General features: G+C 44.2%; 1 protein-coding gene across 1 annotated transcript; it reads left to right on the top strand.

Moving 5' to 3' along the window:
- The first annotated feature begins 29,995 nt into the window (after nt 1-29,995).
- On the top strand, nt 29,996-35,692 carry LOC134360097 (tumor necrosis factor ligand superfamily member 15-like). Its single transcript, XM_063074176.1, has 3 exons — nt 29,996-30,031; nt 32,344-32,427; nt 34,312-35,692. Exons 1-3 carry the CDS (start codon nt 30,010-30,012, stop codon nt 34,734-34,736), a joined length of 531 nt encoding a protein of 176 aa, XP_062930246.1. The 5' UTR covers nt 29,996-30,009; the 3' UTR covers nt 34,737-35,692.
- Nucleotides 35,693-72,089: the final 36,397 nt, after the last annotated feature.

Below are 72,089 nucleotides of genomic sequence, written 5' to 3'. Positions count from 1 at the left end.
GTTACAGTTCGCGTCGGTCATGATCAATAACATTTTTCCCCCTGGGCAGCCGGTAAATCTCTTTCATGATTCCACCAACTGTTTCCTCCAGCACCGCAAAATGTCCACTGGGGGGTACCTCGTGGGCCATGTTAAAAACCTCATCCCCATAACTCTTTTGCACCACCCCCCACTCCTCATCTGCGGATACTGTCCTTGATTTCCCTTTCTTCCTTAGCACTTCCTCCGCTACACAATAGCCTACTAGTTCCCTTGTCAAGGCTGTGTCAGAGAGAGCTGTCTCGGCAAAAACCATCAGCCCCTCGCCTCGCTCCTGCGTCTGCACAAATTCTTTCCTGGCTACTGCTACGTCCGTCCCAGCTCCCTCACTACCACTTGTCTCACTACCCTCTTTCTTTCCATTTTCTACCCCCTTCTCGTACAAGGTTGGCAGAAACGTTTCAGCTAAATTCACTATCGCGGGCCCGCGATGAACCCGCGAGTCCATGGGCGGGGCCTCAATGCTGGCAGGCTGACCCGTCAATCTCACGACTGGGAACACGATTCCTCCGGCGATGTCATTACCGAGCAAGACTTCCACGTCTTTCATCGGTAATTCGGCCCTCACCCCGATCGTGACTAGTCCAGAGACCAGGTTGCTTTGTAAGTGTATCTGGTGCAAAGGGACTGACTCTGTCCCTTCCCCAATACCTTTGACCTTGACCTCCCCAGTCTGGGTTTCTGAGCTAAACTCTAATACACTCTTCAGTATTAGTGACTGACACGCTCCCGTGTCTCTCCAGATCCGCACTGGAACTGGTTTTAACCTCTCCTTCACTGACACCAGTCCGGCTGAGATAAACCTCTCGCACCCTTCCTGGACTTTTTCAGACCTGTCCTTCCCTAGTGGTTCGCTTAACAGCTCGATACAGCCATTCAAAATTTCCGCTTTTCCTTTCCCCGTCTCCTTCCTTGGGGCAAAGCACCTGGACGCAAAGTGTCCGACTTTCCCACAATTATAACAGACGACCCCAGGAGACTTCCTACCAGACTGCTCCCGGTCTACCTTATCCTTTTCACTAGTCCCCGGCTTACTTTCTGACTTTTCCGGCGGACTCTCCCCGCCGTCCTGACTACCCTTCTGGTAGCCTTTACTCGGGGCAACCTTCATTTTATGCGTCAACGCATACTCATCCGCTAACTTAGCAGTTGCGGCTAACGTGGCTGCCTCTTTCTCATCGAGGTAGGGTCTCATACCCTCAGGGACACAACCTTTAAACTGCTCAATCAGAACCAGCTGCAGCAGTCTGTCATAATCCCCCTCTACCCCTTTCGAGGCGCACCAACGCTCACAATATGTTTGCATCTCACGAGCAAACTCCAAATACGTGCGGTCCCACTGCTTCCTCGCATTCCGGAACCTCTGCCGGTATGCCTCCGGGACCAACTCATAAATCCTGAGGATGGCCTCTTTCACCACCTCATACCTCTGGGCATCTTCCGCAGACAAAGCTGAGTAAGCTTCTTGGGCCTTCCCTTTCAGTACACTCTGAAGTAAAACAACCCACTTATTCCTCGGCCAGTCCTGACTTATAGCCACTTTTTCGAAGTGGAGAAAGTACCGATCCACGTCGGTATCGTCAAATGGGGGAACCAGCCTAACCTCCTGGGTCGCCCGGAACCCTCCACCTTGGTTCAGCACGAGCCCCTGCTCGGCCCTTATCTTTAACTTCTCCAGCTCAAATTCCCTTTCCCTCTGTTTCTCCTCTCTCTCCAACTGTCTTTCTCTCTCTTGCCTTTCTACCTCTTTCTCTTTCTCCCGCCTTTCTAACTCTCTCTCTTGCCTTTCTAACCGCTTCTCTTCGTGTTCTAGCTGCCGTACCCGGAACTCGTGCTCGAGTCTCAGTTTTTCAAGCTGTACCTGTACCGCGTCTTCAGCAGGTTTTTCAATAGACACCACCCCCAGCTCACCTTGGGGAAACACACCTTTAGATACATAGTGCTCTACAATAGCTCTGTGTATCTCCTCTCTCCTCATTGTCGACTTCACCTTAGCAAGATTCAACCGTTTGGCCACAGCTATCAATTCCGATTTCCTGGCATCCTCTAATGCCTCCAAGGTCGGCGCCTTTATAAATTCCTCAGCCTCCATTTCTGCTGTTTGTCTTTTCTTTCTTTCGGGAATTTTAACCCAATCAATTTACTCCATCCCAAATTTAGCGTTCAAAATCGCGGACGAGAACCCCACTTATGTTACGTACCCCGTAACTGGGTTGCCAAACCAGCAGAAATGGATCACTCAGTTGGAGTCTGGAGTACTAGAACTAAGAAAGTTTTATTAAAGAAACAAGCAACACAGTAATCGAAAGGATAATAAATGCAACAGTTCAGCGATGATAAACACACATGTGCACAGAATTAAGATAACAGCATCAATCAAGCTCTATCGTTGTCTAGGGGTAAATGACCAAATTTAAAAGTGACTCAAAGTTCAGTCCAGTTCAGTTCGCAGTAATCGTTGCCATGGCGATGGACAACGTGGGGGAAGAGAGAGAGAGACAGAACAGGAACAACTGATCATTCAGACACGGCTTCACTCACAGACCGGCGAGATTGCTCACAAGCAGCTTTTGGGCGGGTCCTTGGTGATGTCACCTGAGGTCACCGACTGTGACCCCTCCTCCAGATGTGGTCGATCCTCTGCAGTGAACCCGGCACCCAGGCAAGGGCGGACACACACCGGGTTCCCGCTGATCGTACCTTTCCACCCTGGCCGTTGTCTGGTACTTCTCACCCACTCGTGAGAGGCGCACCGCTTCCAGGGTCTCGTTACCTCGGGTGGCGTGTGTGCTGCCTTAGCGAACTGGTCCCTTTTTATCCCCCTGCTGGGGTATCGCCTGTCCATCACTTCAAACAGTTCAGGGTTCAAAGGGGGGAGCCGCTCCAGACAGCTCTCTCTCCCCCGTCCCTTCATTACACATCTCCAGACGCTGCTCCATTGTTCCTTATCTCTCCTTCCCCTGAGGGCAGGTGGCAGACCAACTGCTGATGCCACTGATGCTAGCCCAGGCCAGCAAACATCTTAATTTTATGTGTATTCTCGTTACACTACGCAATACAGTAACATAAATGCAGATATATCAAACAGGTTAGCAATGATTATATATATATCTGTAAGTGTGGAAATAAATGAAAACCAAGCTTCTTCACGTCTCGGGGTAAATAGATACAGTGGCATGCAAAAGTTTGGGCACCCCTGGTCAAAATTTCTGTTACTGTGAATAGCTAAGTGAGAAAAAGATGACCTGATTTCCAAAAGGCACAAAGTTAAAGATGACACATTTCTTTAAAATTTTAAGCAAAACTACTTTTTTATTTCCATCTTTTACAGTTTCAAAATAACAAAAAAGAAAAAGGGCCCGAAGCAAAACTTTGGGCACCCTGCGTGGTCAGTACTTAGTAACGCCCCCTTTGGCAAGTATCACAGCTTGTAAACGCTTCCTGTAGCCAGCTAAGAGTCTTTCAATTTTCTTGTTTGGGGGATTTTTGCCCATTCTTCCTTGCAAAAAGCTTCGAGTTCTGTGAGATTCTTGGGCCGTCTTGCATGCACTGCTCTTTTGAGGTCTAGCCACAGATTTTCGATGATGGGGGACTGTGAGGGCCATGGCAAAACCTTCAGCTTGCGCCTCTTGAGGTAGTCCATTGTGGATTTTGAGGTGTGTTTAGGATCATTATCCTGTTGTAGAAGCCATCCCCTTTTCATCTTCAGCTTTTTTACAGACGGTCTGATGTTTGCTTCCAGGATACAGTCTTACGAAGATGAGTAAAGTTAAGTTCAGTTCGTGGTATTGAGTTGAGTAGTGATGGAGAGAGAGAGGGAGAGATTTGAGTCTTCAGGTGAGCTGACACTGGTAAGCAGTCTTCGCCTCTCTCTCTCTCTCTCTCTATCTCTCTCTCTCTTTCTCTCTCTCTTTCTCTCTTTCTCTCTCTCTCTCTCTTTCTCTCTCTCTTTCTCTCTTTCTCTCTCTCTTTCTCTCTCTCTCTCTCTTTCTCTCTCTCTCTCTCTCTCTTTCTCTTTCTCTCTTTCTCTCTCTCTCTCTCTCTCTTTCTCTCTCTCTCTTTCTCTCTCTCTCTTTCTCTCTCTCTTTCTCTCTCTCTCTCTCTCTCTCTCTTTCTCTCTTTCTCTCTTTCTCTCTTTCTCTCTTTCTCTCTTTCTCCCTTTCTCCCTTTCTCCCTTTCTCCCTTTCTCCCTTTCTCCCTTTCTCTCTTTCTCTCTTTCTCTCTTTCTCTCTTTCTCTCTTTCTCTTAAAAGCACAGATCATAGGGGTAATTCAGGACCCCGTCACAATATGTATGAGGAATGTTTGATTGCTTGGGCCTCTACTCACAAGAATTCAGAAGAATGAGTGGTGATCTCATTGAAACCTATCAAATGTTGAAAGGCCTTGATAGAGAGGATGTGGAAAGGATGTTTTCTATGGTGTGATTTCTAAGATCAGAGGACACAGCCTGTGTATAGAGGGGCGTCCTTTTACAAAAGAGATGAGGAGGAATTTCTTTGAGCCAGAGAGTGATGAATCTGTGGAATTCATTGCCACGGGTAGCTGCAGATGCCAAGTCATTGGTTATATTTATGGCAAAAGTTGATAGATTCTTGATTAGTCAGGGTATGAAAGGATACAGGGCAAAGGGAGGCAATTGGGACTGAGAGGAAAATGGGTCAGCCATGTTGAAATGGCAGACCGGACTCAATGGGCCAAATGGCCTAATTCTGCTCCTATATCTTATGATGTTATGGTCTTATATGTAACCCAGAAAGGAAGCTTGAAGATAAAATTATGTTATTCTGGGAATATTTTGAGAATATACAAGGAAACCAGTCCATAGCTACATTCTGAGAACTTAGGACGAGTAGCGTCTATAGCCTGGAGGTGTGTATGGATAAGCATTCTTGAGATGAAATACTGGTGAAAATTGTTACACACTTCCTTACAGACCTACTATCTCAGTTTCTAATTTATGTGCCGAGGCTAAAGGTCATGTGAGATAAGAAGATATGGGCTGGCACCATAAGGGGATAGAAGTTTACTGGGGTAAAGGTTTTATTAGATTATTGAAGGGATCTTGAAGGGTTTATAAAAACAGAAATTATGATGTGCAAGGGGGAATCTTCTCTTAGGCTAGGTCGTAACTAGTGCTAAGAGTTGGAGGTAGAGACAAGGACACAGAGAGAAAGGGAGAAAGGAAAAGCTCTTGAGCATCCATGGTTCCCTCCGGCAGTATATTGTGTGGCTGAGTGATTGTCTGATTCTTTTATTTTGTCTGTTTTTCTTTCTTTCTGTATTTTATTATTTATATGACTATAATAAGGTAATTTCTTTTCACCTTTAGCACATGTACACTGCTTGCTTTGTTTACAATTACCTCTCGCTGCTGAATCAGAAAAAGAACAAGGAGCAAATTATAAAAATATTTTTGTAACATAAAGCGACAACACAGGACAACGGGAGTGAGGAACATCAGAACCAAGGTGATGTAGACAACGCTGAAATTCCACATCCAGTGAGCAGGTCAGAGCTCTACAGGTCCCAGACAGCTATAAACTATTATTATGCAGATGATCCATCATGAAACCAAGCCCCTCACATCAACAATTAACCACCTATTTTACACTGTCATCGGCATTTGTGGAGGGAAAAGAATAGTTGATGCTTCAATGAGAGCCTACATCACTCCAGTTGCTGCCTGACCTGCTGAGCTCCTCCATGTCTTTGTTTCAGATTCAGATCCAGTATCTGCAGACCCTTGTGTCTCCATTCCACTCCAACCCTACAGTAACCCCTTGAGTTCTACCTGCAGAATCCACCCTTCACTGACTCTTAATCAAATTAATCAAATGACCCTCATATCTTCAGGATGTGGGAGGAGAGGAAATCATGAGGGGAGGGGAGGGGTGGGGAGGAAAGGAGGGGTGGGGAGAAGAGGGGAGGGAGTGGAGGGGAATGGAGTTGAAGGGAGGATGAGGAGTGGAGGGGAGGGAGAAGGGAGAGGAGGGGAAGGAAGAGAGGGGGGAGAGGTGGGGAGGCGTGAGGATGAGGATGATGAGTCTGTGTGACTCATGCAATTCCGAGTGGCAGAGGTTATCAAGAATTTATCTATTAAATCTGGAAGTTTCTGGGGGTGGTAGGTTAGGGGAAATTCTATTCTTGTTCTTCTTGAGACTTCGAGAATTCTGTTTCATTTTGAATAATCATATAACCATATAACAGTTACAGCACGGAAACAGGCCATCTCGGCCCTTCTAGTCCATGCTGAGCTCTTACTCTCACCTAGTCCCACCGACCTGCACTCAGCCCATAACCCTCCATTCCTTTCCTGTCCACATATTTATCCAATTTAACTTTAAACGACAACATCGAACCTGCCTCAACCACTTCTGCTGGAAGCTCGTTCCACACAGCCACCACTCTCTGAGTAAAGAAGTTTCCCCTCATGTTACCCCTAAACTTTTGCTCTTTAACTCTCAACTCATGTCCTCTTGTTTGAATCTCCCCCACTCTCAATGGAAAAAGCCTATCCACGTCAACTCTATCTATGCCCCTCATAACTTTAAATACCTCTATCAAGTCCCCCCTCAACCTTCTACGTTCTAAAGAATAAAGACCCAACTTGTTCAACCTTTCTCTGTAAATTAGGTGATGAAACCCAGGTAACATTCTAGTAAATCTTCTCTGTACTCTCTCTATTTTGTTGACATCTTTCCTATAATTCAGTGACCAAAACTGTACACAATACTCCAAATTTGGCCTCACCAATGCCTTGTACAATTTCAACATTACATCCCAACTCCTATACTCAATGCTCTGATTTATAAAGGCCAGCATACCAAAAGCTTTCTTCACCACCCTATCCACATGAGATTCCACCTTCAGGGAACTATGCACCATTATTCCTAGATCTCTCTGATCTACTGCATTCTTCAATGCCCTACCATTTACCATGTATGTCCTATTTTGATTAGTCCTACCAAAGTGTAGCACCTCACATTTATCAGCATTAAACACCATCTGCCGTCTTTCAGCCCACTCTTCTAACTGGCCTAAATCTCTCTGCAAGGTTTGAAAACCTACTTCATTATCCACAACTCCACCTATCTTAGCATCATGTGCATACATACTTATCCAATTTACCACGCCATCATCCAGATAATTAATCATATATGACAAATAACACTAGACCCAGTATAGATCCCTGAGGCACCCCACTAGTCACCGACATCCAATCTGACACACAGTTATCTACCATTACTCTCCGGTGTCTCCCATCCAGCTACTGCTGAATCCATTTTACTACTTCAATATTAATACCTAACAATTGAACCTTCCTAACCAACCTTCCGTGTGGGACCTTGTCAAAAGCCTTACTGAAGTCCTTATAGACAACAGCCACCGCTTTGCCCTCGTCAACTTTCCTAGTAACCTCTTCAAAAAATTCAATAAGATTTGTCAAACATGACCTTCCACGCACAAATCCATGTTGACTATTCCTAATCAGACCCTGTCTATCCAGATAATTATATATTCCATCCCTAAGAATACTTTGCATCAATTTACCCACCACTGAAGTCAAACTCACAGGCCGATAATGCTAGGTTTACTCTTAGAACCCTTTTTAAACAATGGAACAACATGAGCAATACGCCAATCCTCTGGCACCATCCCCGTTTCTAATGACATTTGGAATATTTCTGTCAGAGCCCCTGCTATTTCCACACTAACTTCCCTCAAGGTCCTAGGGAATATCCTGTCAGGACACGGAGACTTATCCACTTTTATATTCCTTAACAGCTCCAGTACTTCCTCTTCTTTAATCATCATAGTTTCCATAACTTCCCTACCTGTTTCCCTTATCTTACGCAATTCAATATCCTTCTCCTTAGTGAATACCGAAGAAAAGAAATTGTTCAGAATCTCCCCCATCACTTTTGGCTCCACATGTAGCTGTCCACTCTGATTCTCTAAGGGACTAATTTTATCCCTCACTATCCTTTTGCTATTAGTATAACGGTAGAAACCCTTGGGATTTTTTTCACCTTACTTGCCAAAGCAGCCTCATATCTAAGCTTTTCTAATTTCTTTCTTAAGATTCTGTTTACATTCTTTATATTCCTCGAGCACCTCATATTCTCCATGCTGCCTATATTTAATGTAGATCTCTCTCTTTTTCCAAACCAAGTTTCCAATATCCCTTCAAAACCATGGCTCTCTCAAACTCTTAACCTTTCCTTTCAACCTAACAGGAACATAAAGATTCTGTACACTCAAAATTTCACCTTTAAATGACCTCCATTTCTCTATTACATTCTTCCAATAAAACAAATTGTCCCAATCCACTCCTTTTAAATCCTTTCACATCTCCTCAAAGTTAGTCTTTCTCCAATCAAAAATCTCAACCCTGGGTCCAGACCTATCCTTCTCCATAATTATATTGAAACTAGTAGCATTGTGATCACTGGACCCGAAGTGCTCCCCAACACAAACCTCCGTCACCTGACCTATCTCATTCCCTAACAGGAGATCCAACACTGCCCCTTCTCTAGTTGGTACCTCTATGTATTGCTGCAAAAAACTATCCTGCACACATTTTACAAACTCCAAACCATCTAGCCCTTTTCCCCTATTCTTTCTTCACCTTTCCTGCCTATCACCTTCCTTCCTCCCTTCCCCCACCCCTTTATCGTTCCCTTTACTGGTTTTTCACCTGGAACCTACCAGCCTTCTCCTTCCCATCCTCCCCCCACCTTCTTTATAGGGCCTCTGCCCCTTCCCCCTACAGTCCTGATGAAGGGTTCCAGCCCGAAACGTCGACTCATCATTTCCATGGATGCCACCTGACCTGCTGAGTTCCTCCAGCGTGTTGTGAGTGTTGCCTCAGCCCTTTTACAGTATGGGCTTCCCCATCTATGTATGGAAAATTAAAATCTCCCACAATCACAACCTTACTACAAATATCTGCTATCTTCTTACAAATTTGCTCCTCCAATTCTCGCTCCCCATTTGGTGGTCTATAATACACCCCCATAAGAGTTACTACTTTCCCACTCCTCAATTCCACCCAAATAGCTTCCCTGGACGAGCCCTCTAATCTATCCTGCCAGAGCACTACTGTAATATTTTCTCTGACAAGCAATGTAACACCTCCCCCACTTGTCCCTCTGATTCTATCACACCTGAAGCAATTAAATCCAGGAATATTTAGTTGCCAATCACACCCCTCCTGCAACCATGTTTCACTAATAGCTACCACATCATACTTTCAGGTATCAATCCATGCTTTAAGCTCCTCCACCTTTCTTATAATGCTCCTAGCATTAAAGTAAATGCATTTAAGAAATATTCCACCTCTTACTCTCTGTTTATCACTAATGATGCAAACAACTTTACTATTTTCTTTTTCTTCCTTCTTCCCTACATCTGTTCCTACACCCTGGTTCCCCTCCCCCCTTGTATTTAGTTTAAATCCCCTGGAGCCTCTCTAGCAAACCTACCTGTAAGAATATTTGTCCCCCTCCAGTTCAGATGTAAACCGTCCCACCAGAACAGGTCCCACCTTCCCTGGAAAACTGCCCAATTATCTGTAAATCTGAAGCCCTCCCTCCTGCACCATGTCTTTAGCCACATGTTGATCTGCACTATCTTACTATTTCTAAACCTGCCTGCACATGGCACTGGTAACAATCCTGAAATTGCTATCCTGGAGGTCCTGTCCTTTAACTTGGCTCCAAACTCGCTAAACTCTCCTTTCAGGACCTCCTCACTCTTCCTACCCACGTCATTGGTCCCTACATGAACCACGACACCTGGCTGCTCACCCTCCCTCTTGAGAATACTGAGAACTTGATCCACGATATCGCAGACCTTGGCACCAGGGAGGCAACAGACCATCCGGGATTCTCGATCTCTTCCACAGAACCTCTTATCTGTCCCCCTAACTATAGAATTCCCTATCACTACTGCTCTCCTCTTTTCCCTCCTTTCCTTCTGAGCTGAAGATCCAGTCTCGGTGCCAGAGATGCAACCACTGCAACTTGTCCCTGGTAGGTCGTCCTCATCAACAGTATCCAAAATGATGTACTTATTATTGGTGGGAACGGCCACAGGGGTGCTCTGCTCATTCTGTCTATTCCCCTTCCCTCTCCTGATAGTCACCCAGCTACCTGTCTCCTGACCCTCAGGGGTCACTATCTCCCTGTAACTCCTCTCTATTTCTGCTTCTGCCTCCTGAATGATCCGAAGTTCATCCAGCTCCAGCTCCAGCTCCAGTTCCCTAACTGGGTTTGTCAGGAGCTGCAGCTGGATGCACCTTTCGCAGGTGTAGTTATCAGGGACAATTGTGCTCACTCTGACTTTCCACATACTGCAAACGGAGCACTCAACTGCCTAACTGCTGCCTCCATTACCTACTCTTGTTAATGAGAGTTATTAATGGAACTTACCCGGCCTTACCTCGCTTGGAGTGAAGCTCTTCCTCAGCCCCTGCTCGCTGAAGCCTCAGGAGCCAAAGCCTTCCTACTCTGTCTCTCTCTACTCCGTCACCCGCTACAACGTCACCCGCTCCGTTAATCTGCTCTCTTTTAAATACTCCCGCTGCCTCACTTACACCTGCACTAAGTTTATAAATTTGTAAAGTTTTTTTTGCTGAAATTTGAAATGATGAACATTTTTTGTGGCTGCACCCACTTTTTAACAGAACATCGAACACTACACCTGTAGTGACACTGGAAAACAAACATCTCTACCCGCACTGCTGGCAGCATGTTCCACACAGCCACCACTCTCTGTGTGAAGAACCTACTCCTGACATTCTCCCTAAACATTCTTCCAATCACCTTAGATTTCACAAAATGTTGCACAAGAGGAAAGTTGAATAAAAAATTGTTCATGTTAACTCTTGATTTTGAAAGCACAAATCCTTGTCATTTCATTTCATTAGTTCGAGTGATGGCTGTTGTGGAGAGATGGTCAGAGTGAACGTAAGGATTGTGAAGCACAGGATGTGCTTCGGTGTTTCGTATGTGTCACCTTTCCAACTCTTATCATTAAGCATCTGAGCGAGGTTTGCAGTCTTCGTTTTTGTCTCTGGTAGGGGAATTCAATGCCGAAGAAAGCCCCTCGCCAGTGTCATCCATCCTCTTCTACAAATATTAACACCAGTCATTTAGGTAGAAAGTGTAAGTTTCAGTTTCCTTCCATACTGGTAAGTTAGTGATCATGCTAAACTGTACTACCGAGCAGGAAGTTACCCATTAGATAATCGGGCTTTGTTCAGCAGAGACCGTGCACTTCCGAATCACTCCCGCCATGACCAAATATGGTTGTCAGAGGTGAGACAGTCAGCTGAGTGTGAGGTCTGTGACCAGAGGAACACAAATGTGGTGAGATATCCCCAGGAGCAGTCGAGTGGTTGAGTTCGTTCATGTTATATCCAGCCAGCAGACCCTGCTTTGGTGAAAATAACTGTCTTGTGTTGATCTTGTTTTTCCTGTGTAGATTTTCCGGTATAGTTTATCCAGCGCAGATTTTCCCATATAGAGAGCATATTATTCAGTGCAGATTAACAAATGCTGAATATCCCCACTTGGAAATTGGAAGCACATACTTTATTTCTTACTTCCTTCACATACACGAGGAGTAAAAACCTTTACGTTACGTCTCTGTCTAAATGTGCAATTTGTAAGTTAGTAATTTGTAATAGTATACCAAATCAAATAGTATTTGTAATAATACGGGGAGATAAACAACAGAACAGCCAATACCATTTAGAAATACAATTGTAACAGTGTGAATTAATCAGTCTGATGGCCTGGTGGAAGTAGCTGTCCCGGAGCCTGTTGGTCCTGGCTTTTATGCTGTGGTACCGTTTCCTGGATGGTAGCAGCTGGAACAGTTTGTGGTTGGGGTGACTTGGGTCCCCAATGATCTTTCAGACCATTTTTATGCACCTGTTCCTGAATCATGGAAAGCTCACTTCTACAGATGCTCTGGGCTGTCTGCACCACTCTCTGCAGAGTCCTGCGATTGAGGGAGGTACAGTTCCCATACCAGGCAGTGATGCAGCCAGTCAGAATGCTCTCAATTGTGCCCCTGTGGAAAGTCCTTAGGATTTGGGGACTCCTGCAAAATTTCTTCAAACATCTGAGGTGAAAGAGGTGTTGTGCTTTTTTCACTACACAGCCAGTATGTACAGACCAAGTGAGGTCCTCAGTGATGTGTATGCAAAGGAACTTGAAGCTGTTCACCCTCTCAACCCCAGATCCATTGATGTCAATAGGGGTGAGCCTGTCTCCATTCCTCCTGTAGTCCACAACCAGCTCCTTTGTTTTTGCGACATTGAGGGAGAGGTTGTTTTCTTGACACCACCGTGTCAGAGAGATGACTTCTCATCTGTAGGCTGCCTTGTTATTATTTGAGGTAAGGCCAATCAATGTACTTAGCAAGTCAGATAAAGGGACAGCTGTTTACTAAGTGGGTGAGGTGTGGTGAGGGTGATTGCTGATGCTAGGAGCTGCACCCTAGGGACACAAGGCTCAGGGCAAGCCAATCACCTGGAGTAAAGCACCACCCACCAATCCACCACCCATCACCAAACAGTAACCACCCACCCACCACCCATCCCACCATGCACCCACCATTAAACACCCTCCACCCGCTCATCACCCACCAAAACCAGCTCTGCTTGAGTGCTGTGCACGGGTTTGTGTGTACAGGAATGTAATGGTCAGAGAAGGTAAGAGAGAGACCATCCTCAGGACCGAGGCCTGACTTGATAGAAGTGTATAAGGTAATAAGAGGCATAGGGAGAGTGGAGTGACAGCAACTTTTTCCCTGGACATCGATGGCTAATATGAGAGGACATCGTTGTAAGGTCATCGGAGGAAAGTATAGGGGGTGTTGTAGTCCCAGCCAGCTCCATTACAACCACAACCCTCCCCACCATTGAGGACCTCTTCAAGAGATGGTTCCTCCAAAAGATATCATCCATCACTAAGGACACTCAATGTCCAGCATATCCCCTCTTCTCAATATACTCTCTCAACAATTCAGGAACAGCTTCTTCCCCTCCACCATCAGATTTCTGAATGGATAGTGAACCCATGAACACCATCTCATTGTTTCTTTTTGTTGTACTATTTATTTGTTTTGTAATTTATAGTAAATGCATGTCTTTGCACTGTACTGCTACTGCAGAACAACAAATTCCATGTCATTTCAGAAAGTGCTAATGAAATGCTTCTGATTCTGGATATGACACAATCCTCAAGATGTGGTTTGTACACTCAGTAAGTCTTCCTTTTGCACCCTTCCTTTCGATTGTTCTGACTCAGTTGTCGCAACGTCAGCCAGCTTTGATGATTAGGTGTCTGCATTGCCCAAGTGTGAGGCTAAGACTCCAAATTCTCTTACAGCTTCAAACCACAGCTGTGGTTTCCTTCTGCACTGTCCTGCCACTCTGGAACTGATCTCACAGTCAGTTGTTCTGTTTACGTCATTCTGTGGGGTAGAACTTAACTGTTAAACTTTTTCAATCCTAATTGACCACTCTGCATTCAATGGATAGACCTTTTGAAATGACCTGCCAACATGGTGAAGAGGTTCTCCACACAGACCACTTACAAAGTCTCCCTCACAAATGTCTGGATAGATCAGACAGGCCATTGTCTGGTCAAGCAAAGCTGCCTGTCTGGTAGTCTCCATTCTGACAGTATGAACATCTATTTCTCTAACTTATTATAACTAATCCACCTCCCTCTTCTCTTGTTTTTCCATTCCCCATTTTGGTTAGTCTCAACCTCTTCACTTCTCCTCACTTACCCTTCAACTACCTCCAGTGTTTCTCCTCTCTCCTGTTCTCGCATGGTCCACTCTTCTTTCCTATCAGATTCCTTCTTCATTAGCACTTTACCTCTTCTACAAACGTTGTACTTATCGCCTTCCAGCTTCTGAATTCCTCCCCTCCCCCACCTTGGTGACCTTCCCCCTCACTTGTTCTCACCTTTCATTCACTAGTTTGTATCCCTCCCTTCCCCCAAGTGTCTAAGTCTGGCTTCTTTCTCCATCCTTTTCAACCCTGATTAAGAGCATTGACCTGAAATGTCAACTCTTCATTCCTCTCTATAGATGCTGCCTGACCTGCTAAGTTCCTCCATCATTTTGTATGTGTTGCTCTGAATATCTCGAATCCTTTGTGTTTAAGCTTAACTTGGTCCTATTCCCAGGAGATTTCGTTACAGACTCTGCATAAGGTTCCTCCATCCCAAACCTCCACACCTCTATGCCAGAGATTCCATCCCGGTTGGGTTTTTTCCCTGGAACGCAGCTGAAATTAGTTTTTTCTTCCTGAACTGGAATTTCCCCTCTCCTCTGACTGCATCTCATTGATTGCTCACATCTCTCCCCCTGCTCCTCAACTCACACCCGACCAGCCTCCATCCCCCTACGCTGACTACGTTCACCCTGCAACCAGAAGTGATCTTGTTCGGCAGTGTTCGTGACACTTCCACTGAAAAGCATAATTGTGAAACTTACTGAACATTATTAATCATTCACTGACTATCCCATCATATGTACAGGGCCTGGATGGTTTGTCACTTCCTTTATAAAATCAGAGATTGTGAAGGTATAATGGGTTTCAAATTGGTAAATTGGTTTATTATTGTCACATGTACTGAGGTACAATGAAGGGTTTTGTTTTTTTGCCTGCCATCGATATAGATCAATTCATTACACAATGAGATAGTACAAGGTGAAATAATGACAATGCAGAACAAAGTGCAATAGTTACAGAGAGAGGGCAGTGCAGGCAGACAATAAGGTGCAAGGCCATAATAATGTCAGATCAAGAGTCTGTTGTACCTTATAGGGGACCATGCAATAGTCTTATAACATGGAGTAGACACTGCCCTTGAGCCTACCGGTACGTGCTTTCAAGCTTTTGTATCTTCTGCTCGATGGGAGAAGAGAGAGGAGAGAATTTTCAAGATAGGTGTTAACTTTGACTGTGTTGCCTGCTTTACTGAAATAGTGAGTCCATACGGATGAGTCTGGTTTCTGTTACGTGCTAAGCTGCCTCCTCTCAGCAGGTTCTTGTGGTCATGGACAGAACAGTTGCCGTGATGCCTCCAGCCAAGATACCTTCTCTGGCGCATTGATAAAAATTGATGAGAGTCAAAAAGAACATTTTTAATTTCTTTAGCCTCTTAAGTAAGTAGAGGCATTGGAAAGCTTTCTTGACTGTGATATCAACTTGATTACACTTGTTTAGATTATTGATCATGTAATCACAATATTGGTGATGATAACACAGTTTATCAGAGTTAACACATCCACTCATAACTGCCACAGGTCATCAATAGCTAAGTTCCTGGATTAGAAGAAAGAGTCCTGTAATATGAATTCAATTCCACTCTGAAAATAATTATTTTGATTTCTGTTGGATCTCCCGTTAGGGAATGAGATGGGGCAGGCGACGGAGGTATGTGTTGGGGAGCACTTCAGGTCCAGTGATCACAATACCATTAGTTTCAATATAATTCTGTAGAAGGATAGGACTGAACCCAGGGTTGAGATTTTTGATTGGAGAAAGGCTAACTTCGAGGAGATGCGCAAGGATTTAGAAGGAGTCGATTGGGACAATTTGTTTTATGGGAAGGATGTAATAGAGAAATGGAGTTCATTTAAAGGTGAAATTTTGAGAGTACAGAATCTTTATGTTCCTGTTCGGTTGAAAGGAAAGGCTAAAGGTTTGAGAGAGCCATGGTTTTCAAGGGATATTGGAAACTTGGTTCAGAAAAAGAGAGGGATCTAAAATAAATATAGGCAGCTTGGAGTAAATGAGGTGCTCGAGGAATACAAAGAATGTAAAAAGAATCTCAAGAAAGAAATTAGAAAAGCTAAAAGAAGATATGAGGCTGCTTTGGCAAGTAAGGTGAAAATAAATCCAAAGGGTTTCTACAGTTATATTAATAACAAAAGGATAGTGAGGGACAAAATTGGTCCCTTAGAGAATCAGAGTAGACGGCTATGTGCAGAGCCAAAAGAGATGGTGGAGATTTTGAACAATTTCTTTTCTTCGGTATTCACTAAGGGAAAGGATATTGAATTGTGTAAGGTAAGGGAAACAAGAAGGGTAGTTATGGAAAGTATGATGATTAAAGAAGAGGAAGTACTGGTGCTTTCAAGGATTATAAAAGTGGATAAGTCTCCGGGTCCAGACAGGATGTTCCCTAAGACCTTGAGGAAAGTTAGTGTGGAAATAGCAGGGGCTCTGACAGAAATATTTTAAATGTCATTCGAAACAGGGATGATGCCGGAGGATTGGCATATTGCTCGTGTTGTTCCATTGTTTAAAAAGAGTTCTAAGAGTAAACCTAGCAATTATCAGCCTGTGAGTTTGACATCAGCGGTGGGTAAATTGATGGAAAGTATTCTTAGTGATGGTATATATAATTATCTGGATAGGCAGGGTCTGATTAGGAGCAGTCAACATGAATTTGTGCGTGGAAGGTCATGTTAGACAAATCTTATTGAATTTTATGAAGAGGTTACTAGGAAAGTTGATGAAGGTAAAGCGGTGGATGTTGTCTATACGGACTTCAGTAAGGCCTTTGACAAGGTTCCACACGGAAGGTTAGTTAGGAAAGTTCAACCGTTAGGTATTAATATTGAAGAAGTAAAATGGATTCAGCAGTGGCTGGATGGGAGACGCCAGAGAGTAGTTGTGGATAACTGTGTGTCAGATTGGAGGCCGGTGTCTAGTGGTGTGCCTCAGGGATCTGTACTGGGTCCAATGTTGTTTGTCATATATATTAATGATCTGGACGATGGGGTGGTAAATTGCAGATGATACTAACTAAGATAGGTGGAGTCGTGGGTAATGAAGTAGGTTTTTAAAGCTTGCAGAGAGATTTAGACCACTTAGAAGAGTGGGCTGAAAGATGGCAGATGGAGTTTAATGCTGATAAATGTGAGGTGCTACCTTTTGATAGGACTAATTAAAATAGGACATACATGGTAAATAGTAGGGCATTGAAGAATGCAGTAGAACAGAGGGATCTAGGAATAATGGTGCATAGTTTCCTGAAGGTGGAATCTCATGTGGATAGGGTGGTGAAGAAAGCTTTTGGTATGCTGGCCTTTATTAATCAGAGCATTGAGTATAGGAGTTGGGATGTAATGTTGAAATTGTACAAGGCATTAGTGAGGCCAAATTTGGAGTATTGTGTACAGTTCTGGTCACCAAATTATCAGAAAGATGTCAATAAAATTGAGAGAGTACAGAGGAGATTTACTAGAATGTTGCCTGGGTTTCATCTCCTAAGTTACAGAGAAAGGTTGAACAAGTTGGGTCTTTATTCTTTGGAGCCTAGGAGGTTGAGGGGGAACTTAATAGAGGTGTTTAAAATTATGAGGGGCATAGATAGAGTTGACGTGGATAGGCTTTTTTCATTGAGAGTAGGGGAGATTCAAACAAGAGGACATGAGTTGAGAGTTAAAGGGCAAAAGTTTAGGGGTAACATGAGGGGGAATTTCTTTACTCAGAGAGTGGTGACGGTGTGGAACGAGCTTCCAGCAGAAGTGGTTGAGGCAGGTTCGATGTTGTCATTTAAAGTTAAACTGGATAGATATATGGACAGGAAAGGAATGGAGGGTTATGGACTGAGTGCAGGTCGGTGGGACTAGGTGAGAGTAAGAGTTCGGCATGGACTAGAAGGGCTGAGATGGCCTGTTTCTGTGCTGTATTTGTTATATGGTTATATGGTAATAAACAGTTCCAGTACATAAAATAAAGCTTGCCTTAGAGAGGGTACAATGAAACCACTGGCCATTATGAGAATCTGTCATGACTGTTGACATCCTTTGTCAACAGGAAATTAGGCTTCCTTTGCAGAAAACAAACTCACCATCCACTTAACTTCATTACCTCCTGAGGACAGGACAGTCAGTATGTACAATGGGCAATGGCATTGCCAGGGATTGACAATAGACAAGGGGTGGACAATGACAAGCAATAGACAATGGATGAGGGATGTACAATGGTGAGTGATGGATGACAGATGAGAAATATGTGATGGATGAGGAGTGTGGAATGGGCAAAAGATGGAGAATGGATGATGGCATTGCTAGGGATGGACAATGGATGAGTATTGGACAATGATGAGGGTTAGGCAATGAATGATGGTATTGTTGGGGATTGGCAATGGATGGGGGAAGGAGAATGGATAAATGATGTACAATGGACAATGACATTGCCAGCGATAAATAATGGATGAGAAATGGATATTGGGCAAGGGGGTGCACAATGGATGAGAGATGGACAATGGATAAAGGCATTGCCTGCGATGGACAATGGTGGAGAATGAGTGAGTGATGGTCTTTTGATGAGGGTTGTACAATGGATGAGGGATGGACAATAGACCAGGGACAGAGAATGAATGAGAGATGGAGAATGGATAAGGGGTACTTGATGGATGAGGAATGGTCAATGGATAATGGATGATGGCATTGTGAGGGATGGACAATGGATGATGGATGGACAATGGATAAGGGGTGTACAATGGTGAGTGATGAACAACAGATGAGGAATGTACAATGGATAACGTATGGGGAATAGAAAAAAGATGGATAATAGATATGGCGTTGCTAGGGATGGACAATGGATGAGGGATGTACAATGAACGAGGGATGGATACTAGGCGACAGCATTGCTGGGCGTGGACAATTGTCAAGGGATGGGGAATGGACAAATGCTGCATGATGGATGTGGAATAGACAATGGACAAGGGATGGACAATGGATAATGGAGAATGGCTTTGCTGAGGATGTATAATAGCCAACGTATGGATCATGGATGAGGGATGGACATTGGGCAACAGCATTGCTAGGGATGGACAATGGATGAGGGATGGACAATGGACAAGGCATGGACAATAAATGATGGCATTGCTGGTGATGGACAATGCACAAGGGATGGAAAATGGACAATGGCATTTCTAGGGATGTGTTCACCCTCTGGAAGAATTTTTTAAAAAAGATGTTAAAGCTTCCATCTGAACACAGCAGCAGTGTCGAAAACCAGAGGGGTTGGTTTAGTAGAAAGTGAAAGATGGTTACAGCAATTTAAGGAAGATCTTTCTCACCCAGAATATGGAACACACTACAGGCTGGGTATTGAAGCTGAACCTCCTCACAATAGACAAGATCAGCACCAGCATGCCCATGGCATTGAAGGCTAAGGCATGAGTGCCAGTATTAGTGGGCCCTTGCATGCACACAATGGTCTGCTTCACTGCTGTAGGTCTGCATGACTTTATTGAATTCAGCTTGATAAATGTCAAGTTTCTTCTGCTGAATTCACCACTATTTAGGAAAAAGAGTCCCCAGTAGGTTGTACCCAGTTAGCTCTTGGAGAACCCATTGAACCTCAGTGAGGGCCACTGTGTGGTCACAGTGACTCAGGTGACTGCATCGATGAATTCATCTGTACAGGTATTTATGTTGTGGATGAAATGCTATCCGGTTATGGTTCATCCTCAATCACTGGTTTGAACAGAGAACATAGAATATGTCCTGAAGAAGGATCTCAGCCCAAAATATTGACTTAAAACTTTCCAATAAAGGTTGCATGGGACGCTGCGTTCCTCCAGCATTTTGTGTGTGTTGCACAGGATCTCCAGAATCTGCAAGTTTTCTCGTGTTTGTGATATGTAACATGCCCTTTTCTCATGGCACTGCTTATTTAATTTATGTTTTGATATATATTTCTTAAAGAATTTTTATGTATTGCACTGTACTGCTGCTGCAAAACAACAAACTTCAAAAACACAAAATACTCTGCAGATGCTGGGGTCAAAGCAACACTCACAACACGCTGGAGGAACTCAGCAGGTCGGGCAGCATCCGTGGAAACGATCAGTCAACGGTTCGGGCTGGAACCCTTCGTCAGGACTGTAGGGGGAAGGGGCAGAGGCCCTATAAAGAAGGTGGGGGGAGGGTGGGAAGGAGAAGGCTGGTAGGACCCTACATCTCAGCCCGAAACATTGACTGAAACAACAAATTTCATTCCTACTGTATCCATAAACTTGATCCTGATTGTGATTCTGAACATAGAACATGGAACACACAGCAGAACATAGAACAGTATGGCACAGGGACAGGCCCTTCATGCTAAGGCATTTTACTGACCATGATGCCAAATTAAACTAAATCCCTTCTGCCTGCCCGGGATCCAGAATCACCATCAGGTTTATTATCACTGGCACATGTCATGAAATTTGTTAACTTAGCAGCAGCAGTTTAATGCAATACATAATATAGAAGAAAAATAAATAATAAATAAATAAGTAAATCAATTACAGTATACATATATTGAATAGATTAAAAATTGTGCAAACACAGAAATAATATATATTAAAATAGTGAGGTCATGTCCAAGGGATCAAAGTCCATTTAGGAATCGGATGGCAGAGGGGAAGAAGCTGTTCCTGAATCACTGAGTGTGTGCCTTCAGGCTTCTGTATCTCCTACCTGATGGTAACAGTGAGAAAAGGGCATGCCCTGGGTGCTGGAGGTCCTTAATAATGGACACTGCCTTTCTGAGACACCGCTCCCTAAAGATGTCCTGGGTACTTTGTAGATTAAATTTACAACTGCAGCTTCTTGCAGTCCCGTGCAGTAGATCAGTAGATACCCCCCCCCACACACCCCCCCCCCCATACCAGACACTGATGCAGCCTGTCAGAATGCTCTCCACAGTACATCTATAGGTTTTCAAATCTCTTCAAATTTCTCTCGGGATTAATAAAGTATATCTATCTATCTATCAAACTCCGAATGAAGTATAATCACTGTCTTGCCTTTTTTATAACTGCATCAATGTGCTGGGACCAGGTTAGGTCCTCAGAGATCTTGACACCCAGGAACTTGAAGCTGCTCACTCTCTCCCCTTCTGATCCCTCTATGAGGATTGGTATGCGACCCTTTGTCTTACTCTTCCGGAAGTCCACAATCTGCTCCTTCGTCTTACTGACGTTAGTGCCAGGTTGTTGCTCCAGCACAGCTCCACTAGTTGGCATATCTCACTCCTGTACACCTTCTCGTCACGACATGAGATTCTGCCAACAACGGTTGTATCATCAGCAAATTTATAGATGGTATTTGAGCTATGCCTAGCCACATAGTCATGTGTGTACAGAAAGTAGAGCAGTGGGCTAAGCACATACCTGAGGTGCGCTAGTGTTGATCATCAATGAGAAGGAGATGTTATCACCAACCCACACCGCCTGTGGTCTTCCAGTTAGGAAGTCAAGCATCCAATTGCAGAGGGAGGTACAGAGGCCCAGGTTCTGTAATTTCTCAATCAAGGTTGTGGGAATGATGGTATTAAATGCTGAGCTATAGTCGATGCATAGCATCCTGACACAGGTGGTCTGAAGCCATGTGGAGAGCCATTAAGATTGTGTCTGCCGTAGACCTAGCAATCCATATCCTCCATTCCCTATATATTCATGTGTCTAACAGCCTCTTCAACACCACTCTCATACCTCCTTCCACAAGCTCCCCAGCTCATTCCAAGCACCCACCACTCTCTGCATAAAAAACTTGCCCCACACATTTCCTTTGTACTTTCTCCCCTCGCTTTCTAAATGCCTGTCTTCCAGGATCTGACATTGTGACACTGGGAAAAAGATACTGGCTGTCTACTCTACCTACACCCCCCACACCTGATCTACCCTAGGGCTACAACACTCCAGAGAAACCAACCCAAGTTTGTCTAACCTTTCCACGTACCACATGCCCTCTAATCCAGGTAGCATCCTGGTGAATTTCTTCTGCAGCCTCTCCAAAGACTTGACATCCTTCATGTAAAGAGTGACCAGAACTGTACAGTCAAAGTTCCATATTGCTCCTAACCGTTATAGTCAATGCCCCACCTGACCAATTAAGATTAGATTTCTTTGTCACATGTACATGAAAACATAAAGTAAAATGTGTCGTTTGCATCAAATCAAATCAGTGTGGATTGAACTGGGCAGCCGGCAAATGTCAGCACACTTCTCGTGCAACAGAGCGTGCCCACAACTGACTAACCCTTACTGGTACATCTTTGGAATGTGAGAGGAAACTGGGGCAGAAACCCACAGGGAGAACGTACAAACCCCTACAGGCAGTGACAGGAATTGAACCCTGATTGTACAACTAGCACTGTAGAACGATTGCACTAACCACTAGGCTACTGTTGCCTTAATGCTAATAATTAGTCCTTTCCATAGACACTGCCTGAGCTGCTGAATTACTCCAGCATTTTGTGTTTTTCTCAATAATTCCAAATGTATTTGCGGCATTTTAGGTTTCAGATCTGCATTGTGAAGTAACTACTAATGTAATACGTACTGGTTTAAGTATCTGACGAGAGCTGTGGTTTTAATCTGAACTCTCAAGGTGTTGTACATGGGGAAATCACAATTAGCTGATACAGTTGGTATATCTACACTCAGCGGCCACTTTATTAGGTACGCCTGTATACCGGCTTGTTAAACAAATATCTAATCAGCCAATCATGTGGCAGCAACTCAATGTATAAAAGCATGCAGATGTGGTCAAGAGATTCAGTTGCAGTTCAGACCAAGCATCAGAATGGGGATGAAATGTGATCTAAGCGATTTTGATCATGAAATGATGGTTGACACCAGATGGGGTGGTTTGCGTATCTCAGAAACTGCTGATCTCCAGGAATTTTCATGCACAGCAGTCTCTAGAGTTTACAGAGAATGGTGTGAAAAACAAAAAAACACAACCAGTGAGTGGCAGTTCTGTGGGTGAAAACGCCTTGTTAATGAGAGAGGTCAGAGGAGAATGGCCAGACTCGTTCAAGCAGACAGGAAGGTGACAGTGACTCAGATAACCGTGCAGTGGTTTGCATCTCTAAACACACTACACATCGCTCCTTCAAGTGGATGGGCTACAAGGGCTGAAGAGCACGGCCAATGCGTTTGGTAACCACTGAGTCTATAGTGGGAATGTTAAACTGGGCTCAGTTAAATCATTTCCTTTCTGAAGGGATTTAATGTATGGTAGCTGGAAGCCAAGGGTTAATTTATGTAAAGAAGTTCTCTTAGAATTTCAAAATTGAAGGGATGATTTGATGGAGTAATTCAGGATATTACAGGAAAGAGATGACCATTCAGAGAAACTATTCCTGGTGGTTAGGATGTCCGGGACTTAGGCACAGTTAAAACTGAGAGTCAGGACTTGAGGACTGAAATTCAAAAACATTTCAACACACTGAAGGAAAAGCTCTCCTGAAAATTTTCAAACATCGTTAATTATTCATTTTAATTGACACAGTTGATGCTAATTTAAAGGCTGAGTTTGACAGATGTCTGCTAACCAAAGATTCTATTGGGCACCTTGATACTGTTCCAATTAGTGCAACGCTATTACAGTTCTTTTCATCAGAGTACAGAGTTCAATTCCAACATCTTCTGTAATGAGTCTCTACATCCTTCCCATAGAATTCATGGGTTTCCTCAAGGTGCTCTGGTTTCCTCCCACAGTCCAAAGATGTACAGATAATAGGTTGATTGGACATTATAAATTGTCCTGTGATGAGGCTAGGGTAACTGGGGCGGTGCAGTGCGAAGGGCCGATGGGCCTGTTCTATGATGTACCTTTAAATTAATAACTAAATGCATAAATAGATGTTAATGGAAATGCAGCAAGGGCAGGTTTATGAAGCCTGGCACAGACTTCCCTGTTCTGATGGTACTCTCACAGATTGATTGTCACAGACTGGAAGGCAGAGGGTTCTGAGAATCAGGGCAGTGGGTGACGGAGCTGGAATCCATCGGTTTGAACATATCAGGGGGCTGGGTAATAAAAGTGTTTCTGTTTACAGTAAGCCTGTTCATTTTCCAGCTTCATAAAGAGTAGCACAGACAAAATGGTGGAGGAACTCAGCAGGCCTGGCAGCTTCTACAGAGAAGAATAAACATTAGAGTTAAGGAGGGCATGGTAGCTTAGTGGTTAGTGCAATCACTCCACAGAGCCGGCTCTGAGATCGGGGTTCGATCTCTGCCACTGACTACAAGGCTCTGAGTGAAGAAGTTCCCCCTCATGACCCCTAAGCCTCTCACTCTTAACCCGTGACCTCATCCAACCTCAGTGGAAAAAGCCTGCTTACATTTACACCATCTATACACCTCATAATCTGTATACCTCTATCAAATCTCCCCTCAATCTTCTACATTCTAGGTAATAAAGTCCTAACCTATTCAACCTTTCCCTATAACTTGGGCCCCTAAGTCCCAGCAACATCCTTGTCAATTTTCTCTGCATTCTTTCAGTCTTAATGATTTCGTTCCTACAGTAAGTGACCAAAACTGGACACAATATTCCAAATTAGGCCTTGCCAATGTCTTAAATAATTTCAACATCATGTCCCAACTTCTGTACTGTACTCAATATATTGATTTATGAAGGCCAATGTGCCAAATGTTTTCTTTACAACCCCATCTACCTGTGACACTACTTCCAATGAATTATGGATTTGTATTCCCAGATCCTTTTGTTCTGCCGCACTCCTAAATGCCCTACTGCTCGCCGTGTAAGACCTACCATAGTTTCTCCTACCAAAATACAACACCTCACATTTGTCTGCCTTAAATTCCATCTACCATTTTACAACCCATTTTTCCAGCTGATCCAGATTCTGCTGCAAGCCATGATAGCCTTTCTCACCGTCCACTACACTCCCAATCTTGGTGCCATCTGCAAATTTGCTGATCCAGTTAACCACATTATCACCCAAATCGTTGATATAGATGACAAACAACTACAGACTGTACACCGATCCCTACGACACTCAACTAGCCACAGGCCTCCAGTCCGAGAGGCAACCACCTACTACCACCCCCTGGCTTCTCCTGCAAGGCCGATGTCTAATCCAATTTACTACTGTACCTCTTTTTGAAGGGCAAATGACTGAACCTTCTTGATCAACATCCTGTGCAGGATTTTGTCAAAGGCCTTGATAAACGCCATGTAGACAAACCCACTTCCTTCCTTTCATCAACTTTCCTGGCAACTTCATCAAAAAACTGTATAAGATTGATTAGATATGGCCTACCAGTCCCTATCTGTGATATTTTCCCTGACTAATAATACCACCCCTACCCCTTTACTCCCTGCTGCTCCATTCTGTCCAAAGCAATGGAACCCTAGAATATTGAGCTACCAGTCCTGTCCCGCAACTAAGTCTCACTAATGGTTACAATGTTATAATTCCACATGCTGATCAATGTCCTAAGCTCATCCACCTCTCCTACAATGCTCTTTGCATTGAAATATATTCAGCTTGGAACATTAATCCCACCACGCCTAACCTGTTGCTTCCTGACTTTTTAACATCAGTCTCACAACCTCTGCACTAACTGTTCCGGCTCTCTGGTTCCCATCCCCCTGCAACTCTAGTTTAATCCACTTTCCCACTCACACAAATTGTACTAGGGTATTAGCCCCCTCCAGTTCAGCTGCAATACGTCCCACCTTCCCTGAAAGAGATCCCAATGATCCAAAAATCTGACACCCTCCCTCCTAAACCAACTCCTTAGTCTTGCGTTAAACTGCATGATCTTTATATTGCTAGACTCACTCGAACATGGCAAAGGCAGCAATCCTGTGACCACAGCCCTGGAGGTCTTGTCATAAAATGTAGAACTCACTTTGCAGGACCTCGACACCCCTCCTACCTATGTCATTAGCACCAACATGGCCAATGACTTCTGGCTAATCACCCTCTCAATTAAGAATGCTGTGGACTAAAACTGGGATATCCCTGACCCTAAAAACACAGGAGGAAACATACCATCTGGGACTCTTGTTTTCATCTACAGAATCTTTCCCCTAATGAACAAATCCCCTACCACTGCAACTTGCCTCTTCTCCTTCCTTCCCTCCTGAGCCACAAAACCAGAATCAGTGCCCGAGACCTGACCGCTGTGACTTCCCTCTGCTTGATCGTGCCCCCCCACCTCCAACAGCATCCAAAGTGTTAAACCTGTTATTGAGTGGAACAGTCACCCAGTTACCCGTGTCCTGCACCTTGCATGTAACTACCTTTCTGTTTGTCCTGTTGATCAACCCGTCAGCCTCCCGAATGATCAGGAGTCCACCAGGTTCCAGCTACAAATCCTTTACATAGTCTGTTGGAAACGGCAGGTGGATGCTCTTCTCACAAGTGCGGACATCAGGAATGCTGAGGGTCTCCCTGTCTTCCCACATCCCACAAGAGGAGCATTCCTGTATCCTTCCTAGCATCCCCACTCTTCTAAATGTGCAAAAAAAAACAAAGTTTAAATAATGAGAAAAAAAACTACCTATGGCCTATGCCTTTCTTTGCCAAGGCCTCAAAAGCCTGAACTCCCCACTCACACAACAGCCATTCTGCTTCAACCTAACTTCTTTTTATTGATCCTTGTCAAGTGCCCAATGATGTGCAATTCCATGTCTCCTCAGGAACTATGCCGCACAGAATGTGCCAACTAACCCCACTCATTTCCTTTAAACTTTCTCTCCCTCTACGCAATCCCATGTCTTCTCAGGACTTGTGGCATGCAAAATATGTCAACTGCCCCATTCATTTATTTTAAACTCACTCTCCTATGCAATCTAATGTCTCCTCACGTAAAATGAGCCGACTGTTCACATTCGCTTCTTATAAACTCATTCTCACTCTACCCAAACCAATGTTTCCTTGGGAAATTTGGCATACAATATCTGACAAATAAAGCTCATCTTAAATGGTCAAGACATTAAGTATAAAAGTCAGGAAGTCATGTTGCAGCAATAAAAACTTTGATTGGGCCACACTTGGAGGAGCCTATGCGGTTCTGTTCACCCATTACAAGAAGTGTGTAGAAACTTTGGAGAGGGCACGGAGGAGGTTCAATAGGATCTTGGCTGGATTAAAAGAGCATGTGCTACTTAGAGAGGTTGGAGAAACTTGTTTTTTTTCCCTGTCTGGAGTGTTAGAAACTGAAGGGAGACCTGATATGAGAGGCATAGATAGTGTAGACATCTATGAAGAGGAATAAACAGATGATCTTTCAAGACACCAGAACATGTGTTTATGTGCCAGATATAAAGTAGCTTTTCTAATTATAATCCAAATTTCATTTCTATCCAGAATCTTAATATACTTAGTGAAATGTTCAAAATTCCCTTTATTCTGGAAACGTTCCAGATTTTCACAAACCCTGTCGGAACTTCTGACTGTTTCTGGTATTTGCTGGTTTTGTTTTAGGATTCCAGTATTTGCAGTTTTAGATTTTTCTCTTCACATTTTAACTTAATTTAATTTGGATTAATAAGGTTACAATTTATGAGCATTTAGAAAAAATTATTGCTGTGGTTAGGACTTCTGATACTGAGGCACTGACAGCGATGCACAATAGATGCTGCAGGAACTCACTAAATCAGGCAGCTCTACGAAAATGAATAAACAGTCAACCCCAAAAAGTTGACTGTTCTTTCACTTCCATAGATGCTGACCTGCTGAGTTCCTCCAGCATATTGTATATGTCGCTCTGGATTTCCAGCATCTGCAGAATCTTGAGTGTCTAAAACTGAGAATAAGGATTTCAGGAATGAAAATTGGAAATTTTTTAACCCTCTGAGTGGGTGACTTTCTTGACAATTTTAGGGAGGTTGTATTTTTGCTACATGGTTAAACTGGTGATGCCAGGCAGAATGGCTGCTCCTGTTTCCTACATTCTTACATTACAGCAGTGCCGAAGAGAATTATCACACAACTGAAATCAGTCATTAGCACCAAATATTTGTCACGTGTTGAATTGGGGAAATTGATAGTCCCAGTAAGTAGGTTTGCACCACAGTGCCAACATTTACTATTGGTGCATCTTTACAGATAATCTAATCTCCTGATCTAATAAAATTTTACACATACGGCAGAAATAAAGTCCTGCTTGGAGTGTTCCAGTACGTCATAAGCTTGCTGGCGTATATAAGTGCCACTGAGGGAGCAGGCTGGAAAACGTTCACAGTAAGTTGTTCAGCAAAGATGCAGAAGGCGAATGGTGCAGACCCAGAGGATATTATGTTCAGGACTTCAGAAGGTAGTTTAGCTGTGAGACAGAATTGCAGCTCAGTGTTTCTCACTGTCCTTGTCATCCTACAGTGGCTGGCAATTGCAGGCATGTGCATCTTCATATTTTTCTACATTGATGTGCTCAAGAAGGTAAGAAACCCTGGCTGTATTTGTAGAGGATGTAGTTGTTCATGATTGTTGGTGTTTGAAGGAAGAAAACTGTGGTTTAATTTACTTTGGCCAAAGGTTCGTCTCAGTCGCTTATCCTCATGTGTAATGCGTGGACTTGCATGAACATCTTGTATGTTGTTAAAGAACGTCCTTTGATCCTGTCTGTGTTAACTGTGACTGAACTGACAAATTAGAAACATGACTGGCTTGTAGTGGTTCGCTGAAATGTGCTCAGCAAATGTTGCAAGCAGTACATTACTTCAATCTAACGATTTATACTCCCTTATGATAGAAAGGGAGGATTCTGCCTCTTTCCCAAGAGAATGGGTCTTTAGATGAAGTTTCCCCCAGGCTTCTTCAACAGTCTCAAGGCTGAGCATGGAGCATAGAACTTTACGGCATAGTACGGCCCTTACCGGCCCACAATGTTGGGACAATCTTTTAACCTACTCTAAAATCAATCTAACCATTACCTCCTATAACCCTCCATTTTTCTTTCATCCATTCACTGAAGAGTCTCTTAAGTATCTGTAATGTATCTGCCTCTGTCGTCACACATTCCGTGCACTCACTATCCTCTGTGTAAAAAGCCTACTTCTGACACCCTCTATACTTTCCTCCAATCATCTTAGAATTATTCTGCCTTGAATTACCTATTTCCACCCTGGTAAATAAGTCTCTGGCTGTCCATCGATCTATGTGTTTTATCATCCTATACACTCCTATAAAATCACCTCTCATCCTCTTCCACTCCAAAGAGAAAAGCCCAAACTCATTCAACCTAGCCTCATAAGTTATGCTTTCAAATCCAGGCAGCATCTTGGTATATCTCCTTTGCACCCTCTATATCACAAGATGATCAACTGTGAAGTTTAGACAGCATCTGGGCTTCTTTGCTTTCGTTTTAAAACCTATCTTTACATTGTAAAATTCCATCTCTGTCGCAGCCCATGGGGAATCAAAATCAGGTTTAAGATCACTGGCATAATGTATGTCATGAAATTTGTTGTTTATTTTGCAGCAGCAGTAATAATAAAATCATAAACTACAATAATAAATAAATATATAAAACTTAAATTAAGTAGTGCAAAGAGAAAGCAAGAAATACTGAGTTAGTATACTTGGGTTCAATGTCCATTCAGAAATCTGATGGCGGAGTGGAGGAAGCTGTTCCTGAAATGTTGAGTGTGTGTCTTAAGGCTTCTGTACCTCATCCTTGATGAGAAGAGGGCATATCCTGAGTGATGGGGGTCCTTAACAATAGATGCTGTCTTCTTGAGGCATCATCTTGATGTCAGGGGGGTGGGGGTTAGTGTCCATGGTGGAGCTGGCTGAGTGTAAACTTGCTGCAGCTTTTTCTGATCCCCTACATGCCAGACAGTGATGCACCAGTTAGAACGTCCTCCACAGCCCTCAGTCATCCCCCGCACCTCCGCAGACAAGACTCCCAATTGCCCGCTGTCTGGTCCCAGGGAGTGCCATGGACATGTGAATGTACTGATGTCAATGAATATAGGAAATGCCTTCTGTAAAGATCCTTATTTTAGCAACCTTATTGAATTTAGGTGAAAAGTTAAAAATCATGTTTCCCTAATCCATATTCTGAAATTAAAGCTCAAGTGTGAAAAATTGACTTCATCTTTTAAAATAAAATTATCTTTGGCTTTAAAGGACATAAATAATCAAGTGCTGATCGAGATGAAGAACCTCTCCCTTCCCAGTAAGTAAATTCCTTTGTCTTTGGGTGGGTCAGGATGTATTTACACAAACTATCCATTTACTCAGAGGACCCAGGTGCCTGCACCACTGTGCATTTATTGGAATACAAGAGATTCTGCAGATGTTGGAAATCTGGAACAACGCACAAATACAAAATGCTGGAGCAACTCATTAGGCTAGCCAGTATTTATGGAGAGAAATGAACAGTCTGCATTTCAGTCCCTTTCAACAGGACTGATCCATTTCCCTCCATGCAGACTGCCTCATTCACTGAGTACCTCCAGGGTTTATTGCTTGGGTCTCGGTGTTTCTGACCTCAGACTGCCAGATCTCTAACCTCTGACCTCAAGACAGGTCAGGATTTGCTTCTTTAATGGATATTAGTGAACCAGCCAGGATCTTACAACAATCAACACACACAAAATGCTGGAGGAACTCAGCAGGCCAGGCAGCATCTATGGAGAAGAGTTAACAGTCAACATTTCAGGCCAAGGCCCTTCATTAGGACAGAAAGACTGAGACCCAGTCCTGGAGAAGGGTCTCGAAACGTTGACTGTTTACTCTTTTCCATAGATGCTGCCTGGCCTGCTGAGTTCCTCCAGCATTTTGTGCATGTTGCTTGGATTTCCAGCATCTGCAGATTTTCTTGTGTTTGTGGCTTACAACAATTCCTCCAGCACATCAACATAATTGTCCAGTGAGTTTTGCAAAGATGGTGCCTGAACACGAGGGCCTGAGTTATAGGGAGAGGTTGAGCAGGTGCGAACTTGGACGGAGAGAGGCAGAGATTGCATCCGGTTTTTCTCCAGGGCACAGATTTAAAGTGACAGTGGAAAATTTAACAGGGGCAACATCTTCACCCAAAGGGTGGTCAGTATATGGAACAAGTTGCCAGAGGAAGACAGTGAGGCAGGTACATTAACTACATTTAAAGGACAGCTAGGCAGATACATGATTAGGTCAAATGCAGGTGAGTGGACTAGCCTGGGTGGGCACCATGGTCAGCATGGGCCAGTTGGGCCAAAGGGCCTATTTCCATGAGGTGTGACTTGATGTCTATGTGACACCAAATAACTTAATGCAACTGCACACATGCTAAATAATCTGAACATTTACTGTGAACAGCTTTGGGCCCCTTATCCAAGAACAGATGTGCTGTCATTGGAGAGGCTCTGGAGGATGTTCACACAAATTATGTATTTATTTAGTTAGGTGAAACGAGCCCTTGCAGCTCAATGATCTGCACCACCAGCAAGCCACCTGTTTAACCCTAGCCTAATCACAGGACAAGTTACAATGACCAATTTACCTACTAACCTGCATGTCTTTGGACTGCGGGAGGAAGCCCACGCATTCGGCAGGGAGGACTTGCAGGCTCGTAACAGAGTGTGCTGGGAATGAACTCCAAACTCCAAATGCCCAAGTGTGCCACACTAACTGCTAGACCACCATGGCATCCAATGTTCCAGGAATTAAAGGGTTAATGTATGAGGAGCGTCTGGTGACTCTGGGACCGTATTTGCTGGAGTTTAGAAGAATGTGGAGGGGCGGGAGGTATTATTGAAACCTATCGAATATTGAAAAGCCTCGATAAAGTGGATGTGGAGAGAATGTTTCCTATAGTGGGGGAGCCGAGGACTAGAAGGCACAGCCTCAGAACAGAGGAATGTCCATTTAGAACAGAGATGAGGAGAAACTTCTTAAGCCAGAGGATAGTGAATCTGTGGAATTCATTGCCACAAATAGATGTAAAGAACTCACAGATGAGGGGGGATCCGTGGAATTCATTTCTACAGACAGCTGAGGGCAAGGCGTTGGGTATAGTTAAAGCAGAAATTGACAGATAGAATGGTGGAGCAGAATCGATGGGCTGAATGGCCTAAATCTGCTCCTATGACTTATGGTCTCGTGATCTAATTCAAGCATCAGGAATCAATAATAGTGATAAGTGATAGTGTCATTTGGTGCAGGAACAGACCTTTCAGCCCATTGAGTTCAGACTGACTATCAAGCACCCAATTACACCAACCCTATACTAATCCCAGTATGTTCTGTCTGACTACCCTCGCTCACACACCAACCCATTAGCTGGTGAACCTGCATGTCTTGGGGTGTGCTTCCTAACAATGTACAAATTATACCTCTGTGGTTGTTGTCTCAGTTCCACCCTATGTTTATTGTGAAGGTGGAGACAGTGCAGGCATGTATTTGTATCTCTGCGGTCACACAGACAACAGCTCGTGTAACAACGAGGCTGCTGCTGAGGTTCTGGGAAGGTGCGGACCGTGTTTTGAAATCTGTTTTTTTTTTCAGACTTCCAGCCAGCAGGAAGTGGTTTAGTTATGAGTCCATCGGTGAGCGCACAGAATCACATCGCCCATTTCACTGCCTTTACAGGTCAGTATTACAGGATCACTTCACTTTCTTACCAGTGTATATTGGTCAGTTAGTGTCACAGAACCCTGAGGTGTGTGTGGGTGGGGACCACCAAACTCCAGAAATGCAAACTCTTCACCGATTCTAAATGGATTCGGGGCCAGTGGCAGAGAAATTCCTCACTGGAGAAAATATTCCAATGCAAGAGGATGTCTCACTGGTCAAAATGTTGCAGTGTCAGAGGGTTACCTGGAACACTGGAGAACTGTTTTAAGATTCATAGTGTGTTCAAGGAGTAAGTACCTCCTTGGAAACATTATTACCGCCATATTTCCATCTCCGTCTCTCACAGAAGTGGATGAGTCCACTGCTGATGAACGTCTGTGTGATGGGGATATCATTTCAACATGAACACAGAACCAAAGCAGTGCCTTCATACGCCAGGAGCACCAGGAAGGTGTTCAAACTCTCCACCTCCAGACCTGGTGCTAACATCCACTGTTTATCCAATTAACCCTTTGATGGCATGCCAGTGAAGAGGCAGTTTGTGAGACCCAGCTCATGTTTTGTTGCATTTGATAAATTTAGGGTTTTTATCAGCATGAAACATAACCACTTTGTATTGGTTACCAGATGTATATCGAACCTGCGCAGCTTGTTCAGCTAAATTAGTTCAGATCTATCACACAGATCCGAGAAAAGATCTCTCTGCTCAGATCTATCACACAGATCCCAGAAAAGATCCCTGTCTTCTCTGATCTATCGCACAGTTCACAGAAAAGATCCCTGTCTGCTCTGATCTATCACACTGATCCTGGAAACAATCCCTGTCTGCTCTGATCTATCACACTAACCCCAGAAAAGATCCCTGTCTGTTCTGATCTATCACGCAGATTCTAGAAACAATCCCTGTCTGCTCTGATCTATCACACTGACCCCAGAAAAGATCCCTGTCTGCTCTGATCTATCAAACTGATCCCAGAAAAGATCCCTGTCTGTTCTGATCTATCACGCAGATTCTAGAAACAATCCCTGTCTGTTCTGATCTATCACGCAGATTCTAGAAACAATCCCTGTCTGCTCTGATCTATCACACAGATTCTAGAAACGATCCCTGTCTGCTCTGATCTATCACGCAGATTCTAGAAACAATCCCTGTCTGCTCTGATCTATCACACAGATTCTAGAAACGATCCCTGTCTGCTCTGATCTATCACGCAGATTCTAGAAACAATCCCTGTCTGCTCTGATCTATCACACAGATTCTAGAAACGATCCCTGTCTGCTCTGATCTATCACACAGTTCACAGAAAAGATCCCTGTCTGCTCTGATCTATCACACTGATCCTGGAAACAATCCCTGTCTGCTCTGATCTATCACACTAACCCCAGAAAAGATCCCTGTCTGCTCTGATCTATCACACTAACCCCAGAAAAGATCCCTGTCTGCTCTGATCTATCACACTGACCCCAGAAAAGATCCCTGTCTGCTCTGATCTATCAAACTGATCCCAAAAAAGATCCCTGTCTGTTCTGATCTATCACGCAGATTCTAGAAACAATCCCTGTCTGCTCTGATCTATCACACAGATTCTAGAAACGATCCCTGTCTGCTCTGATCTATCACGTAGATTCTAGAAACGATCTCTGTCTGCTCTGATCTATCACACAGATCTGAAAGAAGGACAATATGTACCATCAACTCTAGCCTCTGGGTAGGGCTACATTTGGACCACTTATCAGATGAGTTTGTGCTTTAACCATTCCCTTTTCTGTCCAAGAGTAGAAACTGGATGTTTACCTCAGTAAACTTGGGGAAACAAACTAAAACAATCACTTATTTTACAGATTAGTTCAGTATTGCATGCTTTTATTTGAAGTCAACCTTCCACTTGTCCTTGGCAGATTTCCAGAATTCCTCCAACCTGCTCTTTGAAACTTCCCTCGGACATGCCTTCCACACACCAGCCATGAAGTGGAATAAGACAGGTTACCTGGTGATTCCTACTAGTGGTGTCTACTTCCTGTATGCCCAGGTAACCTTCAACTGTGTACAGGATTGCATCAGCCATCCTCATCAGGTTTATGTCTCCATTTCCAAGAAAACCAAACATTACCCTGCCCCAGAGAAGCTGCTGAAGAGTTACGCCAGGCCCCAGGCCAAAGCTGAAGAATTCTTGAAGATCTCCACCCTTCAGGCTGGTGCTTTCAAACTTGACGCCGATGATCACATTAACGTTGAAGTTCCCAAAAATCTAATTAAGTACGTTTCCATCAACGAATGTGAAACCTATTTTGGGGCATTCCTGCTTCAGCAGCCTTCCTTGTGATAAGCCAGCTCTAACTTATCATAGGATTGTTACAGCATAGAAAGAGATCACTCAACCAATTAAGACAATGCTAGACTGATGCAGTAATCCCATCAGTTCCATTTCCATCCCCCTCCCCCCCAGTACAGTCTACTTCCCTTCAAAATCCCCAAATGGTTCTGCTTTCACAGTCATTTCCGACAATGACTTCCCAATCTTGTCTACTCCTGGTACAAAAGCCACCTTGTCTCTTTGCCAAAGCCATCAAATCATTGTCCCAGGTCCTTGGCCAATCTGCTGATGTAAGCTTCTTGCTACCATCTACCCTCGACCGCATTGCTGTCAGATCTCTCCATCTCTGATGCAGAGTGAAAAAAAAACAAGCTTCTCCTATCCAGTAGTGGAGTTAAATTGCACATCACTGAACCCTCTCCAGCATTTTTCCACCCTTCCTCGAGTTTCTGGGGTTTATGAATGTGTTGGTAACATCTACCACATTCCCACCATGATCCCTCTCCACCTCTCCATAACCCCCCAAAAGCATTCCAACAGATTAGTCAGATCAATTTGTTTTTAACAAATCCCGTGGCCTCTTCTTTAACAACTCAAATTGTTCCAAGTGTTTAAATATTGCTTCCAGAAGTTTTCCCACACTGGGTTGAACTGTAATTGCTGCCAAGTCCTTTCTTCCCCTTTTGAATGAGACCGTTCAATCCACCAAATGTCGAGCCCCTCCTGTGGTCAGGGAGGTGGTGTTGGATGAGATGTAGTCACCCTGGGGAAGGGATCTAACTCAATATGACTTCTAAACGTATTCTGTCTGGTTCAACAGACTTTCAGCCAATGTTTAGCACAACATTATGCTACACTAGCACGTTTGATATTTTTGAGTTACACTCTAATGAGTGATTTATTGTTTCATTTTGTCAAATGTAATGTTTAATTGTGTCTCTACTGGTCAGTTCTCAAACAATAAATGTTACTGCTATACAATCATTTGAAATTGTTAAATAATGAAAATAAATTATAGTTTGAATAAAGTGGAATGTGTCAATAACGGGCAGTGGTGTGTGAAGAACTCATAAAATAGTAACGCTTTCAGTCGGCCAGGCTGTGTTTGTGGAGTCATAGAGCACCGCTGTACAGAAACTAGCCCTTCAGCCCATCTAGTCAGTGCCAAAATATTAAACGGCTAAATATTTTTCTCTCACCCATATGTCTAAGAGTCTTTTAGATGCCCCTAATGTATCTGTCTGTCATGGTCTGGATCGGGGTCCCTTTAAATTTACCTTGTTTATGTTACGATCCAGACCATTGATTCCCTGTTTTCCCGTGTCCCTCAGCTTTAGTGATTAGAGGCAATTTACGCTCGGCTGAACCGGTAGTTTATAGTCTCCGGCTTTCAGCCGTTCGGCACGGGAGCGTCTGCAAAGTCATCAAAGGCACGGTGTGCCGATGTCATCTGGCCAGAGCAAGCCTAGTCTCTGCCGAAGCGTGTGCCGGTAATTCACCCTTCCTCACCGGAGCAACCCTGTCCAGTTACCTCGCCAAAGCGAGCCTGCAAAGTTTGCTCATCAAGGTGGGTCCGTCAGTTAACCCGCCGGAGAGAATCAGGAGCCGCTGTCTACTGTTCCCGGGCCGAGTCAAGAGCTCGCCACTACCCGGAGGTTCCAAGTACCAAGTCCTGGCTCCGGGGGCATCCAAGTACCCAGTCAAGCCCTGGCCCTGGCAGTCTGTGATTCCTGTTCTACCCCCCTGTCTGAATCCCTTCTCTGCCCCTCTTGCCTCTAGCCCTCGTCTGTAGCCCTCGCCTGCACCTTGGTCTAGTTCTATCGCTGGAGCTAGATAGGAACTGTGTTATTCTTTGGTGTTTGTCTTGTCTTGTCCTCGCCTCTGTGGGGTAAGTCAGGCCATCTTGCCATTGCTCTGCGGGGGGTCATGTCTTGTCTTGTCCTCGCCTCCGTGGGGTAAGTCAGGCCGTCTTGCCGTTGCTCCATGGGGGGTCTTGTCTTGTCTTGTCCTCGCCTCCATGGGGTAAGTCAGGCCGTCTTGCCGTTGCCCCGTGGAGGGTCAAGAGCCCCAGCCCTATGTCCTGTACCCAAGGAGGGGTCCCGGCTCTCTGTTCTGTGTATGTGTCCATGGTTCCATGTACCTGCTCTCTTGAGACCGAGGCTCTGTGTTCCCAGGTTCCTCCTCTCCCTAGCCCATATCATGTCCTTGCCTGGTTCTGGGGTCCGAGCCAGAGGCAAGACCCAGGTACTGGGTCCTTGCCCAGTCTCTGGCTCGGAGTCCATACCTTAGCCTCTTCATGTCTCCTCTAGTTCTGGGATCCAATTCCGAGTCCTAGCCCAGACCCCTAGTCCCAGCCTAGTAGTAGTCCTGAGTCCTTGTCTAGTTCACTACTCCTGCTCCTGCCTTGCTCTCCTGGTATCGAACAATAAACTAAATCTAAGTAACCTCACAAGATGTGTCTTGCATTTGGGTCCACCTTTGCAATTGTGACACTGTCAAGCTGAGATATTGAAGATTCAGAGCTCTGAACCAAGTTCAGTTTATTGTCATTCAACCGTACACATGTATACCACCAAACGAAACAATGTTCCTCTGCACTAAGTTAGAGTTATAAAGTACAGCACAGAAACAGGTCTTTTGGCCCACCTAGTCCATGTCAGACCATTTAAACAGCCTACTCCCATCGGGACCTTAGTATCCCAACCATCTATGTTCCTATTCAAACTTCTCTTAAACATTGAAGTCATACTTGCATTGGCAGCTCATTCCACACTCTCATGACCCTCTGAGTGAAGAAGTTTCCCCTAATGTTCTCCTTAAATTTTTCACCTTTCACCCTTTACCCATGACCTTGAGATGTAGTCTCATCCAATCCTAGCGGGAAAAGCCTGCTTGCATTTACAGTATGCAACACACTACATTTAAGTCACACACGTAATACGAAAAGTAACATTACCGCAAATAAATTAACAGATATTGAGATTCATAGGCGTGCAGATGTAAGGTCAACAGGAACATTCTCCCCAGCCCCACCCGCCCCCCTGATCTGCAGCAGAACATGTCAAGTATTACACCGAGATCTAATCTTGATGACATTGATTCCTTATCAAGACAGGAAGTTGCACACTGATAAATGTTAACAAGCCAGTCAGGGCTGACAATAGACCTCCAAGTACCTCTCACAGGCTGTAAATAAAATCCTGGAAGCAACACAGGCCATGATAGACAGAAGCAACACTTCAGTATGGTGACTGGTATTCACAGCTGTTGGCAAATTCTGGATTACGTTGAACTCAATGTAGGACTGCCATTGGCACTCCAGTTCCAAACTTTTCCTCGGGGTTTACTACTGAAGTCGTCCCCATGGGTGGGTATAGAAACATAGAAACATAGAAAATAGGTACAGGAGTAGGCCATTCGGCCCTTCGAGCCTGCACCGCCATTTATTATGATCATGGCTGATCATCCAACTCAGAACCCCGCCCCAGCCTTCCCTCCATACCCCCTGACCCCCGTAGCCACAAGGGCCATATCTAACTCCCTCTTAAATATAGCCAATGAACTGGCCTCAACTGTTTCCTGTGGCAGAGAATTCCACAGATTCACCACTCTCTGTGTGAAGAAGTTTTTCCTGATCTCGGTCCTAAAAGGCTTCCCCTCTATCCTCAAACTGTGACCCCTCGTTCTGGACTTCCCCAACATCGGGAACAATCTTCCTGCATCTAGCCTGTCCAATCCCTTTAGGATTTTATACGTTTCAATCAGATCCCTCCTCAATCTTCTAAATTCCAACGAGTACAAGCCCAGTTCATCCAGTCTTTCTTCATATGAAAGTCCTGCCATCCCAGGAATCAATCTGGTGAACCTTCTTTGTACTCCCTAGCCAGACGGCAGCAGAAGTTAGAGATCAGAGTTTGAGCCAACCACTGCTGATGAGCCCTATCTGCCCAGAACAACTGGTTTTAGGGTGCTAGTAACATGGCTTTGCCCTTCTCTGTTGATAGAAATAGATCTGATGGGCTTAATGTCCCAGAGCTGGATTTGGTTGTCAGCGGCTATTTGTGCTGCACACCATTGGGACCCTTTACTAGGTCAGGGCTGCTTATCCCCACCAGCCCTCCTAGCTATAACAACCTTAACGAAACAGCTGAGGCATGTACATGCAACACACATCAAAGTCACTGGTGAACGCAGTAGGCCAAGCAGCATCTCTAGGAAGAGGTACAGTCGACGTTTCAGGCCTAACAGTTAATCCTGACGAAGGGTCTCGGCCTGAATCATCGACTGTACCTCTTCCTAGAGATGCTGCCTGGCCCGCTGCATTCACCAGCAACTTTGATGTCTGTTGCTTGAATTTCCAGCATCTGCAGAATTCCTCGTGAGGCATGTACATTACCGACATATAGAAGGCTCTTGAACAGGTACACAGACAGGAGAGGTTTAGAAGTATAAGGGCAAACCACAGGCAAATTGGTCTGGCTATGATGGAATCTTGGCTGTCACAGAACCATTGGACCTAAGGACCTGTTTCTGTGCTGTGTGACTCTGTGATCTATGGCTCTAAAATCAAAGTTTATGCAAATTCATGCAGTGTTTCTAGATCTGGGCAAGGTCTGTGGATCAATATTCTTTCTACTTTCATCCAGCCTTTTACTGACTTAGAGATATAGTTGGTAACAGAGCCGTGCCACCCAGTTACATCCATACGACCAATTAAACTATTCACCTGTATGTCTTTGGAATGTGGAAGGAAACCCACACAGTCACAAGAGAGAACATACAAACTCCTACAAGAGCTGATCAGAAACCATTACTCAGCAACAGACAGGAAATGTAAGTGAACGATAGTATCACTAGGGACAAAGAAAAGATATTTTTGTGTGGAAATGTAGTGAAAAGCTTTTTAGGGACTTTGAGAAGCCAGTTACTGAGCAGTTGTAAAGGACCACTTTGTCTGCTCTCCAACAGCCTCCCACTCAACATGACCTCATTAGTGGGAAGGAAAGTTCCTGAGATTTCCATCATTGCTATTCCATACAAACTGTCCTTTTGTTCTCACTGCTGTTCCTGTTCTCCATCTCCTTTTTGTTGCTGCCTGGTTTCTGATCAGCTCTTGGTATTTTGGTAATAGGGCTGAGTTGATCATTATGACAAGGAACAAGATACAATGTCCTGCATACTGTTCATACAGATCAAATCATTGAGCTAGAATGATGCAGAGTAAAGTGTAATAAGTACCAAGCAAATACAGTGCCCGCAGGCAATAAGGTTCAAGAACATAACAAGGTAGATTGTGAGATCAAATGTCCATAATAATGGACTAGAGAACCATTTAACCATCTGATAACAGTGGGGCAGAAGCTGTCCTTGAACCTGGAGGCACGTAAAACAAAAAAAGCATAAGACATAGGAGCAGAATTAGGCTATTTGGTCAGTCAAGTCCATTCCACCATTCACTCATGTCTGACCCTCTTTTTTATCCCTCCTCAGCCCCACTCCCTGGCCTTCTCACCATAACCTCTGATACTGTGGCCAATCAAGCACCCGTCAGTCTCCTGTGACCTGCGGCCTGGCCTACACAGCTGCTTATGGTGACAGGTTCAGAATCAGAATCAGGTTTATTATCACCGGCATGTGACGTGAAATTTGTTCACTCAGCAGCAGTTCAATGCAATACATAACCTAGAGGGAAAAAAATAAATAAGTAAGTAATTCAATTACAGTATATGTATATTGAATGGATTAAAAATGTGCAAAAAACAGAAATACTGTATATTTAAAAAGTGAGGTAGTGTCCAAGGGTTCAAAGTCTATTTAGGAATCGGATGGCAGAGGGGAAGAAGCTGTTCCTGAGTCACTGAGTGTGTGCCTTCAGGCTTCTGTACCTCCTCCCTGATGGGAATTGAAAACAGGGCATGCCCATTCTACAAATTCACCACCCTCTGGCAAAAGAAATTTCTCCACATCTCTGTTTTAAGTGGAGCTCCTCTACCCTGAGGCTTGTTCTTGACTCCCCGTACTATGGGAAACATTCCCTCCACATCTACTCTACCTAGGCCCTTCAACATTCCAAAGGTTTTACTAAGATTCCCCCTCATCCTTCTAATTTCTAGTGAGTACAGACCCAGAGCTATCAAACGTTCCTTGTGTGATAACCCTTTCATTCCTGGAATCATCCTGGTGAACCTCCTCTGAACTTATCTTTTCTTAGATAAGGAGCCCGGAACTGTTCACAATACCCAAGGTGAAGCCTCACCAGCGCCTAGAAAGCCTCAGCTTCACATCCCTGCTCTTATACTCTGGACCTTTTGAAATGAATGCTAACATTGCATTTGCCTTCCACACCACCAACTCAACCAAGTTAACCTTTAGGGTGTCTGGCACAAGGACTCCCAAGTCCCTTTGCATCTCAGACTTTTGGATTTACTCTCTTTGTAGAAAATAGTCTGCACATTTATTTCTTCTACCAAATTACATGACCATGTGTTTTCCAATATTATATTTCGTTTGCCACTTTCTTGCCCATCCGGAAGTGCATCAACGATGTTGTTCCCCGGAAGTCGGTCAGGGTCTTCCCAAACCAGAGCCCCTGGATCAATAGTTCCGTGCGAATAGCACTTACAGCGCGACATTGAGCTTACATCGCGGGCGATCAACTAGAGCTCAAGAAAGCCAGCTACGATCTACACAAAGCTATCAAGGCTGCAAAACAACAATATAGGGAGAAGATTGAGTCAAGATTTACAACAAATAGCACATGTGATTTGTGGCGAGGGCTGCATACCTTTGCGGACTTCAAAGTCAAACGTTGTGGTGCAGCTAACATCGTGGCCTCTCTCCCAGATGAACAATCACTTTTATGCTCGGTTTGATGTCGCTAACTCTGAGCCTCCGAGGAAAGCCATTGCGACAACCTGCAACCTGGTCATCTCTGAGGCTGAGGTAGGCAGATGTTCCCAACGAGTAGACAATCGCAAAGCTGTGGGACTGGACAGCATCCCAGGGCAAGTACTCAGGATGTGCACAGCACAACTGGCAGGTGTGTTTACAGACATTTTTACTCTCTCCCTCTCCCAGTGTAGAGTGCCCTCCTGCTTCAATACATCTAACATTGTCCCATTACCAAACAAGACCAGGGTGACATGTCTGAACGACTGGCGTCTTGATGCACTCACCTCAATAATAAGCAAATGCTTTGAGAGGCTGGTCAAGGATTACATCTGCAGCTTGCTGCCACCCACACTGGACCCCTACAATCCACCTACCAACATAACCTGTTGACAGATGACATAATAGCCACAGCTCTACACTCTGTCCTTACACATCTGGAGAAGAAGGATGCTTATGTGAGAATGCTGTTCTTGGACTACAGTTCAGCATTCAAAACCATAATTCCATCCAGGCTCGACAAGAAGCTCGGAGACCTCGGACTTGACCATGCCTCGTGCAGCTGGATCCTGGACTTCCTGTCAGATCGCCAGCTAGTGGTAAGAGTGGGCTCCCTCATCTCCAGTCCTCTGACTCTCAATACAGGAGCCCCTCACGGCTGTGTACTGAGTCCCTTCCTTTACTCCCTGTATACCCATGTCTGTGTCACCATCCACAGCTCCAATCTGCTAATCAAATTTGCCAATGACACTGCATTGATTGGCCTTATGTCAAACAATAATGAGGTGGCCTACAGGGAAGAAGTCATCTCTCTGACACAGTGGTGTCAAGAAAACAACTCTCCCTCAACGTCGCAAAAACAAAGGAGCTGGTTGTGGATTACAGGAGGAATGGAGACGGGCTAACCCCTACTGACATCAACGGATCTGGGGTTGAGAGGGTAAATAGCTTCAAGTTCCTCAGCATTGCAGATAGGTTTGCCAGCATGGTTCGGGACGGTTCAAACTAATTTTCAAAGGGGATGGGACCCGGAGCGATAGAGCAGTGAAAGAAGTGCATGGGGTAAAGCCAGATCTGACATGTAGAGGGACTTTGAGGAAAGAGAAGCGGAATAAAGGGTGTAAAGGGAGTAAGGTAGAAGGACTAAAGTGTGTGTACTTCAATGCAAGAAGCATCAGGAACAAAGGTGATGAACTGAGAGCTTGGTTACATACATGGAATTATGATGTAGTGGCCATTACAGAGACTTGGCTGGCACCAGGGCAGGAATGAATTCTCAATATTCCTGGATTTCAGTGCTTTAAAAGGGATAGAGAGGGGGGAAAAGGGGAGGGGGGGCATTACTGGTCAGGGATACTATTACAGCTACAGAAAGGGTGGGTAATGTAGCAGGATCCTCTTTTGAGTCAGTATGGGTGGAAGTCAGGAACAGGAAGGGAGCAGTTACTCTGTTGGGAGTATTCTATAGGCCCCCTGGTAGCAGCAGAGTTACAGAGGAGCAGATTGGGAGGCAGATTTTGGAAGGGTGCAAAAATAACAGGGTTGTTATCATGGGTGACTTTAACTTCCCAAATATTGATTGGCACCTGGTTAGTTCCAAGGGTTTGGACGGGGCAGAGTTTGTTAAGTGAGTCCAGGACGGATTCCTGTCACAGTATGTGGACAGGCCAACTAGGGGGAATGCCATACTAGATCTAGTATTAGGTAATGAACCGGGTCAGGTCACAGATCTCTCAGTGGGTGAGCATCTGGGGGACAGTGACCACCACTCCACGGCCTTCAGCATTATCATGGAAAAGGATAGAATCAGAGAAGACAGGAAACTTTTGAATTGGGGAAGGGCAAATTATGAGGCTATAAGGCTAGAACTTGCGGGTGTGAATTGGGATGACGTTTTTGCAGGGAAATGTACTATGGACATGTGGTCGATGTTTAGAGATCTCTTGCAGGATGTTAGGGATAAATTTGTCCTGGTGAGAAAGATAAAGCATGGTAGGGTGAAGGAACCATGGGTGACAAGTGAGGTGGAAGATCTAGTCAGGTGGAAGAAGGCAGCATACGTGAGGTTTAGGAAGCAAGGATCAAATGGGTCTATTAAGGAATATAGGGCAGCAAGAAAGGAGCTTAAGAAGGGGCTGAGAAGAACAAGAAGGGGACATGAGACGGCCTTGGCCAGTAGGGTAAAGGAAAACCCCAAGGCATTCTTCAGTTATGTGAAGAACAAAAGGATGACAGGAGTGAAGGTAGGACCGATTAGAGATAAAGGTGGGAAGATGTGCCTGAAGGCTGTGGAAGTGAGCGAGGTCCTCAATGAATACTTCTCTTCGGTATTCACCAATGAGAGGGAACTTGATGATGAGGAGGACAATATGAGTGAGGTTGATGTTCTGGAGCATGTCGATATTAAGGTAGAGGAGGTGTTGGAGTTATTGAAATACATTATAGACCAGTGAGCCTTACGTCTGTGGTGGGAAAGCTGTTGGAAAAGATTCTTAGAGATAGGATCTATGGGCATTTAGAGAATCATGGTCTGATCAGGGACAGTCAGCACGGCTTTGTGAAGGGCAGATCATGTCTAACAAGTCTGATAGAGTTCTTTGAGGAGGTGACCAGGCATATAGATGAGGATAGTGCAGTGGATGTGATCTACATGGATTTTAGTAAGGCATTTGGCAAGGTTCCACACGGTAGGCTTATTCAGAAAGTCAGAATGCATGGGATCCAGGGAAGTTTGGCTAGGTGGAATCAGAATTGGCTTGCCTGCAGAAGGCAGAGGGTCGTGGTGGAGGCAGTACATTCAGATTGGAGGATTGTGACTAGTGGTGTCCCACAAGGATCAGTTCAGGGACCTCTACTTTTCATGATTTTTATTAACGACCTGGATGTGGGGTAGAAGGTTGGGTTGGCAAGTTTGCAGACGACACAAAGGTTGGTGGTGTGGTAGGTGGTGTAGAGGATTGCCGAAGATTGCAGAGAGACATTGATAGGTTGCAGAAGTGGACTGAGAGGTGGCAGATGGGATTCAACCCAGAGAAGTGTGAGGTGGTACACTTTGGAAGGACAAACTCCAAGGCAGAGTACAAAGTAAATGGTAGGATACTTGGTAGTGTGGAGGAGCAGAGGGATCTCGGGGTATATGACCACAGATCCCTGAATGTTTCCTCACAGGTAGATAGGATAGTTAAGAAAGCTTATTGGGTGTTCGCTTTCATAAGTCGAGGGATAGAGTTTAAGAGTCGCGAAGTAATGATGCAGCTCTATAAAACTCTGGTTAGGCCACACTTGGAGTATTGTGTCCAGTTCTGGTTGCCTCACTATTGGAAGGATGTGGAAGCATTGGAAAGGGTACAGAGGAGATTTACCAGGATGCTGCCTGGTTTAGAAATTATGCATTATGATCAGAGATTAAGGGAGCTAGGGCTTTACTCTTTGGAGAGAAGGAGGATGAGAGGAGACATGATAGAGGTATACAATATATTAAGAGGAATAGATAGAGTGGATAGCCAGTGCCTCTTCCCCAGGGCACCACTGCTCAATACAAGGGGACATGGCTTGAAGGTAAGGGGTGGGAAGTTCAAGGGGGATATTAGAGGAAGGTTTTTTACTCAGAGAGTGGTTGGTGCGTGGAATGCACTGCCTGAGTCAGTGGTGGAGGCAGATACACTAGTGAAGTTTAAGAGACTACTAGACAGGTATATGGAGGAATTTGAGGTGGGGGGCTATATGGGAGGCAGGGTTTGAGGGTCGGCGCAACACTGTGGGCCGAAGGGCCTGTACTGTGCTGTACTATTCTATAATCTATAAACTATAATCCACATCAATAATGACCTCATGTGGTCTGTAATACCAGTTGTGTGGTGAAAGAGACACAACAGCACCTCTTTCACATCAGACGGTTGAGGAAGTTTGGTGTGGGCCCATAAATCCTAAGAACTTTCTACAGGGGCACAACTGAGAGCATCCTGCTGGCCTGCATCACTGCCTGGTATGGGAACTGTACCTCCCTTAATCGCAGGACTCTGCAGAGGGTGATGTGGACAGCCCAGCGCATCTGTAGTTGTGAATTTCCCATGATTCAGGACATTTACAAGGACAGGTGTGTAAAAAGGGCCTATAGGATCTTTGGGGACCCAAGCCAATCCCAACCACAATCTATTCCAGCTGCTACCATCCGGGAAATGGTACCACGGCATAAAAGCCAGGACCAACAGGCTCCGGAACAGTTTCTTCCGCCAGGCCGTCAGACTGATGAGCTCACACTGACTTGAGTGTACTCTATATTACATTGACAGTTCTATTTATTATAAATTATTATATATTTCTATGATTGCACATTCCACATTTAGATGGAGACGTAACGTAAGGATTTTTACTCCTCGTGTGTGAAGCATGTAAGAAATAAAGTCAATTCAATTCAATTCTCCTCATCTGTCTGAGTCCTCTAGCAGCCTTCCTGTTCTTTCAACACTACCTGTTCCTCCACAATTCTTTGTATCATCTGCAAACTTGGCCACAAAGCCACTTATTCCATCGCCTAAATCATTGATCTACAGCATAAGAAGAACCAGTCCAAACACCGACACCATCGGAACACCACTAGTCACTGGCAGCCAACCAGCAAAGGATTCTTTTCTAGCAACACACATCAAAGTTGCTGGGGAACACAGCAGGCCAGGCGCAACTTTGATGTGTGTTTCTAGAATTTCCAGCATCTGCAGAATTCCTCGTGTAAGGGTTCTTTTCTTTTTGTTCTCTGCCACCCACCAATCAGCCAGTAGATAGATAGAAAGCAACACTCACAACACGCTGAATGAACTCAGCAGGTCAGGCAGCATCGGTGGAAACGATGAGTCGACGTTTCGGGCGGAACCCTTCGTCAGGACTGAAGAATGAAAGATGGGGAAGAATTTGAAGAATGCTTGTAGGTTCAGTTGATTAGCCAGTAATTTGAAAGACAAAGGGGTGGGGGAGGGGAGGCAGGGAGGTGATAGGCAGGAAAGATGAAGAAGGAATAGGGGGAAACACAATGGGTAGTAGAAGGAGGCGGAACCATGAGGGAGGTGATAGGCAGCTGGGGGAGGGGGCAGAGTGAAATAAGGATAGAGGAAGGGAGTGGGAGGGAATTACTGGAAGTTGGAGAATTCTATGTTCATACTAAGGGGTACCTAGATGATGTATGAGGTGTTGCTCCTCCAACCTGAGTTTAGCCTCATCATGGCAGTAGAGGAGGCCATGTATGGACATACCTGGATGGGAATGGGAAGCAGAGCTAAAGTGGGTGGTTACCGGGAGATCCTGTCTGGTATGGCGGACGGAGTGGAGGTGCTCGATGAAGCAGTCCCCCAATCTGTGTCGGGTTTCACCGATGTAGAGGAGGCCGCACTGGGAGCACCGGATGCAATAGATGACCCCGACAGACTCACAAGTGAAGTGTTGCCTCACCTGGAAGGACTGTTTGGGGCCCTGAATGGTGGCAAGAGAGGAGGTGTAGGGACAGGTGTAGCACTTACACTTACAGGGATAAGTGCCAAGTGGGAGATCCGTGGGTATGGACGTGTGGATAAGGGAGTCGCGGAGGGACCGATCCCTGCGGAAAGCGGAGAGGGGTGGAGAGGGAAAGATGTGCTTAGTGGTGGGGTCCTGTTGAAGGTGGCAAAAGTTGCGGAGGATAATGTGCTGGATCCGGAGGCTGGTGGGGTGGTAGGTGAGGACAAGGGGAACTCTGTCCCTGTTGTGGTGACAGGAGGATGGGGTGAGGGCTGAAGTGCGGGAAATGGAGGAGATGCGGGTGAGGGCATCATTGATGACAGCAGAAGGGAAACCATGATCCTTAAAGAAAGAGGACATTTGAGATGTCCTGGAACGGAAAACCTCATCCTGGGAGCAGATGCGGTGGAGACGGAGGAATTGGGAATAGGAAATGGCATTTTGGCATCTGGTGGAATGGGAAGAGGTATAGTCGACGTAGTTATGAGAGTCAGTGGGCTTGTAGAAGATGTCAGTGGCCAGTCCGTCTCCAGAGATTCTGCCACCTTCTTCTATTACCCATTGTGTTCCTGCCTATGACATCCCTGCTTCCCCTCCCCCACCCCTTTGTCTTTCAAATTACTGGTTTTTCAACTGAACCTACAAGCATTCTTCAAATCCTTCCCCCTCCTTCTTTCTTCAGTCCTGACGAAGGGTTCTGGCTCGAAACGTCGACTCATCGTTTCCACTGATGCTGCCCGACCTGCTGAGTTCCTCCAGCGTGTTGTGAGTGTTGTTTTGATCCCAGCATCTGCAGGTTATTTTGTGTTTAAGATAGATAGATAGATAGACAGATAGATAGACATACTTTATTGATCCCGAGGGAAATTGGGTTTCGTTACAGTTGCACCAACAAGAATAGAGTATAAATATATCAATATAAAACCATAAATAATTAAATAATAATATGTAAATTATGCCAGATGGAAATAAGTCCAGGACCAGCCTATTGGCTCAGGGTGTCTGACCCTCCAAGGGAGGAGTTGTAAAGTTTGATAGCCACAGGCAGGAATGACTTCCTATGACGCTCAGAGTTGCATCTCGGTGGAATGAGTCTCTGGCTGAATGTACTCCTGTGCCCAACCAGTCCATTATGTAGTGGATGGGAGACATTGTCCAAGATGGCATGCAACTTGGACAGCATCCTCTTTTCAGACACCACCGTCAGAGAGTCCAGTTCCATCCCCACGACATCACTGGCCTTACAAATGAGTTTGTTGATTTTGTTGGTGTCTGCTACCCTCAGCCTGCTGCTCCAGCACACAACAGCAAACATGATCGCACTGGCCACCACAGACTCATAGAACATCCTCAGCATCGTCCGGCAGATGTTAAAGGACCTCAGTCTCATCAGGAAATAGAGATGGTTCTGACCCTTCTTGTAGACAGCCTCAGTGTTCTTTGACCAGTCCAGTTTATTGACAATTTGTATCCCCAGGTATTTGTAATCCTTCTCCATGTCCACACTGACCCCCTTGATGGAAACAGGGGTCACCGGTGCCTTAGCCCTCCTCAGATCTACCACCAGCTGTTTAGTCTTTTTCACATTAAGCTGCAGATAATTCTGCTCACACCATGTGACAAAGTTTCCTACCGTAGCCCTGTACTCAGCCTCATCTCCCTTGCTGATGCATCCAAGTATGGCAGAGTCATCCGAAAACTTCTGAAGATGACAAGACTCTGTGTAGTAGTTGAAGTCCGAGGTGTAAATGGTGAAGAGAAAGGGAGACAAGACAGTCCCCTGTGGAGCTCCAGTGCTGCTGATCACTTTGTGAGACACACAATGTTGCAAGCACACGTACTGTGGTCTGCCAGTCAGGTAATCAAGAATCCATGACACCAGGAAAGCACCTACCTTCATCGCTGTCAGCTTCTCCCCCAGCAGAGCAGGGCAGATGGTGTTGAACGCACTGGAGAAGTCAAAAAACATGACCCTCACAGTGCTCGCTGGCTTGTCCAGGTGGGCGTAGACACGGTTCAGCAGGTAGACGATGGCATCCTCAACTCCTAGTTGGCATCCTAACTTAGGTCACCTCCTCTCTCATTCTCCTACAATTTCCTTTACTCCACTGAAAAACTGCTGCGTCGGATTTTATTTTTGCCCAATCAAATTTCTAGTTGAACTCAATCATATTGTGATCACTGACTTCTAAGGGTTAAGCTGCCTAATCAACTCTGGTTCATTACATAACACCCAATCCAGTATAGCTGATCCCCTAGTAGGCTCAACAACAAACTGCTCTAAAAAGCCCTCTCTTAGGCATTCAACAAACTCAGTCTCTTGAGATCCATTTCCAACCTGATTTTCCCAATTGACCTGCATGTTCAAATCTCCCATGACTGTCATGATATTGTCATTCTGACAAACCTGTTCTATTTCCTGCCGTAATCTGTGGTCTACCTCCCAGCTACTGTTGGGAGGCCTGTGTATAAATGCTATCAGGGTCCTTTAACCTGTGCAGTTTTTTAACTAAACCCATAAGGATTCAACATCTTCTCATCCTATGTCATATATTTCTAATTGTTTGGTGCCACTCTTTACCAGTCGAGGCACGCCTCCCCCTCTGCCTACCTTCCGATCCCTCCGGTATAACGTGTAACCTTGGACATTCAGCTCCCAACTACAACCATCCTTCAGCCATGGTTCAGTGATGGCCACAACATCATACCTGACAATCTGTAACAGTGCAACAAGATCATCCACCTCATTTCTTATACTCTGTGCATTGAGATATAACACTTTGAGTACTGTATTTACCACCCTTTCTGATTCTGCATCCCTAATGCACTGGTACTCACCCTGCTGGCTGCAATTTTGTCCAATCATCTGTCTGCCCTTCCTGACAACCTGACTGCATGCTATCTTTGCTTTTTTTACCATCCATCCTATCCTGAGATCACTCACTCTGGTTCCCCCCCCCCCACCCGCAAAATTAGTTTTATATATATATATCAATATATAAACTATATATGTATTTCCAGCATCTGCAGATTTTTTCTTGTTTGTGATTGGACCACAACATCAAATATTTTCAGGTGTTTCTATCTTCTGCTCGATAAAGGGGTGAAGTGAGAATGTGCAGGATAGACAAGCCGTCTGATTATCTTTCAAGTTTCTGGGTGTCGTATTTTGGAGGACCTAACCTGACTGTTACATATTGATGCAACTATAAAGGAGGCAAGACAGTGGCTATATTTCACCTAGAGTTTGAAGAGATTTGGTTTGTCACCAAGAACACTTGAAAACTTCTGCAGATGTACCAATAAATTGGAATCTATTATTAAGGATGAGGTTTCAGGGTACTTGGTGATTAATGATAAACTGAGTCAAAGGCAGCATGACTTCTGTGAAGGGAAATCTTACCTGACAAATCTGTAACATTTCTTTGAAGAAGTAACAAGCAGGGTGGACAAAGGAGAGACAGTGGATGTCATTTACTTGGATTTTCAGAAGGCATTTGATAAGGTGACACACATGATACTGCTTAACAAGATAGAATTTTATGGTGTTACAGGAAAGATACTGGTATGGATAGAGGAATGGCTAACAGGAGGCAGTGAGTGGGAATAAAGGAGCCTTTTAGCTTGGCTGCCAGTGACTAGTGTTCCTCAGGGGTCAGTATTGGGACCGCTACTTTTCACATTGTTTATCAATGATTTACGTAATGGAATTGATGGCTTTGTGGCAAAGGTTGCAGATGATATGAAGATAGGTGAACGAGTAGGTAGTGCTGAGAAAGCAATGCGTTTGCAGCAGGACTTAGACAAATTGGAAGAATGGGCAAAAATGTGGCAGATGGAATATAGTGCTGGGATATGTATGATAATGCATTTTGGTAAAAGGAACAATAGTTATCATTAACATTATCTAAATGAGGAGAAAATTCAAACAATAGAGGTGTAGAGGGACTTGGGAGTCCTCATGCTAGACTCCCAGGAGGTTAATTTACAGGTTGAGTCTGTGGTAAGGAAGGCAAATGCAATGTTCAGACCATGAAACCATAAGACAGTTGTTAGACCTTAAGATATAGGAGCATAAATAGACCATTTGGCCCATCGAGTCTGCTGCGCCATTCAATCATGGCTGATCCAATTCTTCCAGTCATCCCCACTCCCTTGCCTTCTTCCCATACCCTTTGATACCCTGGCTAATCAAGAACCTATCTATCTCTGCCTTAAATGCACCCAATGACTTGGCCTCCACAGCCGCTTGTAGCAACAAAATCCACAGATTTACCACCCTCTGACGAAAGTAATTTCTCCACATCTTTGTTCTAAATGGACGTCTTTCAAACCTGAAGTTGTGCCCTCTTGTCCTAGACTCCACTACCATGGGAAACAATTTTGCCATATCTAATCTTAACATTCTTAACACTCTTAACATTCAGACTGTTTCTATGAGATCCTCCTTCATTCTCCTGAACTCCAGGGAATACAGCCCAAGAGCTGCCAGGCGTTCCTCATACGGCAACCCTTTCATTCCTAGAATCATTCTCATGAATCTTCTCTGAACCCTCTCCAATGTCAGTATATCCTTTCTAAAATAACTAGCCCAAAACTGCACATAATCCTCCAAGTGTGGTCTCACGAGTGCTTTATAGAGCCTCAACATCACATCCCCGCTCTTATATTCTATACCTGTAGAAATAAATGCCAACATTGCATTCGCCTTCTTCACCACTGACTCAACCTGAAGGTTAACCTTTAAGGTATCTTCCACAAGGACTCCCAAATCCCTTTGCATCTCTGCATTTTGAATTCTCTCTCCATCTAAATAATAGTCTGCCCGTTTATTTCTTCCACCAGTGTGCATGACCATACACTTTCCAACACTGTATTTCATTTGCCGCTTCTTTGCCAGTTCCCCTAAACCAGTGGTCCCCAATCTCCAGGCCGCGGACCAACACGTAGAGCAAGTGAAATCGGCAATGGCCTGTGATCTGGGCCGACATTTACGTGCTGGGCGGCACCTAATTAATTAGCTTGTTTATTTCGGCTTTTTTCTTAAAGATGTGCCGGGTGCGTCCCAGCTACCATTGAACCACTGCATGCTACGTGGCCTGGTATCGGTCAGCAGCCTGGAGGTTGGGGACCACTGCCCTAAACTATCTGTCTCTCTGTTTCCTCAACACTGCCTGCTCCTCCACTTATCTTTGTATCATCAGCAAATTTAGCCACAAATCCATCAATCCCATGTTCCAAATCATTGACATACATTGCAAAAAGCAGCGGTCCCAACACCAACCCCTGTGGGATACCATTGGTAACCAGCAGCCCGCCAGAGTAGGATCCGTTTATTCCCATTTTATGTTTTCTGCTGATCACCCAGTGTTCCACCCAGCTAGTAACTCCCCTGTAATTCCATGGGCTCTTATCTTGCTAAGCAGCCTCATGTGCGGCACTTTGTCAAAGTCCTTCTGAAAATCCAAGTACACCACATCTACTGTATCTCCTTTGTCTACCCTGCTTGTAATTTCCTCAAAAAATTGCAGTAGGTTAGTCAGGCAGGATTTTCCTTTCAGGAAACCATGCTGGCTTTGGCCTATCTTGTCATGTGCCTCCAGGTATTCTGTAATTTCATTCCTAACAATTGATTCCAACAACTTCCCAACCACTGATGTCAGGCTAACAAGTCTATAGCTTCCTTTCTGCTGCCTCCCACCCTTCTTAAATAACAGAGTAACATCTGCAATTTTCTAGTCATCCGGTACAATGCCAGGATCTATCAGTTCTTGAAAGATCATTGATAATGACTCCGCAATCTCTCTAGCTGGTTCCTTCAGAACCCAAGGGTGCATTCCATCAGGTCCAGGAGATTTATCCACCCTCAAACCATTAAGCTTCCTGAGCACCTTCTCAGTTGTGATTTTGGGCCCCTTACCTCAGAAAGGAAGTGTTGTCATTGGAGAGAGTCCAGAGGAGGATCACGAGGATGATTCCTGGAATGAAGGTGTTAACATTTGAGGACTGTTTGGCAGCTTTGGGCCTGTACTCACTGGAATTTAGAAGAATGCCGGGGGGGGGCGTGAGTGGGTGGTGGAATCTCATTGAAACCTATCTAATGTTGAAAGGACTAGATAAGGTGGATGTGGAAAGGATGTTTTCTATGGTGAGTGTATTCAAAACTAGAGGGCACTGCCTCAAAATTGAGGGCCGTCCTTTTCGAACAGAGGTAAGGAGAATTTTTTTTAGCCAGAATGTTTTGCCACAGGCTCCAGTGGAGGCCAAATCTGTAGGTATATTTAAAGTGGAAGTTGATAGCTTCCTGATTGGTCAGTGTATCAAAAGATATGGCAAGAAGGCAGGAGTGGGATTGAGTGGGATCAATGGGATCCAGGTATCAGCCATGATGGGATGGCAGAGCAGACTCAAAGGGCTGAATGGCCTAGTTTTGCCCCTATGCCTTATGGTCTGATGGTACCATGGAGGGCATTCTGACTGGATTCATCTCCATCTCATATGGGGGTGAGCTACTGTACAGGATTGAAGTGAGTTGCAGAAAGTTGTAAAATAAGTGGGCTCCATCATGGGCTCTGGCCTCTGTTGCATCCAAGGCATCTTCAAGGAGCGGTGCCTCAGGAAGGTGGCGCCCGTCACTAAGGACCCCCACCACCCAGGACATTTCCCCTTCTCGTTGTTGCTGTCAGGAAGAAGGTACAGAAGCCTGAAGGCAGACACGCTGCTGTTCAGTAGCAGCGTCTTGCCCTCTGCCATCGGATTTCTAAATGGACATGGAACCCACGGAAACTACCTCACTGCTTTTGCTTTTATTTCTGTTTTACACTATTTAGTTCAACTTAACTATTTAATAAACACAGATATATACTTACTGTCATTGTTTTTCTCTATATTTATGATGTATTGCATCGTACAGCTGCTGCACAGTTAACAAATCTCACGACATACGTTGGTGATATTAAACCTGATTCTGATGTTGGCTGTCCTATTGAGATGGCAAGAAGTGACTCGAGTTGACAGGGGCGAGGCTGGTCCCTGTGATGTGCTGAGCAGTGTCACAACTCTCTGTATTTGTGTGCCACCATAGGTAGAGCAGTTGCCATACCAAACCATGATGCAAATGGACAGAATGCTTTCTACGGTGCATTGATTAAAAACTGGTAAGAGCCAACAGGGACATGTTGAATTTCTTTTGCCTCTTGAAGAAGTAGAGGTGTAGTTGATCTTCCTTGGCTGTGACATCAATGTGGTTGGACAAGGGCAGTACATAAGGGATATTCAGATCTAAGAACTTGAAGCTCTCAGCATCAACATAGTTGATGTAAAGAGAAGCTTAAATACAATCCCCCTTTCTAAAGTCAATTAACTGTTCTTTTGTGTTGTTGACATTGAGGGAAAGGTTTTTTCCGTGTGACACCATGTTATTAAACTCCCTATCTCCCTCCTGTGCTCCAGTTCCTTGTTACTTGATATACAATCTACTATGGTGGTGTCACCTACAAACTTGTTGATAGAGTTAAAGCAGAATCTGACCAGTCATGAATGTGCCTGGTGTAGAGTTGGGGGCTGAGGATGCACCCTTATGGAACACCAGTGTTGGGAATAATCTTGGCAGAGATGTTGCTGCCTCTCCTTACTGAGAGGGGTCTGTTGGTCAGTAAGTCAAGGATCCAGTTGCAGAGGAAGGTGTTGACTCCCAGGGTCCAAAGTTTGGTGAAGAATTTCCTTGGAATTATAGTATTGAAGGCAGAATATAGTCAGTAAACAATAATAAGACCATAAGACATAGGTGTGGAGTTAGGCCATTTGGCCTGTTGGGTCTGCTCCACCATTCAATCATGACTAATCATTTCTTCCCCTTCTCAGCCCCACTCCCCAGCCTTCTCCATGTAACCTTTGATGCCATGTCCAATCAAGAACCTATCAAGCTCTGCCTTAACTACACCCAGTGACCTGGCCTCCACAGCTACCTGTGGCAACAAATTCCACAAATTCACCACCTTCTGGCTAAAGAAATTTCTCTGCATTTCTGTTTTCAATGGGCATCCCTCTATCCTGAAGCTGTGCTCTCTTGTCCTAGACTCACCCACCAAAGGAAACATCCCTTCCACATCTACTCTGTCTAGGCCTTTCAACATTTGAAAGGTTTCAATGAGATCTCCTCTCATCCTTCTAAATCCCAGTGAGTACAGACCCAGAGCCATCAAACCTTCCCCATTTAATAACCCTTTCATTCCTGGAATCATCCTTGTGAACCTCCTCTGAACCCTCTCCAATGCCAGCACATTTTTTCTTAGATGAGGAGCCCAGAACTGTTCACAATACTCAAGGTGAGGCCTCACCAGTGCCTTATAAAACTTCAGTATCACGTCCCTGCTCTTGTATTCAAGAACTCTTGAAATGAATGCTAACATTGCATTTGCCTTCTTCACCACCAACTTTATCTGTAAGTTAACCTTTAGGGTGTTTTGCACAAGGACTCTTTGTATCTCAGATTTTTGGATTTTCTCCCTCTTTAGAAAATAGTCTGCAGATTTGTTTCTTCTACCAAAGTATATAACCGTACATTTTCCAACATTGTATTTCATTTGCCACTTTCTTGCCCATTCTCCTAACCTGTCTAAGTCCTTCTGCAACCTATCTGTTTCCCCAACACTATGTGCCCATCCACCAATTAAAATCTGGCACACTGCTAGTGTCTTCCACAGTGAAGACTGATGCAAAATACTTAGTAACTTAGTTACTATTTTGTTGTCTCCCATTTCTACCTCTCCCATGATCCAATATCCACTCTCACCTTTCTTTTACACTTTATGTATCTGAAGAAACTTTTGGTATCCTCTTTAATATTATTGGCTCGCTTACTTTTGAATTCAACCTTAACAATAATTTTTGTTGCCTTCCCTTGGTTTTAAAGACCTCCCAATCCTTTACTTTCCCACTAATCTTTGCTCTATTATCTGCTTCTGTATAATAAAGCGCTGGTGAGGCCTTGTGGAGTATTTTGAGGAATTTTTGAACCTTTATCTTAGAAATTATGTGCTGGTACTGAAGAGGGCTCAAAGGATGTTCATGAAAATGATTCCAGGTGAGATCAGTTTGTCATATGAAGAACATTTGATGGTTCTGGGCCTGTATTCACTGGAATTCAGAAGTATAAGGGAGTGACCTCTTTGATATCTATTGAATGGTGAAAGGTCTTGATGGAGTGGATGTGGAGAGGATGATTCCTTTGGTGGGAGAGTCTAAGACCAGACAGCAAAGCCTCAGAATAGAGAGGTGTCCTTTTAGAATGGAGATGAGGAAGAAGTTGTTTAGCCAGAGAGTGGTGAATCTGTGGAATTCTTTGCCACAGGCAGCTGTGGAGGCCAAGTCTGTATGTATACTTAAGGCAGAGGTTGATAGATTCTTGATTGGTCAAGGCATGAAGGGTTACGGGGAGAAGGCAGGAGATTGAGGTTGAGAGGAAAAATAGATCAGCCATGATGAAATGGCAGAGCAGACTCGATGGGCCAAATGGCCTAATTCTGCTCCTATGGCTATAGATGTTGGATTGTTTTCTATCTCTCAGTTGTTTAAATGATTGAGTGACTTTCTCAGGTTTCCAACAGCTTGTGAAATGAGAACTTTGGACTATCACAGTTACAATGCTGAATAAGACATTGACTGCTTTCCATGGTAATTTTTTGGAAATTAGGTGAAGCCACTGCTTTATTCTCCATGCAACAGACCAGCATGGAGAAATAAAGTTTAGCGTTATTTTTCACATGTATATTTAAACATCACAATATGCAGTGAGTTGCTTCATTTGTGTTATCAACCAACACAATGCAAGGATGTGCTGGGGGCAGCCTGCAGGAGTGGCCGTGCTTCCAGCACCAACGTCCAGCCCTCGCTTACTAACCCCAATCCGTATGGATCTGGAACGCGAGTGGAAACCAGAGCATACGTAGGGAAGCCATGTCTTCATGCGAAAAATGTGCAAACTCCTTACAAGCAGCGGTGGGAATTGAGCCCAATGGCTGGTGTTGCACTACCGTGCCACTCTAAGTGTGACTTGCTTTGTTCTGCACCCAGCATACCGTGGCCCTCATCTGTGTTCACATCGTAAGTCCGCTGCTCATTGGTTCACCTTCACTGAACATTTTTAATCACATCCACTAAGGAAGTATCCAAGAAAGACAGCTGAATTCCTTTTCCCTAGCAATAAGTTAATTTGTAAAATTTGTGGACTAACTGCATCTGCTGCACAGTATTTACTGATTCATCAATGTTCAAATCTTTTTTGAAGGTAAAGTTAAGTTGCAGCTGAAGGGAATTTGTTTCTCTCTCTGCAGATGCTGCTGAACCCAGTCAGTGTTTTAGCAATTTCTGCTTTAAATCCCTATTTTACCCCTCTGCTTTTTTATCCCTGGTAGGTGTTAACAATAATATCGCCACCTTTTTTCATTCCTGTTTGACAAGAGGCATGTCAGTTTGACTGAAGGCACACATTTCACTTTTCAAAAGCTTTTGTGAGTTCTTCACAAATTGTCACTGTGCAACTTACGAGTTTCCTCCAGTTTCTCGGATTTGAATCTGCAGAGATAATAAAATGATGCTGTGGTGATGATTACCTTGTTTATTCAGGGAGCATGAGTTTGTTTCAAGACAACCACAGCAAAGTTGCAATAGGGTAATCTAGGCTGCAGATCGCAATCCATCAAAAGCTGTTTGCATATGTGTTTTGTTTTTTAAAAAGTTTGCTACTTATCAGATGAAGCTTATTTATGCTGCTTTCCAAAGATTTATGAGTTTATTTGAAAATGGGGTTATCTAGCATATCTCAATTTTCATTGAGTTGAGGTCACATTGCAACTTTGCTGGGTTTTGGGATTGCTAAACTGAAGCTGTTTCTGTGACAAATTTATTAATTTAGAGATACAACACAGAACAGACCCTTCCAACCCACCAATCCAGCAACCTACCTACTTAACCCTAGCCTAATCATGGGACAATTTACTATGACCTACTAACCAGTAGCATCTGGAAGAAACACATTCAGTTATGAGGCGAATGTATGAACTTTTTTTTTACCGTGCCCATGGTCTGCTCTTTATCAGATTATGGTATTGCTTTGCACTGTTGTAACCATATGTTATAATTATGTGGTTTTCTCAGTTTTAGTCTTGGTTTGTCCTGTTTTTTTGTGATATCACTCTAGAGGAACATTGTATCATTTTTTAATGCATGCATTTCTAAATGACAATAAACGAGGACTGAGTGTCCTCATAATCTAAACTAATCCAACTCTTTACAGATGACTCTGGAATTGAAATCCAAATTCTAACACCCCAAGGTGTGGTTATCAACAGCAAAATGAAAGCAGGATGACCAGCAATACCCATTCCACAGCCCAGGAGTGTTCTTGCATGTTGGCTCAATGGAAATGTTAATCTGCTTAATTAAATAAAGTTTGAAAAAAAGCCACAGAGATAAACATGGAAATCTCCATCCATTGCAACACATACAAAATGCTGAAGGAATTTAGCAGGTCAGGCAACATCTATAGCAATCACTCAATAGTCGTTATTTCAGGCCAAGATGCTTCTTTGGGACTAGAAAGGAAGGGAGAAAGATACCTGAATAAGAAGATAGAAGGAGGAAAAAGAGGACAAGATAGAAGATGGTGAATGCAGCAGGCCAGGCAGCATCTCTAGGAAGAGGTACAGTCGACGTTTCAGGCTGAGACCCTTCGTGCGAAGGGACTCGGCCTGAAACATCGACTGCACCTCTTCCTAGAGATGCTGCCTGGCCTGCTGCATTCACCAGCAACTTTGATGTGTGTTGCTTGGATTTCCAGCATCTGCAGAATTCCTGTTGTTTGCAAGATAGAAGATGATAGCTTGGTGGGGTGGGGGGGGTGGTGGATGAAGTTGGAAGCTGGGAGAGGATAAGTGGAAAAGGCAAAGGGCTGAAGAAGGAGGAATCTGATAGGAGAGGAGAGTGGACCACGGGTGAAAGGGAAGGATGAGGGGCAAGGGTGGAAATGATAGGCAGGTGAGAAGAGAAGAGTAAGGGGCTAGAGTGAGGTACTAAGACCGTAAGACCATAAAATACAAGAGCAGAATTAGACCATTTGGACAATCAAGTCTGCTCTGCCATTTCATCCCAAGAACTCCCATGTCTTTTTGCACCTCAGCTTTTTGAATTTTCTCTCACTTTAGAAAATATTCTATACTTTTATTCCTTCTACTAAAGTCCATGACCATTCACCCCCCTACACTGTATTCTATCTGCCACTTCTTTTCAATTGATGAAGAAGGGAGAGGGGAGGGGAGGGAAAATGACCAGAAGTTGGAGAAATTGATGCTCATACTATCAGGTTGGAGGCTACCCAGATGGAAGCTCCCTAGGTGTTGTTCCTCCAGCCTGAGTGTGGGCTCATCCTGACACCAGGGACCATGGGTTGCTATGTTGGAATGGGAATGGGAATTGGATTTAAAATGGTTGTCCACCACAAATCATGCTTTTTGTGGAACGAAGGTGCTCAACAAAGCGGTCCCCCAATCTACGTAGGTCTCACCAATATAGTGGAGCCTACTTTATGAGCTCTGGATACAGTAGACAACCCCAACAGATTCACAGGTGATGTGTTGGGATCATGATGGAGGTGAGGGAAGAGGTATATGGGCAGGTGTAGCACTCCTGCCACTTATGTGCCAGGAAGGAGATTAGTGGGGAGAGACAAATGGACAAAGGAATCATGGAGGGAGAGATCCCTGTGAAATGTGGAAGGTGGGGAAGGGAGGTAAAGCTGTGTTTGGTGGTAGAGTCCACTGAAGACGGCAGAAGTTGCAGAGAATGGCATGTTGGATGTGGAGAATGAGGGTAGCTCTGATGTCTTGGAAAAGAAAGCTTCATCCTTGGAACAGATGTGATAGAGCTGGAAAACTGAGAAAAAGGAGTAGCATTTTTACAGGAGACAGGGTGGAAAGAGCTAAATTCACTTTGTACAACACTGTTTGGTTTATGTGACTCAGCCAAACAGTTCCATCTCAGTGTAAGCAGTCTGGTGCTTAAGCACTTCTGGCACAGAATCAAATGGGAATATTATGAATTCATCAGAGAAAATTCCTTTTACATTTACACTTAAACCAGAAGTTGCAGAATTTGTTGAATTTTCTATAAATCTGGAGGAGTTTCCACCCCGACTTTAGGAAGCATTTGAATTTTAGAATCGTAATTCAAGATGTGGGTTTTATATTTGGGCCCAGTGTGACTTCAGTGTTTATTCAACGTGCTGAATTCCATCTGTGCTCACTTCCCTCACTACCAATGTAAACCTCTCTGTGATCCAGACATCCAGTCTCTGAATTTGCTTCCGAAAGAAGTGGTAACATGGTGAAACATTATCAAAAAAGGCAATCTGCACACACCATCTGTGAGAAACTTCACTTTGTATGGTTGAATTTTTATATAACTGGGGCGGTTAGCAATCCTTTAGTAATCTGGATATGAAAGGACAGCTCCGTTCCACAAAATAAGCGGAACATAAACACAAAAGATTCTGCAGATGCTGGAAATTCAGAGCAACGCACGCAATGCAGGAGATTGGGGCTGAGAGAGAAAATGGATCAGCCATGATGAAATGGCAGAGCAGATTTGGTGGGCCAAATGTTCTAATTCTGCTCCTAGATCTTATAGTCATTATGGTCAAAATTCTGGAGAAACTCAGGAGGTCAGGCAGCATCTATGGAAATGAATAAACATTCAATGTTTTGAGCTGAGACCTTTCATCAGGACCTGAGGAACCACTTTGACTGGCTACAACTGACTGAAAGTGAAGTGAGACCATTCTTGCTTCATTTGTGCACGTGTCTGTCCTGAACTCAATCCTGCCACTCTGTCAACTACACTGCATCATGCACTTTAAGTAATAGAGAGTCAGAATTTTTCATTCTCATTTAGGCATCTGGACAGAAAAGGCAAATACATCAGGTTATTTCTGTATCAGTATTTCAGTGAAGTAAAGGAAATTACAGTGGTATGAGAGAGGAACACACACAAGATGCTGAATAAACTGAGCAGAACAGGCAGCATCTATGGAAAAAAGTACAGTCAACATTTCGTGCTGAAACCCGCGACCTGCCAAAAGGTTTCAGCCCAAAACGTCGACTGTACTTTTTTCTATAGATGTTTCCTGGCTGCTGAGTTCCTCCAGCATTTTGTGTGTGTTGCTCAGATTTCCTGCACCTGCAGATTTTCTCTTCTTTGTGGTATTAGAGAGGAGTTGGCCAAAGTAAATTGGAAGGAGATGGCGGTAGGGATGACAGCAGAGCACCACCGGTTCAAGTTTCTGGGAAAAATAAGGAAAATACAGGATAGATGTATTCCAAAAACAAAGAAATACTCAAATGGCAAAATAGTACAACCACAGCTGACAAGGGAAGTCAAAGCAAAAGAGAGGGCATACAACAAAGTAAAAATTAGTGGGAAGACAGAAGATTGGGAAGCTTTTAAAACCCTACAGAGAGCAACTAAAAGAATCATGAGGAGGGAAAAGCTGAAATATGAAAGCAAGCTAAAAACAATGTCAAAGTGGATAGTAAAACCTTTTCACATATATAAAAAATAAAAGAGAAATGAGAGGGGATATAGGACTGCTAGAAAATAAGCCCGGAGAAATAACAACGGAGGCCACGGAGGTGGCAGATGAACTAAATGAGTATTTTATCTTAAATATATTTACTGAGGTAGCCTTCACTGCTTCATTGGGCAGAGAATTCCACAGATTCACCACTCTTTGGGACAAGCAATTTCTCCTCATCTCTGTTCTAAATTTACTCCCCCAAATTTTGAGGCTATGTTCCCTAGTTCTAGTCTCACCTACCAGTGGAAACAACTTTCCAGCCTCTATCTTTTCTAGTCCTTTCATAATTTTATGTGTTTCTATAAGATCTCCTCTCATTCTTCTGAACTCCAGCGAGTACAGTCCCAGGTGACTCAATCTCTCCTCGTAGTCTAACCCCTCATCTCTGGAATCAACCTGGTGAATCTCCTCTGCACCGCCGCCAAAGCAAGTATAACCTTCCTCAAGTAAGGAGACCAGAACTGCACACAGTATTCCAGGTGTGGCCCCACCAGTACACTATATAGTTGCAGCATAACTTCTCTGCTCTTAAGTTCAATCCTTCTAACAATGAAGGTCAACATTCCATTTGCTTTCTTGATAGTCTGCTGCACCTGCAAACCAACCTTTTGTGATTCATGCACACGTACTCCCAAGTCCCTCTGCACAGCAGCATGTTGCAATCTTTTACCATTTAAATAATAATCTGATCTTCCATTTTCCCTTCTAAAGTGGATGACCTCTCATTTACCAATATTGCACTCCATTTTGCCCACTCACTTAACCTATCTATATCTCTCTGCAGACTCTCCATATCCTCAGCACAATTTGCTTTTCCACTCAATTTAGTATCATCAGCAAATTTAGATACACTACAATCGGTTCCCTCTTCCAGATCATTAATGTAAATCGTGAACAGTTGCGAACCCCTGCAACACATCGCTCACCACTGATTGCCAACCAGAGAAATACCCGACTATCCCAACTCTCTGCTTTCTGTTGGTTAACCAATTCTCCACCCATGCGAATACATCACCCCCAACTCTATGCATCCTTATCTTATGGATAAGTCTTTTATGCGGCACCTTATCGAATGCCTTCTGGAAATTCAAGTAAATAACGCCCATCTGTTCCCCTCTATCCACTGCGCTTGTTATATCCTCAAAGAACTCCAGTACATTTGTCAGACAGGATCTCCCTTTGCTGAATCCATGCTACGTCTGCCTGATGGATCCATTTCTTCCCAGATGCCTCGCTATTTCTTCTTTAATGATAGCTTCAAGCATTTTCCCAACTACAGATGTCAAACTAATTGGCCTATAGTTACCTGCTTTTTGCCTATATCTCTTTTTGAACAGTGATGTGATATTTACCTTCTTCTAATCCACTAGGACCTGCCCAGAGTCTAGAGAATTTTGGTAAATTATCACCAAAGCCTCAACTATAACCTCTGCCATTTTTTAGTACCCTGGGATACATTCCATCAAGACTAGAGGACTTATCTATCTTCAGTCCCACAAGTTTGCTCAGCACTACCTCTTTAGTGATAGCTATTGTATCGAGGTCCTCACCTCCCATCACATCCGTATCATCTCTCTTCAGCATGTTAGATTGGTCCTGCACCATGAAGACCGACACAAAATAATCATTCAAAGCCGCGACCATTTCCTCATTACCCAATATCAATTCTTCCTTCTCATCCTCCAAGGGATCTACGTTCACGTTGGCCACCTTTTTCTGCTTTATATAATTATTAAAAAATTTACTATCTGTTTTTATATTTTGTGCTAGTTTATTTTCATAGTCTATCTTCCCTTTCTTTATTGCTCACTTAGTGGTTCTTTGTTGATTTTTAAAGTTTTCCCAGTCTTCTAGTTTCCCACTACTCTTAGTGATTTTGTATGTTTGAGCTTTTAGTTTGGTGCCTTCCTTTATTTCCTTAGTTATCCATGGCTGTCTCTCCCCACCCTTACTGTCCTTCCTTTTAACTAGAATATACTTGCGTTGAGCACTGTGAAAAATCTCTTTGAAAGTCTTCCACTGTTCCTCAGCCATCCCACCATATAGCCTGTCTTCCCTGTCTATCCTATCCAACTCTTCCCTCATCCCATTGTAGCTTTAGATGGAACTATTGCACCCTGTATTTGTATGAGAAGCTCAAATATACTGTGATTGCTCTTTCCAAGAGGATCCCTAACTACGTTTGCTAATTTTTTGCCACAGGCAGCTGTGGTGGCCAAGTCTGTATGTGTATTTAAGGCAGAGGTTGATAGAAACATAGACGCATGGAATCATAGAAAACCTACAGCACAATACAGGCCTTGTGGCCCACAAAGCTGTGCCAAACATGTCCTTACCTTAGAAATTACCTAGGGTTACCCATAGTCCTTTATTTTTCTAAGGTAACTCTTGATTGGTCCGGGCATGAAGTAATATGGGAGAAGGCAGGAAATTGGGGCTGAGATGAAATGGCAGAGTAGATTAAATGGGCTAAATGACCTAATTTGCTCCTATATCTTATGGTCTTATAAAGTGTCAACATTACATCCTTGCTTTTATATTCTAGTCCTCTTGAAATGAATGCTAACATTGCATTTGCCTTCCTCACCACAAATTCAACATGCAAATTAACTTTTAAGGAATCCTGCACAAGGATTCCCAAGTCAGCTTGTGCCTCAGTTTTTTTCGTATTTTCTCTCCATTTAGAAAATAGTCAACCTTTTCATGTCTTCTGCCAAAGTGCACGCCCGTACGCTTCCCAACATTGTATTCCATCTCCCACTTCTTTGCCCATTCTCCTAATCTGTCTAAGTCATTCTGTGGACTCTACTTCCTCAAAACTACCCGCTCCTCCACTTATCTTTGTATCATCTGCAAACTTTGCAACAAAGCCATCTATTCCATCACCCAGATCATTAACATATAACATAAAAAGAATTGGTCCCGACACAGATCACTGTGGAACACCACTAGTCACTGGCAACCAACCAAAAAAGGTTCCTTTTATTCCCATTCTTAGTCTCCTGCCAATCAGCGCTGCTTTATCCATATTAGAATCTTTCCTGGAATACCATGGGCTCTTAGCTTGTTAAGCAGCCTCATGTGCGGCACCTTGTCAAAGGCCTTCTGAAATTTCAAATACACAACATCAACCAATTCTCCTTCGTCTATCCTGCTTGTTATTTCTTCAAAGAATTCCAACTGATTTGTCAGGCAAGATTTTCCCTTGAGGAAACCATGCTGACTATGGCCTATTTTATCATGTGTATCCAAGTACCCTGAAAACTCATCCTTACTAATCAACTCTAACATCTTTTCAATCACTGAGGTCAGACTAACTGGCCTATAGTTTCCTTTCTTCTGCCTCTCTCCCTTCTTGAAGAGTGGAGTGACATTTGCAAATTTCCAGTCTTCTGTAACTATTCCAACTATTCCAGAATCCAGTAATTTTTGAAAGATCATTACCAATGCCTCGGAGATCTCTTCAACTACCTCTTTCAGAACTCTGGGCTGTACACCATCTGGTCCAGGTGATTTATCTACCTTCAAACCTTTTAATTTCCCAAGAACATTCCCTAGTAATGGTAACGTCACACAATTCATTACCTCTGACACCTGGAACTTCCATCATACTGCTTGTGTCATCCACAGTGAAGATTGATGCAAAATGCTTATTCAGTTTGTCTGCCATTTCCTTGTCCCCCATTACTACATCTCAAGCATCGTTTTCCAGTGGTTCAGTATCAACTCTTGCCTTTGCTCTTAAACTTTATATGTTTGAAGAAACTTTTGGTATCCTCTTTAATATTAATAGCTAGCTTACTTTCATATTCCATCTTTACCTTCTTTATGACATTTTTCAGTTACCTGTTGGAATTTGAAAGCTTCCCAATCCTCTATCTTCCCATTAATTTTTGCTGTATAATATGCCCTCTCTTTCACTTTTATGTTGGTTTTTACTTCTCTTGTTAGTCATGGTTGTGTCATTTTCCCTTAGAATATTTCTTCCTCTTTGGGATGTATATATCCTATGCCTTCCAAATTGCTTCCAGAAATTCCAGCCATTGTTGCTCTGTTGCATCTTTGCTAGTGTTCTTTTCCAATCAATTCTGGTGAATTCCTCAATTATGCCTTTGTAATTTCCTTTTAATCCACTGTAGCACTGATACACCCGACTTAAGCTTCTCCTTCTCAATATTCAGGGTGAATTCGATCATATTATGATCACTTGCCTCTAAGGGTACTTTTACCTTAAGTTCTCTAATCAATTTTGGTTCATTGCACAACACCCAATCCAGAATAGCAGATCCCCTAGTGGGCTCAAGCACGAACTGCTCCAAAAAGCCATCTCATAGGCACTCTGGAAATCCCCCTCTTGGAATCCAGCATGGACCTGATTTTCCCAATCAACCCGCATATTGAAATCTCCATGACTATTGTAACATTGTCCTTTCGGCATGAATTTTCTATCTCCTGTTGCAATTTGTAGACCACATCCTTACTACTGTTTGGGGATCTGTATACAACACCCATCAGAGTCTTTTTACCCTTGCAGTTCCTTAGCTCTATCCACAATGATTCAAAACCTTCCAATTCTATGTCACCTCCTTCTAATGATTTGATTTAATTTTTTACCAGCAGAGTAACTCGCCTTCTCTGCCTTCCTGTCCTTTCAATACAAAGTGTATCCGTGGACATGAAGCTCCCAGCTACAATCTTTCAGCCATGATTCAGTAATGCGTACAAGATCATACATGCCAATCTGTAACAGTGCTACAAGTTCATCTACCTTATTGGTATACTGCAGGCATTCAAATATAACACCTTCAGTCCTGCATTCACCCTTACCGATTTTGTCTGTCTTTTACATTGCAGCTCATCCTATTGACTGAAGTTTTGCCCAATCAACAACTTCTCTTTGCTAGGAGTCTCAGTACACATTGCCTCTGTTTGTAATCCAACTACCTCATCTTCAGCACTGTCACTCCAGTTGCCGGGCCCCTGCCCCAGCAGAGATCCCAATGATCCATAAACCTGAACTCTGCCCCCTGCACCAGTTCCTCAGCCACGCATTCACCTGCCAGATCATTCTATTCTTTCCTTCACTGGCATGTGGCACAGACAGTAATCCAGAGATTAGTACCCAGGAGGCCCTGTTTCTCAGCTTGCTACCTAGCCCTCTAAAATCTCTCTTCAGGACCTCCTTACCTGTTTACCTGTCTACTTATGTCACCGGTGCTAATATTCACCAAGACTTCTGGGTGCTCACCCTCACCCTTGAGAATGCCATGGACACAATCCGAGACATCCCTGATTCTGGCCCCAGGGAGACAACATGCCATCCACGTGTCTCTATCGCACTCACAGACCCTTACCTTTTGTTCCTCTGAATAAGGAATCTCTATCAACACTGTAGTTCTCTTCACCACTTTGCTCTCCTGAGTCACAGCACCAGACTTAGTGCCAAAGACCCGGTCTCTGTGGCTCCCCCCGGACAGGTCGTCACCCTGACTAGTATCTAAAGTTGGATACTTTATTGAGGGGAATGGCTACAGGTATACGCTGTACTGGTTGTTCATTTCCTTGCCTTCTCTTGACAGTCAGCCAATTACTTGTCTCTTGCAACCTAGGGGTGACAGCCTCCCTGTAGCTCCTGTCTATCACCTTCTCATTCACCCATATGTCAAAGCTTATCGAGCCACAGCTTCATTTCCTTAATACATTCTCTCAGGAGCTGCAACTCAATGTACCTGGTGCAGATGTGTTTATCTGGGAGACTGGAGGTCTCTCAGACTTCCCATACCCACAGGCAGTATGGAACACAGCCCCTGGAGCCAGTCTCACTAAACTACTATGCCCTAACAGATGTGAATTGACCAAATAAGGACAGAGAACGGAGAGAGAAAGAGAGTAACTTTCAAGACCTCACTCAAGATTGATCACACCTTAGCCTGATGAGCCAAAACCACTCCAAACATTGGCACACTCCAAATAAATGCCACATAAAGAATGGCCAGTCCATTTGCACTTGAATTCTTCTTAGTAGCCCTCTCTAATGAATCCCTCTTGCTGATTAGTTGCTGCTCAACTCGGAGAACCAGCCGTGAAACTGTGCCTTTGAAATCTCGATCGCAGACCTGACTGAAATATAGCTCTCTTTACACATTGTCTCTTATTGATTGGTCACTCCTCAACTTGGGGAAGCTGTGGCAAAACGCTCCCTTTGAAATCTCGACCACCCTCCTGATTAAAAGGCAGCTCTTTTTATGCAGCCCTGATGTGGATTGTCCAACTCTACAGCCAGCAGGAAGATGGAATCTCTATCACGGGCAGGGGTTGGCAAGGGAGCCCCTGTGGGGTTGTGAAGGAGAAACTGCAGATGTGGAAATTGGGAATGGAAACTGAAGACGACAGAGATAGTGAAAAGATTGGGCAGCATCTGCGGAGACAGAAGATGAGTAAATGTCAGTGCAACCTCATCTGAACTAGAGCTATTAGCATCCAATACACTTTTATTGGTGATACAGTCAAAGTCAAATCGATGAAGGAGGCTCACACAGGTCTAGGAGTGAGAGATTTAAAAAAAGGAGCTTTCACAGGGCTTTGGCATTTTCATTGGTGCAGTTGCAATCTATTAGCAAGGGCAAATAAAAATAAGGTAAGGACAAGAGGAGTGGCCATTCTGTGAATGGACCAGGGTTAGAGTGAGGAGGCTTTGTCAAGAACAGGATTGGACAAGATGAAATCTGGTGAGTTTCTTCTTCTTTCTTTTTCTTCTCACTTTTCACCTGTTAGTGTATATATAGTTCTCCGAGCAGTGAGAATGGCTTCAGGTGCTATGTTGTGTGAGATATGGAAAATCTGGGAGACATCCAGCATCCCAGATAACCACATCTGTACCAGGTGCACTGAGCTGCAGCTCCTCAGAGAATGTGTTAAGGAACTGGAGCTGCAGCTCGATGGCCTTCAGTTCCCACGGGGAATGGGGAGGCGATAGACAGAAGCTACAGGGAGTTAGTTACTCCGAAGTTGCAGAAGGCAGGAAAATGGGTGACTGTCAGGTGAGGGAACAGAAATGGGCAGCCAGTGCAGAGTACTGCTGTGGCTGTTCCCCTCAGTAATATGTATACTGTTGAGGGGTCGAGCCACTGGGTGTGGGCGGAGATGTTGTGGGGGAGAGTTACAGCCACAAGATCTCTGGCAGTGAGTCTGGCACTGTGGCTCAGATGGGAAGTCAGAAGGTGGGGAGAGAAGAGGAGTACAGAGGATTCCATATCAGAGAAGTAGACGCGAGATTCTGAGGATGTGATAGAGATACCCGGATGGTGCGTTGTCACCAGGTACCGAAATCGAGGACATCTAGGATTGAGTCCATGGCGTTCTAAGGGGGGAGGGTGAGCAACCAGAAGCCTTGGCACATATTGGCACCAATGTCACAGGTAGGAAAGGCGAGGAGAGAATTTAGGGAGCTAGGAAGAAAGCTGAAAAACAGGACCGCCAGAGTAGTAGTTTCTGGATTGCTGCGTGTGCATATAACAGTGAGGGTACATGGGATGATTTGGCAGATGACTGAGTGGCTGAGAAACCAGTGTAGGTGGGGGAGAGGAGGCTTCAGATTTCTGAATCGTTGTGATCTCTTCTGGGGAAGGTAGAAGGGATAGGTTACACCTGAACCTGAGGAGGACCAATAACCTTGCAGCCAGGTCTGCTAGAGCTGTTGGAAAGGTATAAAATAACTTGGTAGGGGGTTAGGAACCATAGTGATTTGGCTAGGGGTAGGGCCTTAGGTTCACAAGCAGAGGCAGTGTGTAGTGAGACTGTCAGGATGGACAGGGCAAAATTACAGTCAGTGAGATGAGTTGCAGTGCAAAACAGGGACAAAATTGAAAAGGGTGACGCATACAGGACTGAAAATGTTACATTTGAATGCACGCAGGATACAGAATAATTGAGATGATCCTGTAGCGCAGTTAGAGATTAGCAGGAATGATGTTCTGGACATCACTGAGTTACAGCTAAGGGAATATTATAGCTGGGAGCTTAAGATCCAAGCTATATCAAAAGGACAGGCAGATAGGCAGAAGGGTTGGCATACGTCTATTGGTAAAAAAATAAAATGGACTCTTTTGAAAGAGAAGACATAAGGCTGGAAGATGCAGAATTCTTGTGGCTAGAGCTAAGAAATTGCAAGGATACAAAAAGACCCCGATGGGAGTAATATACCGACCTCCAAACAGTAGCCAGGAAGTTGGCTACAAATTACAATGGGAGATAGAAAACACATATCAAAAAGCAATGTTACAAGAATCATGGGGAATTTCAATGTGCAGAAAACCTATAGAATGTTGAAAGGCCTAGATAGAGTGGATGTGGAGAGAATGTTTCCTGTAGTGGGGGAATCTAGGACCAGAGGGCACAGCCTCAGAATAGAGAGACGTCTACCTAGAACGGAGATGAGGAGAAACTTCTTCTGCCAGAGAGTGGTGAATCTACAGAATTCATTGCACTGGCAGCTGTGGAGGCCAAGTCACTGGGTGTAATTAAGGCAGAAGTTATAGGTTCTTGATTGGTCAGGGTATGAAAGGTAACAGGGAAAAGGCAAGAGAATGAGGTTGAGATGTAAGTGGATCAGCCATAATGTAAAGACATGTTTGGCACAGCTTTGTGGGCCGTAGGCTAAAATGGCTAGTACGAGAGGGCACAGTTTTAAGGGGCTTGGAAGTAGGTACAGAGGAGATGTCAGGGGTAAGTTTTTTACGCAGAGGGTGGTGAGTGTGTGGAATGGGCTGCCGGCGGAAGTGGAAACAATTGGGTCTTTTAAGAGATTCCTGGATGGATACATGGAGGTTAGAAAATTAGAGGGATACGGATAACCCTAGGTAATTTCTCAGATAAGGACATGTTTGGCACAGCTTTGTGGGCCAAAGGGCCTGTATTGTGCTGTTGGTTTTCTATGTTCCTATAATGAACTGAAGGAGCAGACTCGATGGCCTGAATGGCCCAATTCTGCTCCTGTGTCTTATGATCATATGGCCTTACACTTTCAGTTACAGAGAAATGGGTGGAACAGAGAGAGTGCATGGAGAGCTTCCAATGGGTGGGGGCCATGGGAGGATAGTTGATCTAAAGCAGATTGGAACACTCTCCATATGTCAGATGTGGACTTGCCCAAAAACAGCTGCTCCCAGCTGGAGAGGGTTCAAATGCTCGGAGATCAGGGCACAGATGTAGATCAGCCCAGGTACATGTCCTCAGCCAGAAACAGAGATAAATCCAGAAGTCTATGGATTGGCTGAATGTTCAGTCAGCCATTAATGCTAAATCTGAGTCTGTCAGGTTTTTGTTAACTGATGATATTCAGGAATAAAGGGGAAGGTGGATTTACATAGAAAGGAACAGGACACCACCGGATGGGCCCTTCGGCCCATAATGTTGTGCTGCCCTTTTAATTTAAGCGCAATCTGATTCTTCCCACTTACATAGCCCTTCACCTTTCTGTCATCCATGTGCCTCAGAGTTTCATCAATGTAGCTACTACCACCACTCCTGGCAGCGTGTTTCATGCACCCCTCCCACTCTGTGTAAAAACCTACCGCTGACATCCTCCCCATACAAGGGGTGAGAGGGAACCAGAATGGGGAATGGTAAAAGAGAAGGCGATAAACTACCCAAAGTTTGAGAAACGGATGTTCACACCATCAGGTAATGGCTTTTTATTTTTATTTTTAACTATTTCTTTTTATCTAATAGATACTAAGAAACACTTAAAGTCTGTGATGCTTTTGATTTCCAGCAAAGCTGGGGTGGTGTCTTCCCTGCAATAGTTGCACTCTATCTGAACCTCAGGAGCCAACGTTGGGCTCCAAAAGCTGAGAATGGTGGTGCAGCATGGATTGTGGGGGGGGGGGGGGCGGGGGGGGCGTGGGAGGCCTGTTTTTTGTACATTGATGTTAATTGACTTTGTACACAAATAGTCCACTTTGATGTTTCTGTATGCATGTTCGAGAGAGAGAGAGAGAGACTGGCTGTAGTTTAGTGACTGCTTATGTGTGCGTCAGGGAGTCGAGGTGTATGGGAAGATCACAACTCATCCTGAACAATGTGTTACCCAGTGAGCTGGTCCCATGTGCCCACATTGGCATACAACCCTCTAAACTTCTACGAACCACCTACATATCCAGATGGCTTTGAAATGTGCTCATGTGCCACCTCTGCCACTATTGTTGGCAGCTCATTCCAAATATGAAACACCCTCTCTGCAAAGAAGCAGCCCCATCACCCCATTACCATTTCACCCAATCACCCCGTCAGCCTATTACCCCATCACCCCACCTCCCCATCACCCTGTCACCTCATCCCCATCACCCTGCCACCTCATC

Source organism: Mobula hypostoma, chromosome 21, assembly GCF_963921235.1.
Source record: "Mobula hypostoma chromosome 21, sMobHyp1.1, whole genome shotgun sequence".
NCBI classification, from domain to species: Eukaryota; Metazoa; Chordata; class Chondrichthyes; order Myliobatiformes; family Myliobatidae; genus Mobula; species Mobula hypostoma.
Note: the sequence above shows the minus strand (reverse complement) of the source record. Positions and strands in the feature narration are given on the sequence as shown.

Coding starts and splice junctions, on each gene's coding strand:
- LOC134360097 (XM_063074176.1), top strand. CDS start 30,010: ATGAAGAACCTCTCCCTTCCCA. Junction 30,032..32,343: donor GAAGAACCTCTCCCTTCCCA/GTAAGTAAATTC, acceptor TTTTTTTTTCAG/ACTTCCAGCCAGCAGGAAGT. Junction 32,428..34,311: donor CCATTTCACTGCCTTTACAG/GTCAGTATTACA, acceptor TGTCCTTGGCAG/ATTTCCAGAATTCCTCCAAC.